Raw genomic sequence first — 72,089 nt, forward strand, 5'->3', positions numbered from 1 at the left:
TGTTTTATATCAGCCGAAAATACCACAGCATAAAAGCGAAATTTTAGGAGAATACTAGTGATATCAGGTTGAAGTTTAGGACCGGGAAGAAGACTTTCATTCAAACTTATACCCTTCGATCCTTTAGCTGACGCATTGAAAACGACTCGAAGTTTTGTAGTAGATTTTTCGGGCTTAAGCACACAATGGTGAGGGAGATATGCGACAAAATTAGGTTTTTTTTCGTCTTGCGAAACTAAACTCATATGACCATTATCAAGATATTGTCTCATAAAATCCGAATATTGACGATACAAATCGGGGTTGCTTAAAAGGCGATTTTCAAGAGAATGAAAGCATCGCTTCGCCATAGAATAGGTATCACCTAGATCGGGGTCTGAGTTGCGAAAAGGAAGAGATACAATAAAACGACCTGACTTGTCTCGCGAGACAGTGTCTTGATATATCTTTTCAGCTCTCTTATCATCGGGAGAGCTATATAATTTTACCGGGACTGATTCCAATTCCCAAAACTTATTAAGAGTCTGATGAAGGGATGGTTTCGCTAAAGAAACATAAGATTCTACCTGAAACGATTGAGGAAAATTGGAGATTTTTCCGAGAAGTACCCATCCAAATTCAGTCTCAATGGCTGTAGGGCTACCACTGGCTCCAGGAATTCGACCTGACTTCAATACTTGCGAAAACAGATCTGCTCCAAGTAACATATCGACTGGAGCAGGAATATTAAAATCTCTATCACCAAGCTTCAAATTTGAAATATCGTTCCAATGTGGAGACATAATCTTAAAAGAGGGTATATCTGAGCAAATCTTTGGCAAAACAAAAACCTCAATGGTAAACAATGGTGATGACGCATCAACAGGTTTAATTGTACAACTGGACGTCCCACTAGTTGATTGACTAATTCCCACAATAGGGATAACGTAATTCTTTTTTGGAAGGCCCAATCGATTTAGGCAAGACTCTGTAATGAAATTAGCTTGACTAGCAGAATCTAGGAGTACGCGAACCTTTTGAATGTTTCCTCGTACGTCGATAACGTCCACATAAGTGGTAGATAGAAGTACTGTGCTTTTAGGTATAACAGATTTTAGACAGGCACATGCGCAGTTAACCTGTGTCACTTCTTCAGATTGATTTGACAATTGTTGATTCGAGTGTGATTGCGAAATATTATCGAGATGAGATGAAATCGGGGGCTCATGAATTATTAAAGTAGAAGTTCCGGGAACGTTGGATTGCACTGAATTATTATGTCTGGAATTTGGAGAAAAATGAACCAAAGTATGATGGCGAGATAGACAGTTGCGACAGTTAAATGTCGAAGGACAGTTCTTTAACATATGCGTAAACCTTAAGCAGTTTATACAGGCATTATTTTGTTTAATATAAGCAAAACGATCATGCGGAGATTTAGCAAGAAATAAAGAACATTGCGACAAATTATGTGTAGATTGATTGCAAAGGCGACACTTTTGCAATTTTTCAGGGAATGAAGAAACTCTTGAACCTATATTATTTGAAGAACTAGCTAATGCTGAACGGTTAAGATTGTTACTAGGAATATTTGCGACAAAAGTTTGAGAATAATTTTTGGGGCTATGAAATGAACTATTTTGACTTTTGAAATTATTCGAGGATGACGCGGGTATTTTTTGGTGTCGAGGGGAAGGCATAATCTGAACAGATTCTAAGGCTTTACAATGATTATGCAGAAATTCAACTAAATTTTTGTAAGTGGGTAATTCTACCTTACTATACTCCATTTCAAAAGTAGTTCTGGTTTGATTATCGAGCCTTTGAAGCAACATATTGAATAAAACAAAACACCACTGGTCAGTTGGAAAGCCTAAAATATGCAGAGCTGCAGTATTTTCATTAAAACAGTCTAACAAATTGCGTAGGTCCTTAAGAAAATTTGATTTTAAAAACGGAGCAGTATTTAAAGCGTTCCAATAGGTGGTTGCTAAAATTCTTTTATTTTGATAGCGATCTAACAATGTTTGAAACGCAATTTCATAGTTTGCTTCAATAGTGGGTATGGACTTAATCAGATTTAGTGGTTCACCTTTTAGAAGAGAAATCAAATATTGAAATTTTTGTATGTTGGCCAGAGTCATATTTTCGTGAACTATTGACTTAAACATATCAAAAAAAACAGGCCATGACTTCAAATTACCATCAAAACTAGGTACGGTTAATTTTGGTAACTTAGCATTTAAATCAGTGTGATTTGGTACTATGGGAGCTACATTAGTGCTTAGCGAAAAACTATTTTCTTCGGGTGGACACACTTGTGAATAAATTGTTTTGACTTTAAAATAATTTAAATCTACTTGCTGTCTAATAACATCTTCGACAACGAATTCTTCATCATTCTCTAAGAAACCAACCACATCATTATGAAATTTTTTAAACTCGGTATAAACGTCATCTAAACTTTCATACATAGATTTAAATAATGGAATATCGTGACGATTATTTACAGTTTTTTCGGCAAAAATATAAATGTCGGTTATACGTTTAACAGAAACATTTCGTTTTTGAGCAACTTTATGTTTTGAAGACATTTTTCTTTTTAAATAATTAGCTACAATCTGATCAGCCCAAAAAATGAATTATTTTTAGGTTTAAATTGCTTAAAATCAGCAAAAGATTTTAATTAGAAATATCAGCGAAAAGATAAAACATTAGCGATATGATATTCAAAAAAGTATACTAGCGAAGAGGTATAGCGAAATTAATTAATTAGTGCGAAAAAGGAATTAAAAAAAAACTTACAACATTCGATATTATCCTTAGAAGAAATCCACGTTGAACACTTACACTTGATAAACTATAAAACTACATCCCTTGCGAACAAACCAGCACCAATACCCCAATCTCAAAAACGTTAGAAAATGGACTGTATTCTTTCTTTTCTCTATTGACTTCTTTCTTAATTAAAATATTTATGCATCCTAATATTACGCGAACCACAACCGAACGATATACTTTTAGGTTCCAAAAAATATAAACAAACGCTGTCGCGCCGTCAACGTCTCAGCCGTATTAGGCTTTATTCTTTATTATTTATAATTTATTTCAAATTACCAAAAATAGATTTTCAAGGTGATGGGTCAAATACTGTTCACCTGTGTAAAGACGGTCAGATGGTCGATTTTTTAATATATATAGCGAAAATTGAACGGCTTACACGTTTTTAAATACGATGAGAGCCGACGGACACGAATGATTTAAAAATGGCTGTTATGGTGGAATATGAAAAGTCAGATGGATTAATCTGGAATTATTACATGAATATTTCAATCTTTATGTAAATGAAAATCCGGAAGAAGGATCAGAAAATGTCGCGAAAAGGTGGTTCCTATTAAATGACAAATTTTTTATTGAGATTCGACGCGAAAAAGGTATACTTTGGCAATAAAAATGATGAATGGCACCTTACCTTTGGAATTTCTGGATGTGAGTGTCGCAGGGATCCCTGATTTCCTCTGGAGAACTTGACTGGATTCTGCTTGTTTCAAAGTATTCACTTAGAATAGATTTTTTTTTTTTTAAACAATGTAGACTTTTGCGAAAAGGAACTTGCGAAGAACTACTTTTTGAGAATTACTTTTTTAATATGCTTGGAGAGAGAGACGACTGGTGGCGCTTCAATCGCAAGACTGCTAAGTCGTCTGCGCATCTGGCTTGCATCTGTCTTGGTTGGTACCTGGGTACCAACCAAGTATTGCCAATGTATAAATATAAAAATTTAACTTTAGACGCGGGAAATAATTGTTGCAGCGACAGCTATTATATTTTGTAAGTTGATTGACTACTATTGACTATTGACTACTGTTAACCCACTGCATAGCTTTCATCAAATATTATTAAACAATTTTAACACTGCTTTTCCTGTTGCCAATATTAAAAAACGAAATAGAAAACCTTGGTATACTAAGGGTTTACGAGTATCTGGGAAAAATATGTGCCCCTTTTTTAAATTAGGAAATACGCTATGAACAATGCAACATTTTTAAATTACTATAATAGATACCGCAAGATTAACAGAAACTCAATCAAAATGGCTAAGATGACCTACTTTCAAAGGAGAATAAATAGTTCCTCCAATAGAGCAAAAAAGTCTTGGAAGATTTTAAATGAGCTAAGGGGCAAAAATAATGTCTTGGTTCTTCCAAGTACCTTAGATTCCAATGTCCTCAATTCCTTCTACTGTGATATTGCTAGTAACCTTGCAGCCAATATCTCACAAAAAATAGATCCCAGGAGCTATCTCAGCAGTGTGGTAGTAGCCGAATCTTTCTTTTTTGCCCCCACAAGTGTGGAAGAGCTTATACAGTTAATGGTTAATATTAAGAATAAGAGTTCATCAGGTTGGGATGGGCTTTTTCTTAGAATATTTTCTGCTTTACCTCTTGTTGCTTTGCAAGTCTTGGCCGAGTCAATTGACTTTTCATTTATGTCTGGAGTTTTCCCAGAGTGCTTAAAAAGAGCAATGATTATTCCTCTTTACAAGGGTGGCGATCGCGACTGTCCTTCTAACTTTAGACCTATAGAGTTATTGCCGGCTTTAGCCAAAATAGTGGAACGGCTCGTTAAGGTGAGGATGGTTTCATTTTTAAATAGGTTTGGCCTATTGAGTCTTCAGCAGTTTGGCTTTCGTGAGTCTGTGAGCACAAATGATGCTATTATTAGCTTTCTAGAGCACCTGTACAACCGACTGAATGTTGGTGAAGTTGCAGCAGCGGTATTCTGTGACTTGTCCAAGGCATTTGACTGCGTGAGTCACAGAGTGCTGCTGATGAAACTGGTGCTCTATGGTTTCAGAGGAACTGCCCTTAAGTGGTTTCTTTCCTACTTATCAAATCGTGTCCAGGCTGTCAAACTTAATGGTGATATATCTAAGGAACATAATATAAATGTGGGTGTTCCGCAAGGATCAGTACTTGGTCCTCTACTTTTTTTCATTTATGTGAACGTTCTGCCAGAACTGCAGGTAACTGGCAAATTTACATTGTTTGCCGATGATACCACCATCCTCTGGCACGAGGCCAATATACGTGCAGATTTGTTAAAAATAAAAGACTGGTGTGATGCAAATTTTTTGGCATTTAATGTTTCTATAATACTCTTATTCTATATTCTATTATTCTATATCCTCTATATATTCTATATATATAACTCTATATTCTCTATCTCTTATTCTATCTTATTCTTATTCTATATTCTTATTCTATAATATTCTTATAAAACAAATATCCTTAATTTTAAATGTAATACAAATGATATATGTTTGAATAATGAAGCCATCACCATGCCACCGTTCAGTAAGGTTTTGGGTCTTTCCATAGACAAGTTCCTTAGATTTTAAGACCATATTGTGAATGTATGTAGAAAAGTCTCATCAGGCTGCTACGCCCTAAGGGTTATTGCTACCAGTCTTAATTTCTCCATCGCCAGATCTGCATACTTCGCGATTATCGAGTTGCACCGTCCATATGTAATTTGCTTTTGGGGTTCATGTTCAAATTTACTTTTTAATTCAGTGTCTGTACTCCAGGAAAGGGCCATTAGATATCTATGTGGGGCCAAGCCTCGTGACTCATGTCGCCCGCTTTTTGTAAGTCATAATATTTTAACCCTGTGTTGTATTTTTATTTTGGAAACAGTTTGCTTAGTTTTTAGAAAATATAAACAGAAACTCCACTTAGGAAGCCTCTATAATACGCGACAAAATTATTTCTTGAGGCTACCCATTCCTCATTTTGAACTTGTCCGTAGCTCTATCATATATGGAGGTAAAAAGCTGTTTAATAAACTTCCACTAAAAATAAGACAACTTAAGACTGAAAAAAGCCTACGTATAAGGACGGAAATATTTCTTGCTAGTAAAGCGCACTATAGTTTAAGTGAATTTTTTAATGATTAGCATTTTAGTATTTTTCAAAGTTTTATATAATTTTATTTTATTTCAAATTAGTTTCTCGTTTTTATTCCTTTAATGTACAGTCTATTGGCTTTGTCTTCAACTTCTATGTTTATGTTAACAATAAAGCATTTTTTGAGTTTGAGTTTGAGTAAGTCGATTATTGTGATAAATAGAGTTTAAAATATCAATATTGAATTGTCAATTATCAATTTGAATATTAACCTTAAGTTTGCCAACTAACCCGCCTTTCCCCTATTCAGTTCTTCATTCAAACCCAATAACAACATTTTTAAGTTTGTCTATTTCTTATGTAATATTTCAGGTGAGATCCTTTTTTTGTTACAACTTCTTGTTATTTACATAACCAAATAGTAATCCACTATTTTTAACTGACAAATAATGAGAATAATTTCTATTAAGATTTTTACCTAGGCCTACTTTAAAATGTATTATTAGATTGCCAAGTGAAATATTATAATTTTTATAATCTTACACTGAAACCTTAATTACTACCAGAAACTAAGCCCTAATATTTTTTTTCCTTAGTCAACCCTCGGCGGAGATAAAAACTTTAACCCTTTTGTAGTCAATTAAATATTTGTAAACATAATTCCTATAATCTGTCGGTAATTTACGGATTTAATTTGGATTTTCCATTATCCTAACATAAATATTCCGTTCCTTTTTTACACCGACTAAGGCAAATGTTTGCCCAGCAATAACTTTCTGACCTTATTGTGGTAATAAAATTTCTTTAATTCCGTCGGCACTTTTGAGCCAGATACCATACTTACATATTTTATGACAAGGTAGCTGGATATTGCGGTTTGGTTAAGTTTTACAACTTTAGGTAGTTGAACTAGGTTTATTTCTAAGGAATGAAATTTATATTTTAGAATAACCCTGATAGTTACAATACCCAATTTAACTTTCATTTTATAGTAGTTACCAATATTTATTACTTATTGCAAACCGTAATTTTATACCTTGTGGATACTAAATAACTACGCATGTTTATCACTTTTCCTTCCATGGGTAAAAATCGGCCGCAACCCATGTATGTAAGTCTCGATTCCCCTTCTGAATAAATCACAATGCCTTTCAACGCACAGAACACATATGATTACCCATGTGACATAAAAGAATAAAAATGTCACGTCAACAACTGTATTTTCTACGCTTGACAAGTTGCATCTGACCGAGTCAAAATGCGGTGCTATTTAAATTTCCCAACCGTACTAAGGGCTTTTTTTAATTTGAATCTTGGAATGTTTAGATAAGCATGTGGTAGGTAAGAAAATATTTGATGGCCCCTAATAAAGTCAATAAATATACCGGGTGACACAGGAAAAAGGGAACAGTCAATAACTATTTCACTATTCAAGATAAACAGATGAAATTTGGTATATCGATAGAATCATTATGAGAGCATCTTTTGATATATTCAATTATTTTCCATCACTTCCAGAGTCACCGAAAGTGACATTAACTGAGGAGCAACTTTTCAAATCGCATTTTGTCCGAAAAATACTTTTTTGGGTATTGACGAAAAACGATTTTCTTTTAAACCCTGCTATATATTTTTACAACATGGAGTTGTTTTGATAGAAATTAACATAAAAACCCATTAAGATATCTCAGTTAAATCAATATTTATTAGAAAATCTGGAAAAATCGAAAAAATATTTGGACTTAATGCGTGTTGATTCGTAACAATGTATAAAATTCGTTTTGTTTCGTTCAAAATTGGACATAATGCTGTTTGTTCCAATTTATTCGTTTTACAAAAAAGCTAGTGTTGGTTGAAAAATACAAACTTACAAAATAATACTACTGTTAATAACATACAAAGTCCACTTGAAAAAAAAATCAAATTTGTTCCTGGTTAGGGTTTTCTTCGAGGCAGTCGCACATAGGATTTTCTTCACCTACATCATCTGCAGGATCTGAAATTTCAGCTTCTGGTTCCGTCGTGGTGTTTAAGGCATAATCAAAAAACAAGAGCGAAAAAAGCGGGACTTTAAATTCCCAGTCTTGTCCAAATCTTGCACAAAGCAGCTTTCGCACATCAGTTTTCTTTTCTTCTTTGATGTTATTTACCAGTGGTATGTTACAGCGATCCTGCATATCCCTTATCAAAGTTTGGTCTCGTTTTGTTATTGCCATTGGGTGCTTCGAAGCGTCGTCAAACATATAGGTGGGCTCAAGTTTTATCTTAATATCAACGTAGCTGTTTTTTATAATTTTTTGTAAAAATATTCTTTTCATGTCACTAATTCCATCAATTTTTTTCAGTATTTCTCTAAAATCTTTAAAGTTTTTAAGGAACCAGTCTTTGCCTAAAACCCTGATAATTCCGTATTGTTGGTAAATTTTGATATAAGCTACGGGACCCAACACCTCTTCAGTTTTTCGTAGATGTTTCTCAACTCGACCGAATACCCTGTCAGCAGGTAAATAGGAGTGGCCGCGAACTGGGAAATATATTACTATCTATTTTATGTTTCTTGGGGACTTTTTATGTAGCCAGTATGTTAAGGCATGGATGACGTATTGGTTTTTGTTTTGGCCTGCGCAGCCGTCCGCAAAAAGCCTAATTTGCGTTACCGAATCTTCAATATGTACTCTTTCTAAAAAGTCTATCAAAGCTGAAGAAATTTCTTGAGCACCTCTTGCAGCTTGTGTCTCGTTCCAGACATAAAAATGTGGGTTTTTAGTTGCAACATCAGTCACACAAAAAGAGTAAAATGAAATTTGTCTGGAATAGAAAGTCTCACCAATACTGACTTTGGGAATTGCTTGCACTTGTTGCAAGTCAAACACGTATGTTATGCTCGCTTCTGGGATTTGCTTCATCAAAGTATGTAAAGCTTTAGCTTTCCTTTTGTGAATTACGATGTTTGAAATTAAACCTTCTTTGATAACACCATTTTCACAAGACTGAATTTCACTTTTAAGTCTAGCGCAATAGCTACAGGTATCGGAAGCGGGAGAACCAAACCCTAGATTAAACTTTGTCTCAAAAATTTTTACGAAAAACGTTTTTTTTACTTTCAACTCGTCTTCAACGGTAGTATTATAAAGGTGAAAAAGTCGATTTATGTTCAAAGATGAATGCAAGTAAAGTCGACGGCTTTTATTTCGTGCATAATGACTTTCGCAACCTCGCAAATTTGAAATAAACTCGTACACTTGCTTTCTTTTTGCAGAAAATTTTCGAAGTTTATAATCCCCTCCTCGTTTCTCTACGATCCCGATCCCAGATAAAATTCCGTCAGCAATTGTGTTTAGTCTTCGCTGACCGACCCCAAACAACTTAGCAAAAAACTTAGAGCATACAGGTAGGCTTATTTTTTCTCACCTCACCACAAACTCGGGTGCATTTTGGTTGAGCAACATCCATTATAAAGGACAGTTTTTTATCTTGCTCCTTTCTGTCTGGTTTACAAAAAACTTTTCTCTTCGCTTTTGCTAGGATGCTTCTTGAAATACTGAGACAGTTAAATTTTCCTTCTCTGTGGAGGCAGGGTGGTTGAAAATTAAGCAACAAAGGGCCAGGGTCTTGATATCTATAAAATATAATATAGGTGTGAATATTTTTTATTGTAATAAACGAGCAATACTTACCTCTTCTCATAATCCATTTCCCTTTTTGTCTTTTGTCGTTGCTATTTCCTTGACCATTCATTATAGTTGCCCACAATAACACTGTTATCGAGGTTTTCCATTATAACGCACTTTAGCACCTACACTTTCTAGTTCCTAAATATTTTATTTAAAGAATATAACTGGACAGTATATACCTGTTCCACTGCAGAAACTTACTGAATTGCAGGTTATAACAAACAAAACTAACACAACACTAGTTTTATATATCAGCTGTTTTGTTCGAGACAGCGCCTTCTAGTGGCGAAATAACATAATGCGTTTTGATTCGACTACATCTGTAGACAAAATGCATTTTGATGTGAACCCTATACTTTGCACGTCGATTACACAGTGACATAATACCGTTTAAAACGTTTCATTTTTACAGTATTGTAGAACACAATAATTAATTTGCAAATCCGCTTCAAGCTCAATTTTGTCCAATTTGGACAAAATGCGTTTTGAAAAGTTGCTCCTCAACTTTCTTATTTTAAATGGGACACTTAATATATTATTACGTATTTTGATAGAAAATAATATTCTAAGAATAATGATACTGCATTTGTAACTTTTTGTTTTATAGTCATAGAAAAAATAATTTTTTTTAAATTTTAAAATAGGGTGCCATGAATGCGTTGAAAGTTTCAATTTTTAATCAAGTCATCATGGAAAAATAGTTTTCGTTACATTTTATGATTTAAATCTTTTACACGTCTATTTAAAATGCCCAAACCATTAATTTTGGCATTTACTTTATTTTTTTAAATAGCACATTATTGCGAACCACTCTTAAAACGCGGTTTCTTTTTGTCAATAATTTGATATAATTATTTTTTAAATCGGTTGATAAATAAGCCCATAAGAAGAAAAAATTAAGTCATATAAATAAATGCGTTTAATTAATAGAAATAGCATAGAAGGCTTTAATTTCTTGACTAAGAGGCTGCGTTTTAACGCATTCTTGAGTTATTTTTCAATTGATATAATACATAACATCTTGTCAAGTTGAATTATTATTTGTTATTCTGTACCGTAGTTTTTGAAAGAATTTAAATGTTTACTAATATTTCAAATGTTTGCTGACTGTATTTATGAAAAACTGATTTAGGTAATAAAACACAATGTAAATTATCATTTTTCCATGATTACTTGATTAAATATTAAAATTTTCAATGCGTTTATGACACCTTATTCTAAACTTTAAAAAGAAGATTTTTTCTATAATCATAAGACAAAAAGTGGCAAATGCGGTATCATTATTCTCAGAATATTATTTCCTATCAAAATACGTAATAATATACCAATTGTCCCATTTAAAATAAGAAAGCTAGTGTCATTTCCTGTTAAACCGGAAGTGATGGAAAACAATAGCATATGTCAAAAGATGCTCTATCGATATACCAAATTTCATTTGTTTATCTTGAAAAGTAACAAACTTATTTAGTGTTCCCTTTTTTCTGTGACACCCGGTATATTGTCATGTAAAATTCCTTTACTTTATTAATAGCTTTGATTTATAAATATGGCTTTATACAGGGTGTCCAGAAAGTAATGGGACATAGAACAACCTAGTAGATTCCTTATGTAAAAATAATGTGATTGAGGTCAACTTGCCTTATTCTAACTTTAATAGTAACTAAAATACAGGGTGTCAAAGTATTATATGATTTATAATTTTTTTCTCATAGGTCCTGAACCAAATGACATACTGACATGAAATTTAGAATATACGAGTCTTTTACAAAGAAAAATAACATTTCGTATATAGTTTTCATGTTTTCGGTAGAGGGCGCTCGTTGCGTTAGTTTTTACTTTTTTGCAGCTCCGTATATTGCGACTTGAAATTTTTTTTTTAATATTTTATTTTCCAAGAAAAATACCAAAAACAATAATAAACAAAGAAACATGCAAATAACGCTACTATAACAACTGTTTAAAATGCCCTCCATTACCTTCAATGCATTTTGAAATACGTTTAACAAATGACTGCCGTATTTTAAAAAGAAGATCCTCATTACTTTTTAAATTTACAGAATTTACATTTAGTTCATTTAGATTACTTATAGGACTATCATAAACAATTGATTTAAAATATCCCCAAATACAGAAGTTCATGAGGTTTAAGTCTGGACTACGCGTAGGCCAAAGCAAAGGTCCTCCACGGCCAATCCAACGTTCGGGATATTGTACGGCAAGGTAATTGCGTACCTGTCGAGAAAAATGCGCTAGCGCTCGATCTTGCATAAAATACATGTTCTGCCTAACATTTAATGGCATATCTTCTAAAAGACCTCCAAGTTCATTTCGTAAGAAATTTAAGTCGAGTCTCCGTTAAAATTAGGTGGTAGTTCATGGGGGCCTATTATATGGTTTCCAATAATACCACACCAAATGTTAACTTTAAATTCATGCTGGAAATGACGACTGACAACTGAATGGGGGTTTTCAGTATTCTACATAATTATGAGCATTTCTAAAGTTAAATACGCCGCGTCTAGTAAATGTAGCCTCGTCTTTGAATAACACTCTGGTAATAAGCATTTGATCTGCGTTTTGCATATTTTTAAACTGACGACAAAACTGCATTCTGGCTGGCAAATCTGGTGGGATCAAACACTGAACTGGTGTAAAGTGGTATAGATAGAGGCTTTCTTTTTGAAGTACTTTACCAACACATGATTTGCTCATACCCGGGTGTAACCAAACAGGCATTTTGACCGAAATGATCCAGTTTCTCCTAGTCGGCTATAAATTCATTGGAATAATTTATGGTTTGGTTGTTGTCTATCTGGAAATATTTCCTAAAAAAGTTTGACATAAATAATACAAAGCACTTGTCTCCGACGCCAACTGCCAAAGATGCGATTTAAGTAAAGTATTAAATAAATATTATTTTTATTTTTTTTTAATGGTTATTATGTCGAAGATGGTTGCTCCTAGCGACTTTAATAAAGTATACATTTTTTATGTAAAATTAAAAAAGGAATTTATTTTGATACTTTTCAAACCGTCATATGGGGCTGACGCCTATCAGGTGGGCAAATCCACGGACCTGGCCCTACACCACCTTGTGAGGAAGGTGGAGGGTGCTCTGGTTAGTGGCAAGGCCTGTCTGGGTGCGTTTCTAGACATTGAAGGGGCGTTCGACAACACCTCTTTCGCATTAATCTGCCAAGCACTCGAGAGCCGCGGCTCAGAACCCTGTTTGGTTAGCTGGGTAGAGGCCATGCTCTCGAAACGTCATGTATCTGCCCAGCTCAACAACGAGATTGTCGAAACGCTGGCGGCTAGGGGCTGCCCGCAGGGAGGAGTATTGTCCCCTACCTTGTGGTGCCTTGTGATCGACAGCCTGATAAATCTTTTAAACAATGCTGGCCTATACACACAGGCCTACGATGATGATCTGGTAATCCTTTGCCCGGGGAAAGACGCCGTCTCAATACGGGGCCCTATGATGAGAGCCCTGCGTATGGTGGACGTAGGGTGTCTCTCGGGGGTCTCAAGATTAACCCCAAAAAAGCAGAGCTCCTACTATTCACGAGGAGACGTAACATTGGCACGCCCCCTATTATATCTCTAGGTGGCGTGCAGCTGCATCACTCCAGGATAGTGCGATTTCTGGGAATCAAGTTAGATCCCAAACTCTCCTGGTACGATCATGCAGACACCAGAATGAAAAAGGCCACCTGCACGCTATGAGCCTGCAGGCGGGCTTTCGGCAATACCTGGGGTCTGTCTCCTAAGATCCTCCACTGGATCTACTCGCGCATTGTGAGACCTCTTCAGACATACGGGGCTATCGTTTGGTGGCAATGTACGGAGAAAGCGAAAATTCGTGCTCAACTGGACAGAGTCCAACGTCTTGCATGTCTCAGCAAAACGGGTTCCATGCGGACGGTGCCAACTAGAGCGCTCGAGGCTCTGCTAAGTCTTCCGCCTCTGGACCTTGTTGTGCAATTCTAGGCAATGAGGACTGCGTACAGGCTATACGTCCTCGGCGAACTATGAGCTGGCGAGACCGGTCACGCAAAAATTTGGTCACGGGCCATACAGGAATGTCCTCTTCTTCTGATGGGCAGAGACTGCATGGCTCTAGTGACTGTGGACTGCGAGGGATTCGTGACGTACATTGCAGGTAGAGAGGAGTGAGAGCATTCCAACAGACCTGCATTGCTAAATAGGGGGACCATCTGGTACACAGATGGCTCCAGAATGAATAACAGAGCTAGATCAGGGCTTTTTGGTGGGATCCCACACACCAGTAGGGCACACTCGCTGGGAGCACTCGTTGTATTAAAATGCGGACAGATTATAAAATTCTAAGCTGCGGATACCGCAATATAGTCGTATCAATATGCTCGGACAGCAGAGCTGCCTTTAAGGCAATCACGGCTGCAAAGGTAAGCTCCAAGCTTGTACTAGAGTGCATAAAAGTCCTGAAAAAACTGGTGCAGGTTGGCTGCAGGGTCCAGCTCGTCTGGATACCTGGCCACGCAGGTCATGCAGGTAATGACGACAAGTAACGGACTCTCTTGCCAGACTGGGATCCGCGAATGTGCCGATGTATCGCCAAATGCGTTATCGCCAAATGCGTTGTGGTCGCGTTAATGAAGGCTGTTGAATGAATGTCTGCTGGACAAGTGGACCCACCGAAGATGGACTGATGTGAGCGGTCCCCTGGTATGAGACAGGCCAAAGCGCACATAGGTGGGCCCTCTGCCTGTCTCACCAAAAATCTACTACGCCTAAAAAGAGGCGAAATTCGGCTAGTGACAGGTCTTTTAACCGGTCGCTGGTACTTAAGAAGCCATCTCCATACTATCGGTATTGCGGACAACCCGGAATGCCGATGGTGCTGTGAGGAGGATGAAACTGTTGACCATGTAGTCGGGGAGTGCTCAGCACTCACGCGCGCCAGGTTCAAATACTTGGGTAACACTTTCAGTGTACCGAGTGACTTTAAGTCCTTCAGACCAAAGAGCCTTATCGGTTTTTCTAAGGCCGTTGGGCTCTGGTAACCCCCGGTGGGGCATGACGGGTCCATTAGGAGACCTATATGCATAACTGCCTTGACAGCCCACTGTTTCGACAATTCAATACGGGGCTGAAAAAAAGTTAGGGGTTTTAAAAAAGTAAAAACTAACGCAACGAGCGCTCTCTACCGAAAACACAAAAATTGTATACGAAATTTTATTTTTCTTTTTAAATGACTAGTATGTTTTAAATTTTATGTCAGTATGTCAATTGGTTTAGGACCTATAAGAACAAAGCTATAAATCAAATGATACTTTGACACCCTGTATTTCAGTTGGCAAGATGATCTTAATCACATTATTTTGACGTAAGGAATCTACTGTTGTTCTGTCTTATTACTTTCGGGACACCCTGTATAATACTTATCTTATTTACCAAGATTTTGATCCGGATTGCAAAGTTTACACTTAAAAAATAAAAGATAATAATAAAAGTTTCCACATTAAAAGTAAACAGTTTATTTAAATAACACTACATTAATAAATATACTAATTTATTATTTCTTTAAAATAATAATTAGTTAACGTAATCATTAGCAGAATGGTTTTATTATATGAATATATCGGGTGGTGCGTCGCCGAGCGGAACATGGGAAAACCCATGTAAATTTTAAGGGCGTTAAAAAATTTTAATAAGCGAATCTTGAATTATTCAATTAAATGTAATTGCAAAATTAGCAAATTTTCGCTTCAGGTAAAACCAAACGGGCACCAGTAAAATGATTATTAATTATTTTCCCACCAAGCCAAAAAAAAAAACATTTCTTGTATTCGGCTGTACGACAGATTTGACAAAGCCTTATAACAAATTGTTTACTGATGGCTGGTGTCTGGTTTTATCTGAACCGAAAATTTGGTAATTTTGCAACTAAATTTAATTGAATAATTCAAGATTTGCTTATTAAAATTTTTCGAAACTTTGCACAAGGGTTTGCCAGATTGGTCTCTTCAAAAAGTTGTCTTAAATTTTTTCTGTAAAATGTACAGGGAAGCCAATAATTGACCCCCTTAAAATTTACATGGGATTTTCTATGTTCCGCTCGCCGATGCACCACCTCAAAATAAATCATAAATTTATTAAAATAGACTCAAAATAAATTATAAATTCCTAGCTTAAAGTCGCTTAAACGCATCATGCAGACTTACCAGACAAAACCAGAATAATCGATTTTACTAGAGGGAAAAAACTTATTAGAAAGAAAAAGTCATTTAGTAAGTTAGCTTTTGTAGTTTTTTTTAAGTTAATTGTCCGGGCTATCTACGTGGCAATCAAGGATGATGTAGTTGACGTTAGAGCTTTTAACAATTTCTAACACTTGCCTATTATTCTCTTTAATATTCTTCAACTCTAACTTGTCAGTTTCATGTGTTTTAGTTATCTCAGCAATTTTTCAGTAAAATCAAATTATTATTATTAAAAAATCATTTTTTTGATCAAATATACAAATTAGAGCGTTAAGTTAAAATATATAGGTATTGGCAAATGGACTCAATAATTCAATAATTTTTTGATTGCCATCAGTCTTTTATTTTGAATTTCCTGAATGAACTTATAAAATAAATATTAAATTATAAACCCTGTTAAGAATTAAACAAAATTAATTAAAGCAATAAGCAATGACATAATACCTTTGGACAAATAATGCTAATGGCTCAGTGGGTAAAACATGTACTAGGAGGTAAGTTCAAAGGTCATTCAAAATTTTTTTTAATACTACCAATTAAAATTAATTATTTTAGATAAAACAGTACATAAAAGGTATTCTTACGTTCTTTAATAAAATTCCAATACATGATATTTTCTTAGATAGCCCTCCAAAAGAAAAAAATTGATATTTGAATTTCGACAAATTGTCTAGAATGTGGGGTCTTTCTCAAACTTTTCTTTATGTACTTGAGTATTTATTAGGAATTTAGGATTCGAATCAGAAAACTTTACTTTAAACGGTTTTTATTGAATACTTCTAGACAAAAACATGCTAAATGGTTTATCGGTTTAAATAAAAATATAAACTTCTACGTATCCTAGTATATTTAGTAGTCAATTCTAAATCCGTGTATTATATTCTATTTGAAATATATTTAAAAAATATTATAATGTCATCAATATTTTATTGCATTGCATGCATTCTTTTTTTCCAGATCTTTCGTTTCGCCACTTCAAAGGATAGCAATAATCAGAGTGATTCTTATTATAATACTAAGCAACTCGTTATTGCTAAAATCAAAGCACTCTCTCAGTATTTCAACCATAAGATTCATCTTTTTCCTTTGGTTTTTTTTCCTGAATTCTTCCTTACATTATGATCCACATTATTTTATAGTATGTCGTTTTTATTGATGAATTTAGACTCCTAATATAATTTTTTTTAAAAAGTAAAATACTCTGATACAACATAGACAGCTACTGAAAGTTTTCAATATTTTCAAAGGAAAGATGAACTTAAAAATTACGACTTACGGAAACTAAGAAATTACGAGAATCCACCGTAATTAATAAAATTCGCTACCCGACTAAAGACTAACGTCTTAAGGCGCATGGATCCCGTTGGTAATAATACTTTGCTGGTAATAATGTTGGTAATAATAATAATTTGCCATTAAACCCTTGGGACTTTAATACAAGTTTAACTCAAGTTACAAAAGCCTTGAGTTTCTCAGACAAAAATCTCATATCAAAGATATACGACAATCTTTATTATTCTTGATTTGTCAATGACAACATAATATTTATATTAGAACATAATATTGATATATTTAGCGAAAGTACAACTGAAAAGCCCAAAAATATCGATAAATATGATAACAGATTTTTCCAATCAGTAGTTGGAAAATAGGGCTCTAGCTTCTGTGGTTCTATGGTAAGCTTCTGTGGTTTCAATGGTATGATTCCCACCTGTCACACAGAAGAAAAATGATACAAACCGATTACGTCATGCTACCTAAGCCCCGTTCATTTATCGGTAATATTTTACTATAATCTTTCAAATAAAATATTTATTTGTACAATAATAGTATAATGCATAAAAAATTAAATAAATTACTTACACAATAGGAGTCATATCTAGAATATAAGAAGCCACAATATTACTGGTAAGTCTGATATTGATATTGTAAATCTCAGATTATATTTCATTTCGAATTGTTTTGCAAAATATTGTAGAAAAATGCTAAGAAAATATTAGCTTCATTTTCTCTTTTAATGTAAATGCGACTTTTCCACCACACCGCTGTGGCAAATTTCATGCTTATAATTTTTATATAATTATAAAGCTAGTGCTGAGAGAGTATGATGAAAGTAACTTTCTTAAGTTATAAAAATTTATTTTTGTCAATTTTGTAAGAACCTATCAATATTACAAATAGGGCTAAGCGTAAAATTTGAATTTTTTTCAAGTAGAGGTCGTCACTTTATATCATATAACAAGTAAAGCTACCGTTGAAAAAAATCTTTTATTAAACTGGTGATTTTCACACAGTCATAAAATATTACTTTCTCCAAGCCAACCCAACCTATCCCAAATAAAAGTTAGATATAAGGAATAAACCTTGGTGATTTATTTACCATTCTTTTAAGCAGATATTGAAACCCGTTATGTTGAAAAACTGTTAAATTATTTGAAAAGTTAAATAATGGGATTTTCTGGAATAACCTGATAAATTGCAATGCCGATTAAGTTATATTAACAGAAAAACATATTTGACTGTGTTAAAAAAATTACTAACTTTTTATGCTATTTAATTAAGGGGTCTGGTTATGGATGTCTATACATGTTAAAAAGTGTATCCAACACCGATTGACATGAGAAAAGTTCGAATGTATATTAACCTTTATAATGCATGTAAGTATAATAAAAATAAAACCAGGTAGCTGACCGTGATTCCCCTTTAACTCCTTTGAGCGGTCTTAACCCCTACCTTTTTAACTGGTGATAAAATTTTACTGTTGAGAAAGTTAAATTTTATGACTGTGTAAAAAATACGATATTTTAATAACTTTATATAGATTTTGACCCTTTTTTAACGGTAGCTTTCCACCTACTACTACGAGTCAATAAAATATCTAGGATGGTTTTTATGTAGGCATATTCCTTTTGGTAAATATCAGAGGACGAAATTTTATCTTTAACGTGGAATTTTGGAAATAATATATTATATTTGCTCATTTTATTAATAATAGCTTAAATAGCCAAATATATAAAGAATTCTTGCTCTTTTTTAAATTAAATAAAACATATTCCTCTAATAAACAGACAAGTAATAGTTTCTTAGCACACCGAATAATTATCGTCGAAAAAAAAGTTAAGTATAGACGAAATTGTTTGAAAACATGCATTAGAAAAAAATGAACCAATATATTGGTAGGGTCGAAGTTCTGATTTGGGATGTTATAAAATAATAGTGTATGTAAGAAACATGTGATAAATACATGTGAAAACTCACAATTATAATAATGATAATTTACACTGCATTTATAAGAATGTCATCATCTATACATATAGCTGGATGTAATCTATATGAACTAGTTTGTAATCTATGGACGGTGGGAATGTGAAAGATATTGTGAAATAGCTGTAATATTCATTTGAAAAATGAATATTACTGCTATTTCACTTTTTTTCACGAAAGTTTAATCTACATTATCTAGATTAAGAAAAATGTGGATACAAGGAAGTCTTAAAAAAATAGCAACATTCATTAAAATACAGTTTTGTAGCTTCAATCCAAAAAATACTTTTTTACATTTTAGTACAGTCAATCTAGATCCTGAAGATCATGCAGCTGCTGCTTTTTTTTCGTCAGTTGTTAGTAATCTATGAGGAAACCTTAAAAATAAAAATATGTTTTTCTTCTGCCTTAGCGTCTTTTTGTAAATCCTGAATTTGATTTTCTGTAATTGATAAAAATGAAAAATAAAAATAATTAAATTCTTTGTAATTTAATTTTAAAGAGTAAAACTATAAAATTAACGGGGAACAAGTTAGAAGGCGCCAATCACTCATTGTTTTTTTGGTAACTTGTGTGTTACTCAATTGCGGCGAAACTGTTTTTAATTTTTTTCGGTATCTGACCTTTTAAAATTTTAACTTTTTTTTTAAAGCTTGTGGCTAGCTTTAAAACTTTAAATTTCTATCTTTGTTCCCGTTATTTATTTAGCTTCACTGCCAAAGGCAAACTGTAGAGAATTGTTTATTCATTTTTCTGTACGATTTGGGATTTAGCCAGAAAATGAAATTTAGAATTTGATATGAATGAATGAAATTATAATTTATGGTTAATAACAGGCCATTAACCACTAAAAAGAAAACAAAGACTTCGTAGATTTAAAAAAAATGTTAAGTATCATATTGATTGTCCTATTTTTTATAAAGTATTTACGACTATTACAGTGAATAAGAAGAAATCAAGATAATCATAAAGGCAAGGGAAACTTAATTGTGGTCAATTTGAAATTGAATATTGAAAAAACTGTACATCAATTTCACCTGACAATAATAGATGCCCATCAAAATTTAGTCTACTCGTACATAAGATATGTCAGGGACAACTGTAAAGCCTCATTCAATCACGTTATACCACACAACAATTATACCACACAATTTGGTTTCAAGAATGGAAGATCTGGGCGATTAAATTTTTATTATCACACATATTTAATGCACTAGATAATAGTGAAGCTTGCTTATGCTGGTTCGTAGATCTATCAAAAGCATTTGACACTGTCTGTTATGAGCCACACTTAAAAAACTAAAAAGTTGTGCACTTTGAGGCAAAGTTTTTGGTTTACTTAAAAGGCACTTATAATAAAGCTGCGCGTTGGCGTCAATGCTTTAATTTTTTTTTTTGCCAGAGGCAGAGGATATTCAACTGATAACCTCTTTTCTTAAAGTAAATTATTAGATTTGCGTCAGCTCTATTGCTTAGGAATACTAAAAGATATTAAGAAAGACAAGATACGGGTAAATCTGGACCGAAATCCCTCTACTAAATAAAACAACTTGGCATATCCAACAATAAGTCGTAAAACCCATAACCAAAAGAGCTTAAAATATTATGCTCCAAGGTTATATAATGTATAACATGCTCTTAAATGGCGTAAAGTTGGTTAAAGATTTTAAATCTTTCAAACATAAAACTAAAAAATGGATATTTTTAAAAGGTAGAGAAGTTTTTAAGCATTCAGTGTGGAAGTTGCATTCACTAGGTGTTGTTAATTGAGTGCCCCAGAACACCTCGATGTTTTCTTTAGTAGGGTAAATGTTATTGCAGAGTTTGTTGGAGCAGTGCCGTTAACCTTTCTATAAAATTTCTTCTCTAAGCCTTCAAAAAGTTAATTATCTTGTTGCTTTTTATTACTGGACTTATCCTTTTTTAAGCGAGCTAAAAAAATAGATAACTTCTGTTTAAGGTTATCTAGACATTGTTCCGGAGTAGTTTTCTGGGTCCTACTGTGTATGTTTTTGGGTCTGATGCATTATTACTGTAAGAATATAATCAGGTATAATTGAGTGGGCAGCATTAAGAGGAATAGCCAATTTGCGGGAAGAGTTAACTTAAAAAAAAATTGGTCTTGTTGAGGGGCTTATGAACTTTCATTATTATGTTCATTATTCTGGTTATTTTGGGTTTTGTGATTTATTATCACTTCTGGTAATGATACCGGGTCTAAGTTTTCTTCCCCTTCTTTTCTTTCTTGGTCGGCATTGTCCTGCAAATTGTCCCTTACTTCGTTTAAGGCCTGTTGATCATTTATTTTTGCTGCTATTTCCCTTTTAATCGAGTTAATTCGGGCTTTTAACAATGACGCAGTATTCATCAGTGACTCTCTGCTTAGTCACGTTCACATTTAGATATTTTCTGCAGAATTCAACATGTAGCTGTTGTCTGTAGCCAATCATCTATTACCCCAGGTTTGTTACCTTAGATGCGCATTATAGAATCGTTCATGGCTGTTGCCTATTTTAAGTGATGCCTCGGTAATCCTGCTTGAGTGAGTACTGGCTGAGTTTCAGGCGCAATACCTTCAGCAGGTTGGGTCCCGATTAATGTTTGGTCTGTACCACTTGGGGTTGTTACGGAGCTGTGGTTTCTTTTATGACAGGAGTCCGCCTCCTCAGCATGCTGCCACCAACGGTGTCAAAGCCAGTGGCGGTTCCATACATGCCCTGGCGATCCCCAGGAAGCGACCTTTCTCCGAGGCTTCATTCTCCATTTTCATGGGTGTGTGCCACAATTTAAGTCTGGTGACCCAGGTTACCCCTTTAATCGCCTTTTACGACAGGCAGAGCTCAGCCAATTGGCTGGATAAATAAAATTTAAAATTATATAAAATTCACCCACCTCCAGATGCAAGTATCAAAAGGGTTGTCAATAACTCTTATACCTGTAAAAATTGTCTCACGGCGCGGCAAGTGTTTGGAATGACCGCTTTCTGGAGGTCGATGAAGGTATCCCTGTACAGTCCCAGTTTCAAGAGGCTAGCTTCCAGTGATTTTGGTATAAGCCCTGTAGATGATAATATTACTGGGACGATTTCGACCCTGTTTACATGCCACATTTGTCGGATCTCAAAAGCTGGATCTGCATACTTACTTACTTTCTCCTGATACTTACTCAATACGTTGTTGTTATTTGGCATCGCAATGTCTATTAGAAGGACCGAGTTGACTTCTTTATCTACCACCACTATATCAGGCCTGTTATTCGTCACCTGTCTGTCGGTGATAATGAGCCTGTCGTAGTAAAGTTTAAAGTTGTCGTTCTCAAGTACCTTCTGGGGTTGAGACTTATAGTATGGAGTGTAAGTATTAGTAAGTCCATACTTGTTGGCCAACTTTTGATGGATGATATTGCAGACCTGGTTATGTCCATAAAGATAATCGGTATTTGCCAACAAGCTGCACCCAGATGTTATGTGCTGGATTGTTTCCGATACTTGGTGACATTTCCTGCATTTGTCTGACTCGGTGTTTGGATCCCTAGTGATAAATTTCTTATAGTTGTTAGTATTGATGACTCGATATTAAATTGCTATCATAAACCCTTCTGTCTCAGGAAAGAGTTCGCCTCGAGAGAGCCGCCTATTAAATGCCTCCTTGTCGATATAAAGTTGGTTAAGGTCATGATAATGTCGCCCATGTAACTCTTTTTGAGCCCATTCCTCCATCTTTGTAGTGTCCGATTTTACTTCAGACGTTAGTTCAGGCGAGGCGAGGTTAAGAGGCGTATAGTTCTTGTCTCCCTTTGCAACGGTATTATGGAGGCTTGAGGTTCGAGCTTTGGTGTAGAAAAACTCGCGTAAATTACTTACTTGTCGGGAATGTAGATTGCTAACATCGACTTGACCTCGTTCTCCCTCTCTTTTCGTCAACGTCATTCGGAGGATTTTTGACTTTGGGTGGTGACAGCTATGTTTGGTCATAAGGGTGCGTGTGTGAGCCTTTGAATTTCTTCCAAATCCGTTTTAGTCCATTCGAGAATGCCAAATGAATAAGTCAATACAGGCATTGCATAGGTGTTAATTGCCTGAAACAGATTGCCTGAATTTAATTCAGATTTAAGTAAGAACCTTATCCGCTGGGTTTACTGGTCCTTAATCCTGGTTTTAGCTTGTTTGTCTTCAAGTAGTCTGGCTTTTTGGAATCCCAAATATTTGTAAGTCTCGCCATTCTCCATAGCCTGAATTATGTCAGCATTTGGGAGCTTAACGTCTCCATTCACAATGACACCCTTCTCGATGTTTAAGGTTTTGCACTTTTTAAGACCAAATTCCATATGGATGTCACTGGAGAATTTTTCGTAATGTCCAGCAGCTATCGCATTTGTTGTTGCTTTGCTGCATAAAACTTTATCATCCATACAGAGGAGATGCGAGACAACACAATTGGTATTTCTGTTGGCTGTGATTTTAAAACCATATTTGGTGTCATTTAACATGGTAAATAGTGGGTTCATTGCAAGGCAAAACCACAATGGACTTAGAGAGTCGCCCTGGTAAATTCCCCTACGAATAGATATTTCGTCCGTTGTTAAATACTTATCATTTAAGCTAAGGTGTAGTTTTGTCCGCCCGGTTTTCATTATGGTGGAAAGAAATGTAATGGTGGGGTGAATTTTGTAGATCTCTAAAACTTTAATAAGCCAAGAGTGCGGCACGCTGTCGAAGGTCTTCTTATAATCTACGAAGGCAGTGCATACATTTCTTTGGTTGTTCTGAGCCTGCTTGACAATTACAGAACCTACAATAAGTTGTTCTTTATACCCGCGGTGCTCTCGCTTACATCCCTTCTGCACTTCGGCTAAAAGGTTGTTCAGTTCGACATGCCTGTAAATGCGGTTGATGTTAGTATTTTATATAATATTGGTAGGCATGTAATTGGTCTATATTGAGTTATTGTTATTTATAAATAAGTTTATTATTATTATTATTATTATTATTATTATTATTATTATTATTATTATTATTATTATTATTATTATTATTCTTATTATTATTATTATTATTATTATTATTATTATGTAAAGCAGAGTAACCAGAATGACCATCACCTTTTCAAGATTCTATAACTCTTTTGCTTCTCCTTTTAGCTCTTCGTACCTGTTTACTTTTTCAAGATATTTGATTTTTGTGTTAGAGTTGTTGAACATTCGATATGATGGTCTTATTCCAATAAATTTTAACATTAGGTTTAATATTAGGTTTTCTATTATCGATAGGGGTTTGTATTTATAATAAAACAGACTTGGCTAAGCTGCTCTCAATACAGTGTGGAAGAACTGTAATAAATCTTCTTAAGTCTCGTTAGTAAAGGACGTGCTTCCTTTCCAATTAATAAATCTAATAGAATCTAATCTACTCTATATTCAAAATATACTAATTAAATCATACTTACAATATAACTCATGTCAAGATTCTTTTTTCTAGCCTACACTTCAAAGACACGCCGCGCTATTCAAACAAAAGAGCTTATGTACCAAAATAAATAAGAAGAACATAGGGTATTAGACTGACACCGTAAGTAGCAATGAATGATTTTCTATAGCTCATAAATATCCCTAATATTTTAATTCTTTCTATATTTAGGTAAAGCCCGGTAATGCGAGATCCGTGACCTTTTTACACGTTGTGCTTCCAAAAGATCAAAAGGGAAGTTTGAAAGAAACTAGTACACATATTTTACGAATCGGAAAATAAGATTAACCCTTTATAAATTTTAATACTTTTTTTACCTGGTGGATCCAGGACCAAATTTTTTACTATAAGAGTATAGGATAACTATTTGTCACAGAAGAGTTTAGCAATAATTAAGGTTTTTTTGTTCAAAGTTTAGGGTAAATATCTATAAGATTACGTTTAAGTAGCTTTTTACAGTCTAAGCGAGATTCTGTTTATTCTTTTTAAGTCCCTGCCAATTAGTTTAAAATTAAATAAAATAGGATAAAATGGAAAAGAAATGAATCGCAAACAGCATCAGGAAAATTTTAATTTAAATGATAAAACAATAATTAATTAAAACTAGTTATGCTAAAGACAGCAAAGCGTCAATTTCAGCACTGATTAAAAAATGATTACTTAAGGTTAGAATTTAATTATAAATTTGGCATAGAATTTTTAAAAAACGTTTTTATATTTAATAATTAAATAATCCTAAAAAAGTCATAAAATTACAAACTTAGATTTAGTCTGTAAGCGCTATCGTGTATGGTACTCCAAAGATCTTAAAAGAAAAATAAAACATAAAAAAGCATCTATCTAAACAAAATTACCTTGCCTCAAAACGAATTCAAATATGTTTCTTACTTAGCTGTAAAAAATAATGCTAACCTTAATCCTTTCAGCTTTTGGATTTACTTAAAAGCTAAATGGAATGGCTAAAAGCCATTAACCTAATACATAGGTAAATTTGAAGTAGCCAATGTTTTTTCTAATTTTTTGAAAGTGTGTTTGATCAGTCTGACAGTTCTTATCCTTTTATTTTTAGCAAATTGGATTATAAGGACCGGTGCCAATTTAATATACAATGAAAAAAACATGATTTGCATAATTGGGAATGTTGCGTTTGTAAAAAGAGTGAAGTTAGACCGTTGTCTATGGGCCCTATGGACGATCTTCCTTCTGCTATAGGGTCATCTGTTAGGAAAAATAATCTGGGCATACACCAGGGTACCAGGCTGTCAACTGTTGCACCTAGTCCAGCTTCCAAGATCCACGAACAAGCGTTTAAGGAGCAAATTGCAGTATTATTCAAGGAATCGAATGTTAACAACGAGGAAATTTTTTCCGTGATCTTCGCAGTGAGTTTAAGTTGCGGAGGATAAGATTAAGTGACTGGAACCTAAAGTTTCTGAACACCGTGATACTGTAGAGTCTTTTATAATCGTTCAAAAAGTTCTAATCAGGTAGCCACAGGTGACACATCACAGCAATAGGATGATGTATGTAATGAATTTCAAGAAGGATGCACAAGATCTAACTAATATTCTTATTTGTAATGCTCTCAAAAGTTGTTCAACTAATTCAAGAGAAAAGATTGATCACAATAAGGTCCATATGATATATTTTTGAGAAATTGGACTTTGAGGCGCCTCCGGAGTTTAAAACTGTTAGAATTGGTCATCCAGGTGAAAAACCTCGACTCCTGACGATAATATTTCCTGATGAACTGATGGCTCGAAAATGTCTGTATAAAAGAGTCGCCTTTGCAGGGAAGGTATCCATGTTAAGGCTGATCTAACACTAATAAAACGACGTCAGTTAAAAAGTGTATACGATTAGTTAAATAAACGTAAAAATAATGGCGAAAATGACATATTTGTTAGGTTCAGACACGGAAATCCCAACATTGCCAAGCAAAAAGTATTTAGCCAAAGACAGCCAAAAAATTATTACGCAACCATACAAAGTTTACTGTCAAAATATAGGAGGTCTTCGGACGAAGACTAGTTATTGTGCTAATTAAATCATGCCTTAATGACAGTTTTTTGGATAGTGAAATTATGTTGCCTAACTATAATATTTTCAGAATTGATCGTAGTCAAAAAACCAGTGACAATTTAAGGGGCGAAGGTGTGTTGGTTGCAGTCTCTTCAGAAATTAAGTCATCCAGTGTAAGCTCGTGCAGTGATCTTGTTGAGCATGTATTTGCTAAAGTGAAATTTATTATAGCATTCATTATTATTGGTGCTTTATATATTCCCGCGTACTCTGCTGCCAGCAAATATGAGCCACATTGTCAAGCTCTTTTGGATGCTGCTAAGCGTTACCACGACTCCTATTTCATGGTTTTTGGTGATTTCAATCTTCCTGAAGCTAGATGGTCTATGGAATTAGGTGGAATATATATCGACTATCCTGAAGTGTGTCCTGCACGCTCTCTGGCAGAGACATACTCATCTCAATATGGCACAAGTAAATGATATTCCTAACGATCGACATGTGTTTCTAGATTTAGGGTTTTCCAATATTTAAAATATATCTATAACATCATCTGTTAATAACATCTTGCCAAGCATCATATTCGTATAGCCTGTTGCATTGATATACCACTTAGGGTAAGTTCACTAAATTTTGATGAGTTTTATTATGATTTTAAAACCGTTTACTATTTTGATGTGAATAAGTATTTAGCTGGTGTTGATTGGGTTAAGTGTTTTGGTAAGGTAAATATTAATACAGCTACAAAACGCATTTACTCAATACTTAATGATTATCTCACCATTTTTGTACCAAAAGGGTTTAGTCTTAATTTGAAACATTTGATTTGTAAAAAAAGGAGACAAAATTTACATGTCTACTCGTAATTATAAAATATTTTCTACTTATAAAAGATTGGGTAAAAAAGAATATGATATCTATTATGCCGGGTATATGCAGGACCTCAATAACTCATTTCAAAAAAATCCTTGATAATTCTGGAATTACTTGAGGAATAATCGTAAAATCAGTGCATATACAGGGTTACTGGTAATTCGATACATTCCTTTGGAGATGTGATAGGGGAAGGCGTAAGAAGTAAATTGAACCCTAATATGTATTATGCAAAAGTTGATAGTTTTCGACATATTTAATTTTTTCTGTTTTTCTTCAAAATATAGACCTTAGTGGTTTAAAAGGCAGTTTCCAGAAAATCCGCTTTATATTTTTTTAACTTTTTAGGCAAAATACATGCTCAACATAATAATGTTACGTTTGTAATGGCAAAAGTCCCGCAAATAGTTGTAACCATAGGTAAATTCTCGATGCAAAGTGTAATTTTTTTTTCTTAAATAAAATACTACACTTTCTAGTGGATATTTTTTGAAAAAAAATTATGTTACATTCTTCAAGATTTCCTTAAAACTTCCTTATTACCTAAGCTAGCTCACAGGATACAAATGCTTAAAAGTTAGGTGACATGGTTTTGTATTTTTATTATAAATTGTAAAGTAACGCATTTATCAGTATTTACCTTCACAAATCTTGTTCAAAATGATAGCCTCTATTGCGAATACAGGCTCGGCAGCGCCTTCTCATTTCAGTCTTTGTTGTTCTAGTTGTTATGGTATTCCTGATCTGCTGGGCAGCGTTGGTTATTCTTTGGATAAGATCTTCCCGGGTAATTATTGGGGTTGCATAAACCAGTGCTTTCATTTGACCCCATATGCTATAATCAAGCGGGGTTAAGTCAGGGCTTCGTGCTGGCCAAGCTATTGGACCTGACCTACCAATCCAACGATTCGGGAAACGTTCATCTAGGAACTGCCGAACTGACCGCCGAAAATGAGCTGGACAGCCGTCATGTTGAAATATCATTCATCCTCTAACGGCGAGAGGAATATCGTCAAAAAGATCTTGTAGGTCATGTCGTAAAAAATTTTCATAAATATCCCCGTTTAAATGGTCTGGGAAAAAATGTGGTCCTATTAGATCCCGGCCAATAAGTCCCATCCACACATTTACAGAAAACTTTCTTTGAAAACTGGTTTCTCTTGTTAAACGGGGATTTTCTTCGGCCCAAAAATGAAGCTCATGAAAATTTGTAATGCCCTCATGACTAAACTTTGACTCGTCCGTCCACAAAATGTCGGTTAAAAAAGTTCTATTGTCTGAATCAAAATTTATAATAAATCTGCAGAATTCTACTCTTCTTATCGGGTCCCTTTCTTCCAATCCTTGAACAGGCGTATAATGGTAAGGATGGCTTCCCATTTGCCGAATCGTGGACCAAACTTTCCATTGCGATGATCCTGTTTGCTGCGCTACGGCATTAGTGGATATGGTTGGATCGTCTTCAAAATGTCTTAATATTTCCTCCTCATCTTCTGCTCGATATACGAGAGGAGCGCCAGCGTCACCTCTTCTTGGTCTTACGGATCCAGTTTCAGCGATAGCTCGGTAGGTCGAAGCGAAAACACGGACATTTGGAATGCGGCGGTTCGGAAAGCGACGTTGGTATTCTCGGCGAGACTCCGCGGCATTACCATTGCAAAACCCATAAACAAACATAATATCTACATATTCAGCGTTAGTAAACGTGGCCATATCGCAGAAACCAATAGAATACCTTCTTTGAAAACACGAGAAAAATAAACTCGAAACTCGTAATTTAACTACTTTCCACAACAATTATTGCTGTCAGACTAACTACACATCAAATTTTTAACAATAAAATTAAAAAAAACAAATTGTTGCTATAGTACTTAAATACCATAGAAGTAAATACCACTTGGCATTTTTCAAGTGCGTTCTTACTATTAATAATAAAAATACAAAATTCTGTTAAAATTTTTGGTAGCATTTATAGCCTATGAGTTAGCTTAGATAATAAGAAAGCTTTACGTAAATTTTGAAGAATGTAGCATATTTTTTTTTCAAAAAATATTCACTAGAAAGTGTAGTATTTTATTTAAGAAAAAAAATACACTTTGCATCGAGAATTTACCTATGGTTACAACTATTTGCGGGACTTTTGCCATTACAAACGTAACACTATTGTGTTGAGCATGTATTTTGCCTAAAAAGTTAAAAAAATATACAGCGGATTTTCTGGAAACTGCCTTTTAAACCACTAAAGTCTACATTTTGAAGAAAAACAGAAAAAATTAAATATGTCGAAAACTATCAACTTTTGCATAATACATATTAGGGTTCAATTTACTTCTTACTCCCTCCCCTATCACATCTCCAAAGGAATGTATCGAATTACCAGTAACCCTGTATTTAGGGTCTGTTACTGCTGAAACTGGGCAAGATATTGCATACTTCTTTGCTACATTTTTTGCTAGTATGGATGATAGATCTACTTGTTCGAGCTCCGATTTTAATATTCAGACCTCAGACTCTATATCATTTCAGGAAATTTCTATTTCGGAAATATTTAGCAAAATAAATAAACTTCCCGCTAAATTTGTGCCTGGTCCTGATTGTATACCAAACATATTTCTAAAAAATTGTATATTTACCTTGAATTAACCTCTCCACGTGCTGTTTAATTTATCATTGTCAACTTGCACATTTCCTAGGATTTCAAAGTAAAGTTTCATTGCACCAATTTACGTTTGGAAACCTAAAATGACGTAAATATTTATCGAGGTGACTGTAATCAATGTGCTATTGTTAATGTATTTGACCGCATGATTTATGATCAGTGAGCATGAAAGTGTAGGATACTGATTAGTGAAGACCAGTTTGGCTTCTTTAAGGGAAGGTCAACTTCGTACAATTTTATATTACATAAAACCAACTTGTTGGAGGCTTTCGAGAATAATATTTAAGTAGATTCCATATATACGGATTTCTCGAAGGCCTTTGATAGAGTAAATACCAAGTTACTACTTCAGAAATTAGGGTTCATGGGATTTTACCGCTTACTTCTTGCTTAGCTTGACAGTTTTCTTACAGGCAGAATACAAAGAGTTAAAATTAATAATTTTATCTCATCCCACTTTGAGGTTCCGTTAGGAGTTCCGCAGAGATCACATTGTATTCCCTTTTTGATTAATTTATTTGTCAATGATTTGAAGAGTGTTATCAAATAGTATCTAATAATCAGTATCTAATAATCGCTAAATGTGAAATAATGTTTATGTATAAGTTTCTTCAAGGGGACAAATAAATATAATACTGGATATAAATTCAATAATGACACTTTATAGTTTATTCCTATAATTGAAAATCTTGAACTCTGGTTTGATGAGAAATTGGCATTTTCTGAGCTTACAGAGTAAAAAAGTTCTGCGATTTATTATCTGGGAGCCTATTAAACTTCTAGAGACTTTACTAGTAAAATCTAATCTGAAATATTTCACTATCATTTGGTCACCACAATATCGGATTCACATTGACTTTCTGGAACATATTTAAAATAAATTACTTCGTTTTAATGTATTAAAACTGAATACCCTAGAAACATGACGTATGCAATTTGATTTATATTTTGTTTTTAAGCTACTCAATGGTTTGATAGATTGTCCTAGACTCTTATCCAATTTTGGTTTTATGTACCGCACCATAAACTTTACTCTCTTTTTCACATTCCATTTCCCTCAACCAAATATGGACAGCATTCCCCTATTTATACGTCATTGCGAGTTTTAAATAATATTTTTACAGATATTTTTGGTCTAAGCTATAACTTGGATTTATCTTGAGCGATGCGATTCAAGTATCTTAACTCTAAGATGCGTAGATGACAGAGTGAAAGAGGCAAGGGGGATGGGGAAGGGGATTATAGATATTTGCTACGATACGAGATAAATCAACTCCAAAGCTTCAGCTGCCAGTGGCTGTACAGTCCGAGTTGCGAAAGTTGTGTTCTTGCTCAGTTTTCCTCGGAAGATGTTTAGATAGCTCTCTATTAACACCGTGATGTTTTTGAAAGATACAATTGACCATCAAAGTTGACGAATTTGTTGCTCGGGATGATGTTGATAGACCGAAGTAAATCTAGAAACTAGGCAGATTCTAAAAAAAATTTCTGTTTATCGGTCTAATATCATCCAAATATTAACTTTTGTGTAATATCAAACCTAAAATTTCTGACAACTCCAATGTTGGCAAATCCCTGGTGCTTGTCATAGGCTGTAAAGTTATCTAATCCCTAAGAATTGCAAATAACTTGTATTTAGATGATGCAAATTTGCCAATTGGCTACAAAGTCTTTATTATCTTTCAGCTTTAAATATCACGACACTGTTAGACAAGATAGAAATAATGAAAAATATACAACATCATGCAATTCAGGTAATAATCTAAGCTCTAATATTTGAGAATATAATTTTGAATCATGAAGTAAGTAAATGACTTCCCGAGTAAAAATAATCTGTTTCCTTTTACAGAAGCATATAAAGTAGTGGGGTTGACTAGTGGTAGAAAAAGAACAATTCCACTTCTGGGGCGGTATTTTTGAAACCATGCGAGAATCTTCAAATGCGAACAAAGTCGAGCGGCAAAATTCGCACACGAATTAAAAAGTGAACAGCATTCGAAATTTCATTTTCATGCGAACATGAAATGTAGTGGCAACGTAGCAAAGTCGCGTGCTATTGGAGGCCGTGTCAACCGGGATGAAGACGATAAAGATTTTGTAACCTAACCTAAAATATAAGTTTAAAAACATGAGGGATTTTTGAGGTTTTTTCATGGCGTTTCTTGGGTTTTTGCGAATTGACTTTTTTTTTATGAATTTAAATAATGAAAAATGTTGCGGTTTTGTGTCGAGTGAGCAAAAGAAAGAACCAATTTCATTTATGGAAGAGCACCCGGAATTAAAGTCGGGCAAATTCACTCAAATTTTTTCGGCTAAACTTGCACAAGCCTTGTGGATAAAAGTAGCGGACAGATTACACAGTCTCTGGAGCACATAAAGAGCACATCAATTCTATCGTAATAGGTTTGCTTAATCTATATAATTTATTAAATTGAGCATCTGAATACATTTCAAATGGGTCAAGAAATGAAGTGTACATCCTATTCCTTCTATCTGACAGAGTTTCAGTCTCTTCCAGTGCATCGACGATGTTTCTTTGCACAAGAATTGCGAATTGCGAATCAACGTCGAATGGTTTCAAAAATACGGCCCCTGATCCTTTTTTATTATGTAAAAATCTTCCTTACGTCAAATAAAATATAAAGGTATAATTCTTGTTAGATCTCATCTGGTTATTAGCCTGTGCCTATATATTAACCTAGCCATGAGATACACACTTGAGGCAGGACCTGTCTGAAGCCTACATAGCATAGAGCCTCAGAAGAACTAGAAGAAAATAACCAGCTTACAAAGCTTCACAGAACTATGTAATAATTCCTATAAAAAATAATTATTCCTATATTAAAAATGTATTATGATTTAAAATGTTCAAAGTGTTCTTATATTATAAGTTTGCCATTAAAATGTATATTAACGGGTTGAAAGACTTATAAGTTGATAATCTGCTTAGAAATTAATTTAAAATTCTAGGTAACTAAATGTCATTGTGTTTTCAAAAAAGAAAATTAAAAGAGGAATAGTGAGTTACGCCTTGGCGTCGGCTACACTCTACCTAATATTTATTAAAATTATTTAATAAATTCAACTAAACGATTTCATCAATCAAAGTTAATATATGAACACAAAGGAAACTAAGTACCAGAGTGTGGGAGTTTCCGAAACACATATCAAATCAGTTTTTTAACAAAGCTACCCTCGACCCTCCACTCGGTCTAATGTTCCTGATAATATCGCAGGTCATGTGATGAGCGCGTCCTTTTTTTTTCCCAGGGGGAACCGCGATTCATTCTCGTGACTGCATTTAGTCAGGGTTGGCAACGGCTACATTCAAAATGGTTATCGATTATTTGTATAGCATATTTGAATTCGTGAACGTATGTGCATGTGTGTATATGTATTTTCATTTGGCTCATTTCTTTTATAATCGGTATACTGATATGGTTATAAAGCTAAAGCCTTTTATAGTTTAAGTATGTTTTTAGCATTTTTTTAAGTATTTAAAGTTAACATATTACGCATCACCCACATTCACATATTTTATCGATCACTCGAAAACCTAATACTCCATATACAGGGTGTTCCTTAAAGACGTGCTAATATTTAAGAGGGTGATTTTTGGACTCATTTAAAAAAATAAGTTTTCATGAACATATGTTCTAAACGTCTTAACTTTTAAGAAAAAGGGTGTTAAAGTTTTAAATAATAACTCAAACAATATTGTAGACATTTTTATGAAATTTGATACATATATTCTATGCGTCAAGATGCATTTTTTGATGTGCAAAAAAAATATTTTCTTCGTCAGTGGCGTCCCTACAGGTCTTCTATCAAATATTTTTAGTGAAAAAAATACTACGCCACTGCTTTTCCTTAAAACAAAAATTATTTTTAAAATCCTCAATCACTTCTTAGCAAATTTGATCTCTTGATTTTTTTTCGTCCAACGCATGGTTTTCGCTTAAAAAATAAAAATAATTTTACTTCCCTAAAAATCTGATGCGTGAAAATGTGTATTCGACAATGTTCGTCGATTGCAAGCAAACTAAGGGATCAGATTTACATAATCGCAGAGGGTGGTCATTATCAACATTTTTAATAATTATTTAATTTTTTTTTTCTTTCATTTGATTTAAAACAAAAATTAAAATCACATGTAAACATTAATAATAAACGTAATACATTTAGGTAGATGGATTTTATTTTTTTAATCAAACACGCAACCTCGGACAAAGAAAAGTCAAGAGATCAAATTTGCTCAGAAATAAATGAGAATTACAAGAACAAAAAAAAATAAAAAAAAGTGGTGTACCATATTTTTCATCGAAAATAATTAGTTTAAACCTTACACGAACGTCACTGGTACAAATAAAAAAAATCAGTGGGCCTCAAAAAATGCCTTTTGATGCATAGAAAATGCATATTAAATTTTACTAAAATATCTATAGCGGTTTTTTACAGGTATTATAAAAATATACAGGGTATTTCAGAACTATGGGATCAAACTTCTAGGGGTTGTTCTATTTGAGTATAGGAACCCATGTCCGGAAATGTGTCACTACGACACTACGGCCCTAAGACCCGTTTAAATTTAGAAAAAATATGAATTACCTAAATAGGATCTGATGCATTTATTTTTACCTTTTGTATATAATACCATCACAACAATTGTTCAAAATATCTTCCTCCAACCTCAATACACCGATTTAAACGCCGCACATGATTTCGGCGGACTACACTCAAAATTTGATCCTTGTTTTGAATGATTTCTAATGCTGCTGTTATTCGTCCAATTAAGTCTAGCTCTTGGAGTTTCGTAGAGTAAAGACTTTACATGCCCCCACAAGAAAAAATCAAGCGCTGTTAAATCGGGTGACCTAGGAGGCCAAGAAACTGCTCCACCTCTGGCAATCCAACAATGCCCAAACCGCTGAGTATTTGGCTCGCGTACTTGTACAGCAAAGTGAGCCGGCGCTCCATCATGCTGAAACCACAGTTCTAGTCTAACGTTTAGTAGAACATTTTCAAGGAGTTCTGGGAGAACTTCCTCTAAGAAACGCAGATAAATAGGTCCTGTTAACCATAACCAATAACATCAACAATGCCTGCTCATACGTTGACAGACCAACCATTTTGATGTTTTCTTGGAAAAATTGCATAAGGATTTTCTTCATCCCAAACATGGCTATTCCTACTATTAAAAATACCGTCTCTTGTGAAAGAGGCTTCATCGGTCCACAAAACATATCATAAAAAATTTGGTTGTGCAATGATGTGATCCAGAAGCCATCGACAAAATTGAACTCTAGGATGATAATCGGCTGCAGTCATACCTTGAACTTTCTGGAAGTGGTAAGGATCGAGTTGTTGCTCGTGTAGTACCCGCCAGACAGAGGCGTTACTCGTATTCATATTCTTAGCGACGTCAGGTGTGCTATTTGATGGTTCATCGGCAACTCGCTGAAGCACCTCTTCTCCAAATTCGACCGTTCTTATGGTTCACATCACAACATCAGTATCATGCATCTTGGTCTTAAACATGCCTGTCTCAGCAATAAACTTTTTGTATCCAGGATACTGTCGTTCGGGATAACGTTCATGATACAACCGCGATGCTGCTCGTGCATTGCAGTTTGTTGCTCCGTATGCCAAATGCATATCCGCCAATTCTTGATTGGTAAAGTTTTCCATTAGCAATAAATGTTTAAAAATTGTAAGCTATAAAATTTTTAAACATGACGTTGAGAATTGACATTGATAAGCGTTGATTTTAAACAATTGTTGTTATAGTATCATGTACAAAAGGTAAAAATAAATGCAGCAGATCCTATTTAGGTAATTAATGTTTTTTATAAATTTTTAAGCGTCTCAGGGCCGTAGTGGCGTAGTGACGCATTTTCGGACATGGGTTCCTATACTCAAATGGATTCTTCTGTTGCACTGAACAACCCCCAGAAGTTTGAGCCCATAGTTCTGACACACCCTGTATATTTTTCTTCAATCTGTACCACCCGGTATCTCAAAAGTTACGCCTTTTAGGACATACGTTCATGTAAAGTTTTTTTCTTTAAATTTACCCAAGAATCAACCCCTGAATTTTTTCGCATCTATTTATTTACACCTTGTATATAGGGCGTTGATTATAATTTGATGTCCAATTGAAAACGAAACAGTAGTTGAACACCACAATGCCCGCCCCTGTGCACCTCCGTTTTTTCGTGTAAATTAAAAAAATTGATGGTTATAACGTTAATTGACTAACATGCACAAAAAATATAATACAATTTGGTTGCGTGTTATTCAGTTAGGGATACAAAACTTATTTTTAGTCTAAACCAAATTGCAGATATGTTTATGGAGATTTTTTTCTTATTACCAAAGAACACACCATTACATTCTTGCCTTATGTTTAATAAACACCCTGTTTATTTCCTAACATTTCCTATTGACAAGTAAATTTGTTTGTCAAATATATTTTAACTCAAAATTGTCAAAGAGTACCTGGTAAATTATGCACAAATTTTTATTAGTATCATAAATTCATATGTGTTTCTTCTAAGCCATTAATTTTTTGTTCTAAATTTTACGTCACTACTAGAAAACATCATGGCTACGTACCAGCCTGACTGTCCAAAGCTACCATGGATGATAGACTTTTTTACTTCGGAATATGCAGAAGTCTTAAATACTCAACTAGATGCAGCCTACGATAGTACTAATTTGGGCCACCTTAGTAAGCTAAGTATGAAATCTAAAGCCCCAGTATATAGGCAAACGCAAATTATGTGTACCATTCCCTGTAATGCAACTTGTTTTCTTCTCGAGGAACTAATGGCTTTGGGAATGTCCGTTGCAAGAATTGTAGCGCCCGGTAATAAAAAGGAAAAAATTCATGAAATGATTATAAAGACTAGATCCGTAGTAGACAAGTACAGTCGAAAAATTGGTAGAATATATCCATTAGCATTTTCAATTGATATTAAAGGTCCAGAAATTCGCACTGGTCAGTTAGAACATAATAAAGAGTCAATATTTCTTCCTAAGGGAAAAATGACCACTTTGACAACTGATGAAGCATATGAAGAGTTTGTAAATGAAGATATGATTTTTGTTGACTACCAAAAGCTTTCTGAAGTGATACAGCCAGGGGACAAATTATTATTCGAACAAGGAACCCTGCATTTATCAGCCATAGAGGTAGCCGAAAGTGTTGTTAGGTGCATTGTGGAGAAAGCGGGAAATCTTTTAAGCCGTTCAGCTCTTATTATACCAAATACTCCCATAGAGCTACCTTCAATTTCTGATGATGATAAAGAAATATTAAATTTGGCACTTAACTACAATATTGAATATCTTATGGTCTCTGGAGTTTACAACAAGGAAAATATTTTAGAAGTCAGAAAATTACTTGGAAATGAAGGTAACAAACTTCAAATAATTTCCAAAATAGAAAACTCTAGCTCCGTTGAAAATATTGATGAAATAATTGATTATTCTGATGCAATTTTTATCGACTGTGAAAGGCTTGTTATCGATATTCCCAAGGAAAAAGTATTTTTAGTTCAAAAAGCTTTATTAGCAAAATGCAACTTACGAGGGGTTCCGGTGATATGTTCTACAAATATACAAAATTGCTGTAGTCTATCCAAATCGGAACTTTGTGATATTGCTAATTGTATAATCGATGGAGCAGATACTTTAATGATCAATCAGGCAGTATGTACCAAGGCTATCATGAGTGCCGTGTCTTTGGTATGTAAAGAAGCAGAGCCTGCAGTGTATCAGCGGCAAGTATTCAATGAACTTATTTATAATATTCCCACTCCGAACGAGTCTATCTACTCCCTTTGTATTTCCACTGTAGAAGCATCTCTTAAAACTAGTGCAGCCGCTATAATATGCCTAACTACCTCCGGAAGAACTGCCAAGATTTTGTCACGATTTAGACCAAGATGTCCAATCATAGTTATAATAAGATACCCACGTGTTGCTAGGATTCTTCGATTATATAAGGGCGTAGACCCTATTATTTATTTAAAATCGTTCGATGGAAATTTCGAGAAGGACGTGGAAGAACGTATACAACTTGGAATTACTTATGGAAAACATATGGGCTATATAAAAATGGGTGATGTACTGATAACAGTATCGGGTTCCAGACCAGATGCAGGATTGCCTAATTGTATGAAAATTATTTATGCATCCGATTACGATACGCTACTAAATAAAGTTAAATACTAAAAAAGTACTTATAGAAATATTAATTTAAAAAAATTGTAGCAATAACAATTTTATATACTAAATTTCAGCAAAAGAAATTTTTTTGGAAAAGGTCCGTATTTTTTATTAAATAAAGAAAATATTTTCTCTGTTTCAACAACCTTATATTGTAAAAGACAGAATTAAATATCTAAATGAACTAGAGATCGCTTGAATTTATATTTATTTATATTTGGTTTGTTTAACAAAAAGCAAATAATTTTTTCGCTGATCAAATTGATGAATGAACTTGCGGGATGTGTATCCAAAGAAGAAGAATCTTAAGTCTCTTGATGGACTTGTCTTGCAAAGTCATAAGAGGTCAATAGCCTTGGAAAAGTCAATGAGACACTGAGGTCTCAGAAATTTTATGTCGCAGGGCGAACTGTAAATATTGCCTTATTGTCCAGATATCTAAACTAGCTTGCGGTGCCTGAGGGTACTCCCAGTAACGTGGTTTACAGATTCTTTCTATTGCCAATATCAATGACACTTTAAGTTGTCCGTAATACTTAGGATGTCTGTCAGTTTTCAGTATAGAAACTTATCACTAGCCGAATTTCGTGTCTCTTTAGCGACGTTAATTGACATATTGGCTTCTGTAAATTCAGATGTAGCAAATTAATTCCCGTGGCTCCCACCTGTTATACCAACAGCGATGTTTTGCTGTTAATGTATGAAGTATTTAAACTGTCTAGATTTATCCGCTAGAACCAGTGCTGACGTAATTTGGCCCACGTTATCAACCGCAGATCTATAAGATTGCTAATAAGTAGAGGATCATTTCTTTCGCCAAAACTTTAAAACTTTTCTTCAGTTGACTTCTGCTACAAAGCTGTTTCCTTAATTAAATGTCTGTTAGAATATATGAAGTAAATTGGTATACCTCTAGAAATAAACTCAGTGCACACATTTTGATTCTTTAAAGTTTATTCCAAAGCAGTAATGATATTTACTTATTCTTGCAGAAGGTAATCTTCCTCCTGAGCATTTTTCTTTGGGTTTTGTATTTGGTTCTTGAAAATTAGTTGAGCATGAAAAGATGTTTATGATCCGATAATCAAGTTTTCGCTACATTTTTTTCAGTGAAAGTATAGTTTTGATTTTCTCTTCTCAACAGTTTTATTTATGACTAATTCTTTTTGAGGTTCATCTGATTCTCAATTTAAGATATATCATTAAATAGTTCTTGCTTCTCTTAAATAGCAATTCAACATCACATGACATTAACTATTGACTAAACTTTGAAGACTGTAATCTACCTAAGTTGGTGAATCACATTTTGGTTGTACGGACGTTAGAATCGCATTGACATTGCGCAGGACAGGAGCCTCATTCTCATAACTTATATATGACCACATCAAAATACACATACACCAAAACAATTTTAGTGAAGTCAAAACTTGTAATAGTATAATAAAAAGTTGTAATTTAAATAAGACTAAATTTCTGTGCAGGATGAAGTGTGAATGCAAATGCTACGAAATTATTTCACTTTTTAATTTTAACAAAAAAACTGAAATTTTATTTACATCATTTTAAATAAAATATCAAATTTAGCAAATTTTTTAGATACGTATAAAGATCGTAGAAAAAGTGTAGTATTCTACTTGCAGCTATTATGATTATTCACTCGTATGATACTTACCTAACGGCCACGTCGCAAACTTCATCCCCGTGCGTAATACCTATTATTACATGGTCATTAAATATACTATTTTTAATAATCTTATTTCTATTTAGTATTTAATTTCTATTTAGTGTACAAACACTTGTGTAATTTTAAAGTACATTTTATTTAATTGAAATATAGCAATTCAAAGAAATAATTATTAATTAAAATATATTATTTAAAAAAAATAAAAAAATACATAGGGTCATGAGGTACGATATAGGGTGTTTCTGAATTTTTACGAATAGTTTTACAAAAAATGTTATAATTTTGATTATAAACTTAATTGATACCAAACAAAAAAAGGGAGACGCGGTCGCATGTGTGTCTGTGTGGATCGACCGTCACATTTCATCGAATTTCACGGCTGGCTAGACCTTTTGTTGTACTGCCCGATCGAATATAGGGGTGTCGCTGTCAAATACACACACATTGCACACATGTTGCCAAAAGAATATTGCAAATAAGACTGGATTATTAGAGCAAATAACTTACTTTGATATGGGCATTTCTGACGAAAATAAATTCATTAAAATACGCTATAAATCAGTTTATCAAGTTGATGCTGTATCTCCTTAAAAAAATACATTTATTTTTTGTGTGTTTTTTAAATGGGGGTTAAAAATTCACAAAAGGGCAAACTTTTAGAAGTATTTTCTTGATGGGACATATTTAGCTTATTTTAATGGCTTTTTGTCAGCGTCGTTGTTACTTTGACATGCATTTTTTATTAAAAATACCATGGAGAAAGTATTTGTCCGACGATCTTGACCAAAAAAATAATCGAAGCATATCAATCGAAGATATATAAGTGAATCAGCTAAAAGTTTTTCCTAGACATATCTGCCAAAAGCAATATATTTTCCAGAAAAATACGTAGCTCATTACAGGGTATAAAAAAGGACCGACAAGAAAAGCCACAAAAAAAAATGAAAATCGCACAAGGTGCTCCGCATAAATCTTAATATAAAATCCTACAATTGTGAGTCTTTTGATATGGTTCTTGATGGAAAAAAAGTTTAATTTAGTGATAAGTGAGTGAGTATACCTATGGAGGCCATCTAAAAGTCATACTTCAAAACATGAATTATTGTCACTGGATATGAAAAGGTATGCCATTTAAATGAATAAAATGTCTTCTCTTCACTCTGGAGCCATCTAACGGTTTTGTTTTAAACATAATTTAAGGTATTTGTAGCCAATTAGGTAAATTGTTCAAACGTTTATGAATTTAAAACAAAATTAACAGTCGTACCAAAAGTATAGTCTATAATATATGCCGAATTTAGGATTCGGCACGAGAACAGACGTTTATTGCTCGAGCTGTCAGGAAAGGAAGAAATCCTAAAAAAATGACAAACCTCTCACTTGTATAATTATGTTACAGAATTTTTTACAAGTATAGATAATGTCTGACCTATCTTTAACTCTAGATAAATGCTCAAGTACTACGGTACTTTTTGTACTGTAAATACATACTTAATCATTCCTAGTATGTGAGAGCGATTCTGAAGACCTTGAGATAAGGAAGAGAAGAAGAAAAGGAAATTGTTTACTTTCTTTACTAAAAAGAAATTTAACGAAATGCTACGACATATACGGGTCGATACGAACTTGAAAATCTTTTTTGGGATATTGGACTAAAGTTTGCAAATAGAACAGATCGATTGTATGGATTGACACTACCGCACGACATTAATTCATTGCCCTGTATTGGTTAATTTGCAATATCAAAAATCTTGTTAGTGCTGTCAATGAGATAAAAATCTTCGAAATAAGGTCACATTTCAATATCTTGTACGGAAGTATATCTAAGTAATAGCTGATGGAATATTAGGTGTACATCACAGTTACGGTATAGGACCACTGCATTTTATAAAAGGCATGATGCCGATTTACTGAATACTTTCAGAGCGACGTAGAGGATCCAATAAAACTCCCAGAAACTTAATAGAAAAATCCTTTGATATGTCAGCTGGTCTCAGAGTAAAAATAACTTTGTTGGTCTTGTCTGCGTTGAGATGCAATCGGTTCATGTTAAACCATTCCTGAATTCCCCCCTGCAATACTCTCAATTTCTTCTCTACGGTCTCAAGAATATCTTCGGCATATGCCACTGTTGTGTCATTAGCAAAAATGGTGAATTTACCAGATGATTTAGTTAATGGTAGGTCATTTATATAGATCAAAAAAAAAATAGGCCCCAAAACAGATTCTTGGGGAACACCTATGGTAATCCCACTTTTTGCTGATGACATCCCACCAACACTTACCATCTGATCTCTATTGGCCAGATAGGAAGAGAGAAGTTTAACACTGTTGGGACTGAGTCCATGTTTATTAAGTTTTTACAGTAATATGTTATGGGTAACACAATCGAATGCCTTGCTCAGATCGCAGAATAAGACACTGCCATATTGCAAGTTATTAAAAGCATTTAACAAGTAATCAACTAAGTCTAAAATGGCCATAGTCGTACTTTTACCCTTCCTGAAACCAAACTGGCTGGATATGAAAAGATTGTTACCCTCAAAAAATTTCATAAGTTGAGCAGCAATACATTTTTCAAAGAATTTTGAGATTATGGGCAGCAAGGGGATAGGGCGGTAGTTCTCAGGCCTATCAGGATCACCCTTTTTAAGAATAGGTATTACCTTGGCTAATCCGAGCACACCTGGAAAAGTGTTCTCCCTGAAGCATCTGTTTATTAGTTTTGTTACTGTAGCTATGATAATGTTTTTAACAGACTTAATTAATTTGACATCTGGTCCATAGATGCCTTGACTAGTCTTATTTTTTAAGCCATCAATAATCTCTCTTACTTCTATGAATGATACAGGAGAGAAAGAGAACACATTCCGGCATACCCAGAACAGAGAGACTTTGGATTGGGTCACCCTGCAACAGTGGAATGTCTCTAACAGTATTATGGGCAATACGTGAAAAGAAATTATTGAAATCATCAGCCGTTAAAGTACTTTCATGAGATTTTTTCATTTTTGACGTACCTACACTACTATTAACAACTTGCCATACGGCCTTAGTTGGATTAGAAGCTGATGAAATGAGTTTATCATTGGCTTTTATTTATGCCTCCTGTATAGCAGCTCTATAAACTTCTTGAAAGTCCTTAAACTCCCCCTCAAAATTTCTGTTTTTGTACTGTCGAGACACTCCACTCAGCAACTGTAGATGATCCAGCATGGCTTTTAGGTTATTGTCAAACCAAGTTATTGTATTTCTCTGATCGGTCCTCACCCTATATGTTTTCAGGGGAAAAGATTGAGTATATGCTTTTTCTAGAGAAGATAGAAATATTTTGAAACAGTCATTGACAGCTATACTTTCCTCTGTCATAAAATTCCAATTATATGAGAAAACCAGTTCAAAGAAAGACAACATATCCCCTTGGGTCTCTTGAGAATGAAAACCAAGCCTGATAAGTTTCTGAGCAAAAGTCCATCCTACGAAATGCTTTGGCGAAGTACTGTAAATTACGTCTAGTTGACATTTATTATTTATAGCCTCATATGCAGTCTGAAGAAATGATGTTAAATTAGTTATTGTTGATCTGGAATTAAAGAAACCATGCTGGATTGGTAAAATTAAATCTTTTACTTGGTGAAAGAGCCTAGCATATAGGAAAATCTGAAAGACTTTAGAAAAGTTCGATAGTATGGAAATTGGACGATAATTTTCCACCACCTTTTTTTTCTCCCGATTTAAAGATGGAGCAAATTTTGGCAAACCTCTATTTTTTTAGGAAAGGTGTTTGTATAAAGACATAAGTTAAAGATAGTACAGAAGGGCTTCGCAAATGCAGTTCTTAATCTTTAAGTAAATTTAAAAAAATAATTAAAATCTATTAGAGATGTATAGTGTATCATATTGTTGCCTACCTTATATATAAATTTCTTCATATTAAATATTCCCTATATTTTTTTAATTCTTCAAATATTAGAAAAACTAGATCCAACTAAGTAAAGAAGTATATTTTCCTTTATTATCTTTATAGTTTCTGAAATTTTATAATTTTTTTTACCTTAGTTACGAACTTAACGCAGCTAAAGGTTGTATTCTATTGCATTTCAAAAGGTTAAAATAACATAGTTTGGGTGTTAGCACTAAGTGTTGTAAATTGAAGCAAACACACTAAAATTGCGTTTTAACGTTAAGTAATTTGTTCATAGTTCACACGTTTTAACATATTATCTGGCACCCCTGGGGGAAGGTCTTAAACATCTTAAAATTATATTTACAAAATAAACAAGTCATAACACAAAGAAGATACAAAATATCCCGTGGAGATAGGCGTATAATATTTGAAAACATTTTAGACATGCCCTAATTCTCAACAAACATAATTTTAAAGTAAACGGCTTTATTAGCCTTGATGAGACTCATAAAATGCGAACAATAATAAGTTAGGTCTTGCTCGTGGCTTCTGTGAATCTCCCTCATAAAACCGATACGGTGTATTAGACTTTATTCATGGAAGAAACTTTCTTTTGCCTACCTAGCATTTCTAGCCTGGTGTAAGTGTTAATATAATTTTTGATAATTTCTTTTTCATTCATAGCATTATATTTACATGAATTTTTTAACTTGTGAATGATATAAAGTGTATTTATCGTTGGATCTCATTTCTGTTTAGAGGTATTGTTGAATTAAATAAAAGGTTTTTTTTTCATTGTCATATGTATCTGACCACCCTAACTTTCATATACTTTTATAAAAGGTAAAAACTACAGCATCACAAATACATTTAATAAAATTACAAAGGTTACATGTTTCGCTCGACTAGAGCATCATAACATACACAAAACCATAACATACACAAAACACCTGACATATATCTAACTTTCATATTATTAAAAGACAGATATAGCCAACTTAGACACTCATTTACTTAAAATACCTGAATTTAAATCTCTTTTAACAATTTTTTTTCAAACGTGTTTTATTCAATTTTAGTCAATATTCTTGTATTCATCTATATTACTCTATATTTATAGTTTGAGAAGACACACTACTATTTGATTATTAATAAAATTTTAAAAAATTCATAATTTTTGTTTTAAAAGCAACTATACAGCCTATCTTGACATTTTTAATGAATATTTGCAAACATCTTGGCTCGACATTAATTTTTCTAAAGTGACTGTGTTGATTTAGGTGGCGTTTTAATAATAACAGATATAGGGCTACCCAACAGGAAGAAATCAAAAGGCGTTAGAACCGGGGAACTCCTCTTGTTTTAGTCACTTAACAAGATGATTCCAACTAATGCCCAAAAAACTGGTACTCTATTCTGAAAATAAAATAAATTTTTTTAAAAGTCTCTTGGATTTTGCTCTCTTATTCATGAATTATGAGGCTCGATAAGGATAGTAATTAGAGTGATGTTATCAAAAATATTCTGTACTTAGTGGCTATAATATTGGAGGCAATAAAAACGGATATTTACTGATATGTCATAAATAAAAGTACATTTATCTCTATAAAAATATCATTAACCACTTGAGGTTTTGCAGAAATTCCCTCTGTCATAATACAGCAAACCTGAATTCTTGCATTCGGGTTATTGTCACTGAGTTTTTAAAAAACGGGAGTTGTGCAAAACTATGTCGAAAATAACTTAAGTTTAAAAACAACAAAAATGCGCAAAAACCCATATTAAATAAAAAAATATAATATCTACCTATATCCGAAATAAACGGAGCCTCCTAAAATACAAAAATGTTTAAATGGTTTGTCTCCATGCACCAAATTGGTAATTCATCAAATATTTGAATTTTTTATTCATAGTTTTTTCATGGTCAGTTTATGCGATTCCTATAAGGTATTTATCATATAAAATCAGCCTACATATATCATTCAAGAAAACTGAAACTGCTTTATATCAAGTGATAGAAAAGAAATCGATAAAATCGAAAGAGATTGAATAGGGAAAGTAGATAAGAATTATTTGATTGGCAGTTTTTCTTGAATAATGAAATTTTGATCAAATCTAAGTCTAGAATGTCCTTGATATATTACTAAAGACGTTTTCTTAAATATTACGTAGATCCTAGATTTCCTAACACTTGGTATCAATGAGTGATCCTAGGCATCGGTATTCAAATGATATTTTCACCTAGACAACAGCATGACATCCTGTTCCGTCTTAATTTTGATTTAATAATTTTGGTTATTATTAATAATTTTAATTCTTAATAATAGATATGAATTATTGGGTCATTCTATTTCATTTATCGCTATCGCAGTGTTATTCCGTTGGTTCCGCAAGAGTTTAGCGAGTCATTGTGAATGCGGCTTTATTTTTGACAGTATGGTGTCATTGGCACTTCCTCGACTGCGTGACAGGACTTTTACTTTTCTTCTGGTTGCCGGTGGTTGAGCGATTTTTGGAAATTTTGGGAGTTCAACGCAGTTCGACAGGTCTTTATTTTATTGGTTTTACTTGTGTACCGTTATAGCCCTGTGTATTTGTCTGGCAAATACATCAGAGGTAAGTATCCCTTTTAGTTAGTATTTTTTTTAATTGTGTTACTGTGCCTCAGAGAAAATGTCAGAAGCCCTGCTAAGGTTCTTTTAGTGCTGCTGCAGTCAAACACCGGCGCAGACCTTATAGAAAAAAACTCTGTAACCAATAGGTAAAGACTTTGTTTTATTACAATTTCTTTCGATGGAAACTTGCTAAAACAGTCTTTCTCATAGGGTTTTTTGTTCCTATAACCTCTTGTTTTAAAACGATTTAACACTTGTAAGCTACTGTATGACCTTGAAGCAAATGGCGAAATGGTACTGTAATAGAATCAGTTTTTTTTTGTTTTTAATATAAGTTGAAACATTTAAGTATCTTGTTTGACTCAACCCATCTCAATGACCATTTAGGGAACTTTGGCTCATTCTGCCCTGAGCCAGTGACGCTCTTGACCCACCCTATCCTCCTTTTGGGCTGATGCCCAAATTTCTCACTACTGGGCAACTTACTTACCAATAAACATGGTCTGACAACATATTATAATGAATTAATAAAGAAATAAAAAAATATATTGAATTTTTTATGTAGTGTAAAGTTTGTTTATGGCTTTTAAAGGCCTGATGATGCTCTAGCTAGAGCGAAACACGTGTAGCCTGTGATTATATGTTGTGAGACCATGACTTTGTGTTTTCTTTGTTTTCGCCCATTTTGTATGTTGGTCTCTTTGAGAAGAATGGATGATATTTTTGTAAATGAACACATGGTTAACTTATTTTTTTTACTTTTTAATATTTTTTTTGTAACCGTTTAAAAAAATGTGACAATTTGAACAAACCTACTGCACAATTTAATGTTTTGGCTTTTTCTTTTCTTTTTTCTTCTTTAAATATTACCACATGGCTCATACAGAATCTGTCTTCTGGATTTATTTCATTTGCTTGGTTGCAGAATAGCCTCTGCGGTAAGACCAGATAAATTTGTTAGATAAACTTTTCCTCATATAAATGGTTTCCTAATATGTGTGGTTAATATTAAAAGAATCAGAAAGATTTAAGAAATGCGTTAGAGATAGCGATCAGAAATGATTATTGGAACTTGCGACTAATGTTGCCCACATAGCTAATTGAAAGACATAATAAAAACATTAGCTTTGTCTAGGTATAACGGAGCTCTGTTATTAGTATAGCCTATAAATACTACATCCGCATCATCCATTAAAGCCCTATTCAACTTTTCGTCGCTTCATTGTTTAAGGAGAAGCCAGACAAAGATAACAGCGAGTGGGATATAAAAAACTAAATCGATTTGATAAGATATTAAAGAGTAAGAAAAATCAGTGAGGATAAAAGGTAGATATTAGTAATAGAACAACAAACTTCAGCCCCTTGATAAGACCGTCATGGGTGCATTAAAGACCTTCTATAACGAAGAAGTGATCATCTTCATGAGAACGGAAAAACGTGCAGTAACACATTTTGATATTTGCCAGTTATTTGGTAGCGCCTATCTTAAAGTGCAATCTGGGGAAAGAGCTGTTAAAGGATTTAATGCCACTGGGATCTACCCTTTAAAAAGAAATATTTTCAGAGACGAAGAATTTGCGGCCGAAATGCAAAACGAAAATCAAAATTTGCCGAACGATAATACACGTCCTCATAATGAGCAAAATAACTTGCCTTATGTTTATCCTAGTGACATAATTCCAGTTCCAGAACTAACAAAGAAGCCGGCAACTCGGGGAAGAAAATGTGGGCGTTCCAAAATAATCACGTCGACGCCGAATAAGGAGGAATTAGAACAATTGTAATCTCTCAAAACAAAAAGTTACACGAAACGTTTTCGATGAACCTGGATCTTGTGGATTACAAACAAAGAAGCGTAAAGTCACGAAAAAATATGTACCATCTAGTTCCTCTGATTCAGAATCTGAAGCAGTAATTGATGATTCATCTGATGATGATCTGCCATTAAGCTGCTACAATAAAAAACCAACCGGTGAAGATGTCCCATGTATTTTTTGCCTAGAAACATTTTCCTCAAGCCGAAGTAGAGAAATATGGGTGCAATGCGCAATCTGCCATGAATGGGCTCACGAAGCTTGTACCAGTGCAGAAAAAGATGTATTTGTTTGCGATTTTTGCAATTCCTAGATATACTTTTATATTCATATTGATGTTCTGAAGTTAAATAATTTTAGTAAAGTTTTTTAGTTTTTTGCGTATAATAAGTCTATTCCATATTACCCGATATGCATATTCCATATTACCCTCCTTTTTTTTTGTCGGCCAGAAATGCATTTTTTTTAAATGTTTTTGTAAAATTACCGAATATGATTTAATTTTTAATTTAGCACCTGACACTCTTTGGAGATACTTAGAAGTATATATTAATGATGTTATCGCTATAAAAATGATTGGTATTCCATATATGCCGACTTTACTCTAATATAATTGATTATCAAATATATATAGTTAGGAAATTTTAAATGATGTCTAATCACATGATTTCTTCATATAAATTTAATCCACCCTTTGAAGTTGCGTATTCGAGTAGAGAAGGGTAAAATGAGAGCAACTTTGAATGCGACATCAAACGAATCAAAGAATACTGAACGCACGGAAGCTGAAATTTTTGAAGACCAAGAGAAAATTTGTTCAATTCTTTGAGCAATCTAATACTTGAATGTGTAAACGTAAAATAGTAAGGGAGTATAGAATAACAAAGAGATCCATAATTATGAATTTCATCCTCAATGAAATCCATAATTTCATCGAGGCTGGTAAGGAATTGCTTACTAAAACTAGGAATCTGGGAAACCGTAACAATGTAAAACTTATGTGGGCAATGAAAGCAAAAAGCTAAACAAATGAGAAAGCGGATGACTTTGCTAAAGGAGGATCTGCCAATCCGTTTATTGGACTAGAGCCTGAATTGGAGAATCCAAAGTGTACCACACGTGATGTGAAAGCCCTTTTCACGTTCAGAAGGGACAAATGAACAGTAATAGGGCTTTAAATGAGGCATAATAAGTGACATATAATATTATTTAAATAGAGTTAATTTGTTCAACGGAGGCCTAATATGTCGTCTTTGCAGAAGAAAAAACAAGCAATTATCCTTTATATAACCTGCGACTGTGTCCCAGAAGACAACAGATATTTGTACAGAAGACCTAAAAAAGAAGAAGACTCGCACAGGCTAGTGCAGGGAAGCAGTGCAGAAGTAACAAGCTAGGTAGATAGACAAACAGGTGTGCAAAACAAATTTATTGCAGGCTAAGGTGCACTTGCAGATGAAAGTGGGGAAAGTAAAAGCTGAACGAATTCCAGAACGCAAAAAAATAATTAATACTAAAGTTTGTTCTTAACGCTATATTTTAGTAACATAAAGATCTATTTAGAAGTTAGTAGAAAGATACACATTTTTAATTATTTAACCAGGTTTGAAGTAAGTAGTTTAAAAAAGACTTTGTGCTTGGATTTGTAAATGATAGGGTATTTATTGTTTTAATTCCTCGATCTAATCCCTCTATCGCTTTGTAATTCTGACGAATAGTTGATAAGAGTGTTTGAACTCATAAAAGCTTTATTAATCAATAAATAGCACGTATCCTCTAAGGAGATCGAAAATCATTTTAATATAATTTAAGTTAAGAAATGTTCTGTTTCTATAGTACTAACTTCTTTAAAAAAGCCAAATATCTTTAAAAAGAACGACTAATAGTTAATGGTTGATAGAATTTGATAGTAGTTCATCTATGAATATGCGATATAAACAAAAAACATGCTGACTTCAATAAATGTTACGTAAAACGGTATTGCTAATTCTTCCATGAGTTATAACTTTTATATATCATAACTATAATTCTAATCTAATGCCCTCCCCAATAGTTTTTATTCTTCTTTTTGAACCGTCTTTCTCATCAACTTATTCGCAAATTTCTTTAACATTTTAAAACTTAACAACTTAAATCAGGAATTGCAAGTCTCAATTTTGATTCCAAATTCTTTTTTGGTCACGATTTAGACTTGCGTACAATTATAATATTCTATGCCCTGACGAATCGCCTAAATTTCTCTAATCCTAAGAATACGGACAAAGAGATCCATCATAAAGTTTGGCAAAATTACTTTTACCAATTTTCTATTACTAGTTCGTCAGTAATTATATTTTATTGCGTGCCCTATTTAGGAACATTTTAAATTTACAACCTTGCACGCTTCTGTGACGTTTTTGACTCGATGCAGTCCTTTATATTGTCATCACCATTTAGGGCCTACACCAGAAAAGGATAGCGATAGTACTGAAGGGTATATTTTTATACTAGCAAAAGACCATAAAAGGAACTGTTGTGCCTTTCTGGGTCAACCATAAACCGAAATTTTAGAATACTTTGGTTAAAAATCTGGGTCACCCATAGCATAATAAAGTGTTCAATTTAGAGCGTGACTGTGGGCTTTATGGGTGCTCTTTTATTGAAGGGAAGCGTCACATTAAGAGTAAATTTTGTCGGTAACTTAAATAATTTGAAGTCAAAATCATGCGGTAGGATAAGTTAAAAAATGTAACCTTAAGTAAATAATTTTGCTACGATTTGTGTGAGCATCTTTTTTTGTTGTAGATTCTCTCTTAAAAATATTTTAAATAGAAAAAAGTATATTATGTTTTTATATACGAAAAGCTAAACATTTTATTAAATCACATGTTTTGTTTTTAGATTATGACATGTGCTCTGTATTTAAATACTTAAACATAATAAATATATATTTCGAGTGTCTTGGTTATAATCATATAGCAAAAAGTTGTACCAAACAGGTTACAAGGTGCATTAGCTGTGGTCATGGTTAAGCATGATCAGGTATATCCAAACTGTTATAAAAATAATAAGATATTATTAACCAATATTAGTAAAATCAAATACATGATCAGGAACCTGAATCCTCTTGTAGTATGTTTAATATAACTAGTGCATTATAACTAATTAACTAATCACACTGGAAGTTTGGATAATTATATAAGAAAAGTTGTAAAATTTTGGATAAGTCTGTAAGAAATATACAGTGCTTTCATTTCAAAACGATCTACCCTTAATAACTTTCTTAAAAAAAAAAAAAAAAAAAAAAAAAAACACATCATAGTAAGGAGTGTAAAATTCTCTATTCAACGGTACCAAAAAAATCAAATTGGTAAATGTGTAAGCAAATAGTTAGCGAAAATGTCTAGAAATAATGAATATTTTATTTACGCCAAACTTTGGTATTTTAAATGAATACTTTTAGTGTGGTACCTACATCATTTTAAAATTCTTACATTTTTTATAATAGATCATCACAAAAAATACAAGCAATTTAGAAGTTAAAATGTGTGGTAACAAACAGTACATTTAGTTCAAGAAAATTATTTATTTTTTTAAGTAAAGAATGTGTACCGGTATTTGCGAGAAAAAAGGGTGTCTTCAAATTTTTTGCAAAAATCTTTGCAGTCTTATAACTTGGTATGTGTATTTATTTCACTCATATTTTTTGCGAAACCTACCTAATAGGTACAAAAAAACACTGCAATACAGTTTGACGCGTGAAATTTTTCATTTTTAGTTAAAACAGTGAGTTAATAAAATGGTGTATACGCTAGCCGAAAGAATAGAAATAATTTTCCTTTATGGAGCTCAAGATCGGTGTGCTCACAGAACCGCAAGAGCATTTAATAAAAGGTATCAAGATAAAAACGTGAGCCATAAATACGTATTAGAATTGATACGAAATTTGAAGAGACGGGATCGATTTGCAATAAAAAAAATGAAAATAGAGTTGTCGATGAAGCATGCCAAGTTGAATTACTAAGACAATTTGCTATGGATCCAACTTTGTCTATACCAAAGGCCGCAAAACTAACAAATATTTCCTTATAAAATTTATATTCTTCATGAACTCGGAGAAGATGATTTTGGTAGGAGAATTTAATTTTGTGAAGTGATGTGCCAGCGAATTGACGACGATCCCCATTTATTGAAGAACATTTGCTTCAGTGACGAATCGACCTTTTTTTAAATGGCCTGGTGAACAGACATAACTGTAGATACTGGGATAATGAAAATCCGCATGTTTTTCGGAAAGGCCATACCCAATATCCCCAAAAAATTAATGTTTGGGCAGGAATTTATGGGAATGAAATAATCGGGCCATTTTTTTTGGAAGAAAATTTGACTGGCGAAATTTACTTAAACCTTTTAGAAAATGCAATATACCCTTCCACCATCCAATCTATGGAAAATCAAGTAGATCAACATGGCGCTATATTATTGAATGAAAATAATATACATTTTTAGCAGGATGGAGCTCCCGCGCACTACACTTTGGTAGTTCGAGAGTGGCTTGATGAAAATTTTCAAGAAAAGTGGATTGGCAGACGTGGTGCAATCGAATGGCCTACGCGGTTTCCGAACCTAACCCCACTAGACTTTTTTCTTTGGGGCTACTTAAAAAGCAAAGTTTATAAAACCCCACCTGAGAGTATTGAGAATTTAAAAAATAGAATATTTCAAGAATGCAGAGAAATTAGCGGGCAGACCCTTGCCAATGTTCGTAAGGAGTTTGAAAATAGGCTTTTTTATTGTCTTGCTAATGACGGCGCGCATTTTGAACATTTAATAAAATAAATTTGTTAAACTAATTAAATTTGTTTTTCTACCCTACCGATTTACACTTTAATTGCTCCTTGGTCAATCAATTTTATTTTTTTTTACAACCATAGATAGCATAATGAATGCCCTTTAAAATAATGTATCACACCATGCGGTAGCCATTTGACATACCAAAATTTGGCGTAAATAAAATATTCATTATTTCTAGACATTTTTGCTAACTATTTGCTTACACATTTACCGATTTCATTTTTTTTGGTACCGTTGAATAGAGAATTTTACGCTCCTTACTATGATGTATCACACGATGGGGGTTCCCATTTGACATATTAAAGTGAGGTTAGCTGGAGGTGAGGAGGTGATTGACAGAACTTCAGTAAATGCATAATAAAACGTCCCCCTGTATATCTAATTTGACGTGTTTTTTTTTTTTTTTTTTTTTAAGAAAGTTATTAAGGGTGGATCGTTTTGTAATGAAAGCACTGTATATTATAATTTTGTGTATATCCATGTGAAAATGAGCTTCAGTAAAAACAAGTTTGACTTAGACTTAGTACAACATCCATAAAAAAAAACAATCATAGATTTAGTTATAGCTAATACCTCTAAATTAAAGGCCTAAAAATTTAATTAACTATAAAATCTCCAATGATAAAACGACAACTATAAATCTTATTTAAAAAAATACGAAAATAAATAATTTTTTAACAAAAAAAATTAAATAAGTTAGATATAGACAAATGCACGGAGTACCTTATAACCTGTAATGTTAATACCATTTCATAAAAAAAATTCTGCAACTTGAAAAGTAGTCTTGACATAACAGCACCAATGACATTCTTTAGTACAAAATGTTCCATAGTTTAAAGAGACTTAAAAATAAAATCCATAGGTAGAATAAATGAAAAATTCTAAATACACCTGTATCATGAGATCGCTATAAGCTTTGTAGAAATAAGTTGAAGTGTATATTAAGGGGAGGAAGAAAACCTTTTCTTATTAACTAAATTGAAAATTAAAAATAAAATGCATTCTAATCCATTAAAAATTGCGCATTCAATAAATAGATTCCACTTGGATAGCATTTAGGATATAGACAACTTAATAGATTCATTAACAATAATTCAGTAAAACTTTGATCAACATTATCACATTAATACTGACATAAATAACAGAAGTACCATTTAGATCCCTCTTTTTATACATTTAAGCAAATTAATTTAAAGACTTTAATTAAGACTTAAGAAAATTAGTGTAACAACAAGTTAACAGAGTAAATGCTGATCGAATAGACTTTGTTTTTCTTAAATCTATGTTTCACATTATAGGATACCCAGTAGTAAAGCCTATAAACTCAATTCTAAAGGTTGGTAAAATACCAAAAAAAGGGCTCAATTGTAAAGTTTCCTCCAAAAACACGGATTCTGTGCCAGAATACTAACGCTTTATAAATATGCTTTCAACTATTAAAAAATTAGTTATTTAGGAGTAGTTATTAAAATTCTGTACTGAACTTAAAACGAACCTTCGAAACAATATAGCGAAGAGAATTTTTATTAAAATTTAAAAAAAAAACTAATAATGGTAAAATAATCTTATTTTTTTTCTGCGTTTTACTTATCTGATATATCAAAATATTTCTAAAGAATGTGGCGCTGCTTATGTGTTAAGTTTCAAAGGGAAGTGTTCTTGGACAATTAAAAGGTATGATAATTGGAAAATCAAAAACATACAAAAAAAACTTCACTAGAAATGTTAATATTAAAATGAATAATGAAAATATTTAATTTTTTTACAACATAAAATACCTTAGATTTTTATTGTGATTATGTTAATGGTAAAGCGAGTCTAAAATTGGGTTTTTGTCTCAGCTTTTAGGTTAAAATCTTTAACTTGAATCGATATAGAACAAAGTTCTATAGTTATAGTTAAATATCGACTTTTTTATTAATTTTTTAACTTTCATGTAAGCACTATAAACAGGTCTTTAATCTTTTTTCTTTTGTTCTATATAAAATATATAGTAAATAACTTAAGATTGGGATCTTTAAAAAAATTAAGAAACCCCTTTATTAGGTTTTTGTTAATTATTATCTCAGTTACAATATGGATCTGTAGACTTTTGATGATGATAATAATTAGTACTCTATGTTACTATATCTCATTTAACCATAAGCAAATAAAAATTTTGCTTTTGCAACTGGCCTAAAGATAAAATAGACATAATATGTAAAGCTTTATTCAAAAGGCATCATAGAAAAGTGTAGAATACTTTGAGAAGATATTCGACCTTTAGCGGAAGTCAGGCAACCAGAAAACCTCAAGCATGCCCAAAAACTACCTAAAGATTCGTACGGAACCATTCTGCTTTGTTGAAATTGACATGATTGTACGAACTAGCCTTCAAAGAGCTCACTTTCAGCAAAATACAACAAACTCGCTTTCTTTAATAGATGCGTGGCTCTTGTTGATTCTGCTGTTCTTACTTCAACAAACCCTATACAATTAACATAAAGGTCTTTGGTACCGAATCTAGTAAAACTTAATAATCGAATATTAATAATATCCATTTAGATGGTTTAAATTAGGACGGTTCAGAGATGGTTCGAGAATAGGTGTTTACTTCCAAGATCTTCAATAAAAGTAACATAATGTAAGATTTAAGTAGAATGCCAAGTATGATATTATTATGAAAATGTAAATGCGTTAATTATTCTTCTAGTTTTTGTACAATTTTATTAGTATTCTGTAGTTAAAGTTGATTCGTAGGGTTTCTTTAGGGTTCTACTTACGTTTGGTTTATTATTTTTATCTATAGTGTTTAGTTTTTAAGTAGTTCATCTTATTCGAGAGCCCCATTTTGGCCCCAATTTAGGTTATTTAGGTTATATTATTGTAAATCCCTGTAGTTCTAATCTTCTAGAATTTGTATACTTGCTTGCTTTGACTGTCAGTATTCTCCTAAAATTATTGGTCTCTTTGGGCAAAAACAATGAAGATAATTCGAAATATTTCAAAACTGTTCCATCGGGTTTTAAAAAGGACGCGCTTCGTGACAATTCATTCAGTTTTAATTGTTTAGTCAGTTTTTACCTTGGAAACAATTAAACGACAGTCAAGGCGAGTTAGGTTAGTGTTTTTGACGTTGGCAATAAAAATGTGTTCCCGAATTTCGTTACAATTGGTGTCAGAAGTGGGATGTAGCTAGTTTAATCCAAGATCAGTGTGATGACCCAGTATTTGGTCTTATTTACGAACTGAAATATCGAGAAATTTCAAAACCAGAATGGAAAGACATTTCTGACAAATCTCCAGAACTAAAAGCTTATTGGTCTCAATGGAATTCATTGGATATAAAAGATGGATTGTTAAAAAGAGTCTGGGAGAGCGTAGATGGAAAAGAAAAGACATATCTGACAGTCCTTCCTCGAAAACGGATTCCGGAAGTCCTTGAAACTGTTCATGGCGGTGTCGGCGGAGGACATTTTAAAGTTAGTAAGACCTTGGCAAAAGTGAGAGAACGAATTTACTGGCTGAACAGTCATCAAGATGTTGAACGCTGGTACCGACAGTGTGAGCAGTGTTCGTCAAGCAAGGGTCCAAGAACCCGGACAAGAGGAAAGATGATGCAGTATCTTGTTGGTGCACCCTTTGAACGAATTGCCATAGACGTAGCAGGACCCTTTTCTACTAGTAGCTCCGGAAACCGATATGCTCTTGTTGCTATGGATTACTTTAGTAAGTGGCCCGAGGTTTATCCGATTCCAAACCAAAAAGCAACGACAGCAGCTGAAGTGCTGTTCCAGAACTGGATTTGTCGATTTGGTGTACCAAGAGAGATACATTCAGACCAAGGAAGGAACTTTGAGTCACAAATATTCCAAGTATGCCAGTTGCTGGGAATCAATAAGACCCATACAACCCCACTACACCCTCAGTCTGATGGAATGGTTGAAAGATTTAACCGCACATTTGAAACCTATTTGAGGATGGTGGTAAACTCTAAGCAAACCGACTGGGATACCTGTATACAACCATTCCTATTGGCATATCGTTCTTCTATCCACAAGTCAACTGGAAAAAGCCCGGCAAAATTTGTCTACGGTGATGAACTTCGTTTACCTTTGGACATTATTACTGGAAAACCCCATAAGTCTGAAACCCTTGAGGAGTACGTCGACCATTTACAAGAGCATTTACAAATTGTTCATGAACAAGCACGGGATAAACTTCATCTAGAAAGTAACAGAATGAAATCGGGTTATGACATAAAGGCAAATTCTACCGGTTTTAGTCCTGGGGATAAAGTGTGGTTATACAATCCACGGAGGATGAAGGGCAAGTCACCAAAGCTCCTAAAGGATTGGGAAGGTCCATTCAATGTGGTCACCAGAATCAACGACGTGGTGTACCGTATCCAGCGACATCCGACAATGAAGATGAAAATTGTAAACATCGTCCGGCTAGCGCCCTATCATGACTCAGGTGGTCCCATGTTTGATCGGGACGATCAAACTTGAGAGGAGAGCAGTATTATGAAAATGTAAATACGTTAAATATTCTTCTAGTTTTTGTACAATTTTATTAGTATTCTGTAGTTAAAGTTGTTTCGTAGAGTTTCTTTAGGGTTCTACTTACGTTTGGTTTATTATTTTTATCTATAGTGTTTAGTTTTTAAGTAGTTCATCTTATTCGAGAGCCCCATTTTGGCCCCAATTTAGGTTATTTAGGTTATATTATTGTAAATCCCTGTAGTTCTAATCTTCTAGAATTTGTATACTTGCTTGCTTTGACTGTCAGTATTCTCCTAAAATTATTGGTCTCTTTGGGCAAAAACAATAAAGATAATTCGAAATATTTCGAAACTGTTCCATCGGGTTTTAAAAAGGACGCGCTTTGTGACAATTCATTCAGTTTTAATTGTTTAGTCAGTTTTTACCTTGGAAACAATTAAACGACAGTCAAGGCGAGTTAGGTTAGTGTTTTTAACGTTGACAATAAAAGTGTGTTCCCGAATTTCGTTACAATTGGTGTCAGAAGTGGGATGTAGCTAGTTTAATCCAAGATCAGTGTGATGATCCAGTATTTGGTCTTATTTACGAACTGAAATATCGAGAAATTTTAAAACCAGAATGGAAAGACATTTCTGACAAATATCCAGAACTAAAAGCCTATTGGTCTCAATGGAATTCATTGGATATAAAAGGATTGGATATAAATGGATTGTTAAAAAGAGTCTGGGAGAGCGTAGATGGAAAAGAAAAGACATATCTGACAGTCCTTCCTCGAAAACGGATTCCGGAAGTTCTTGAAGCTATTCATGGCGGTGTCGGCGGAGGACATTTTGGAGTTAGTAAGACCTTGGTAAAAGTGAGAGAATGGTTCTACTGGCTGAACAGTCATCAAGACGTTGAACGCTGGTGCCGGCAGTGTGAGCAGTGTTCGTCAAGCAAGGGCCCAAGAACCCGGACAAGAGGAAAGATGATGCAGTATCCTGTTGGTGCATCCTTTGAACGAATTGCCATAGACGTAGCAGGATCCTTTCCTACTAGTAGCTCCTGAAACCGATATGCTCTTGTTGCTATGGATTACTTTAGTAAGTGGCCCGAGATTTATCCGATTCCAAACCAAGAAGCAACGACAGTAGCTGAAGTGCTGTTCCAGAACTGCATTTATCGATTTGGTGTACCCAGAGAGATACAGTCAGACCAAGGAAGGAACTTTGAGTCACAAATATTCCAACAAGTATGCCAGTTGCTGGGAATCAATAAGACCCGTACAACCCCACTACACCCTCAGTCTGATGGAATGGTTGAAAGATTTAACCGCACATTTGAAACCTATGTGAGGATGGTGGTAAACCGTAAGCAAACCGACTGGGATACCTGTATATAACCATTCCTATTGGCATATCGTTCTTCTATCCACAAGTTAACTGGAAAAAGCCCGGCAAAAGTTGTCTACAGTGATGAACTTCGTTTACCTTTGGATATTATTACTGGAAAACCCCATAAGTCTGAAACCCTTGAGGAGTACGTCGACCATTTACAAATTGTTCATGAACAAGCACGGGATAAACTTCATCTAGAAAGTAACAGAATGAAATCGGGTTATGACATAAAGGCAAATTCTACCGGTTTTAGTCCTGGGGATAAAGTGTGGTTATACAATCCACGGAGGATGAAGGGCAAGTCACCAAAGCTCCTAAAGGATTGGGAAGGTCCATTTAATGTGGTCACCAGAATCAACGACGTGGTGTACCGTATCCAGCGACATCCGACAACGAAGATGAAAATTGTAAACATCGTCCGGCTAGCGCCCTATCATGACTCAGGTGGTCCCATGTTTGATCGGGACGATCAAACTTGAGAGGAGAGCAGTATTATGAAAATGTAAATACGTTAATTATTCTTCTAGTTTTTGTACAATTTTATTAGTATTCTGTAGTTAAAGTTGATTCGTAGGGTTTCTTTAGGGTTCTACTTACGTTTGGTTTATTATTTTTATCTATAGTGTTTAGTTTTTAAGTAGTTCATCTTGTTCGAGAGCCCTATTCTGGCCCTAATTTAGGTTATTTAGGTTATATTATTGTAAATCCCTGTAGTTCTAATTTTCTAGAATTTGTATACTTGCTTGCTTTGACTATCAGTATTCTCCTAAAATTATTGGTCTCTTTGGGCAAAAACAATGAAGATAATTCTAAATATTTCGAAACTGTTCCATCGGGTTCTAAAAAGGACGCGCTTCGTGACAATTCATTCAGTTTCAATTGTTTAGTCAGTTTTTACCTTGGAAACAATTAAACGTCAGTCAAGGCGAGTTAGGTTAGTGTTTTTGACGTTGACAATAAAAGTGTGTTCCCGAATTTCGTTACAGTTGGTATCAGAAGTGGGATATAGCTAGTTTAATCCAAGATCAGTGTGATGACCCAGTATTTGGTCTTATTTACAAACTGAAATCTCGAGAAATTTCAAAACCAGAATGGAAAGACATTTCTGACAAATCTCCAGAAGTAAAAGCTTATTGGTCTCAATGGAATTCATTGGTTATAAAAGATGGATTGTTAAAAAGAGTCTGGGAGAGCGTAGATGGAAAAGAAAAGACATATCTGATAATCTTTCCTCGAAAACGGATTCCGGAAGTTCTTGAAGCTGTTCATGGCGGTGTCGGCGGAGGACATTTTGGAGTTAGTAAGACCTTGGCAAAAGTGAAAAAACGGTTTTACTGGCTGAACAGTCATCAAGATGTTGAACGCTGGTGCCGACAGTTTGAGCAGTGTTCGTCAAGCAAGGGCCCAAGAACCCGGACAAGAGGAAAGATGATGCAGTATCTTGTTGGTGCACCCTTTGAACGAATTGCCATAGACGTAGCAGGATCCTTTCCTACTAGTAGCTCCGGAAACCGATATGCTCTTGTTGCTATGGATTACTTTAGTAAGTGGCCCGAGATTTATCCGATTCCAAACCAAGAAGCAACGACAGTAGCTGAAGTGCTGTTCCAGAACTGGATTTGTCGATTTGGTGTACCCAGAGAGATACATTCAGACCAAGGAAGGAACTTTGAGTCACAAATATTCCAACAAGTATGCCAGTTGCTGGGAATCAATAAGACCCGTACAACCCCACTACACCCTCAGTCTGATGGAATGGTTGAAAGATTTAACCGCACATTTGAAACCTATTTAAGGATGGTAGTAAACTCTAAGCAAACCGACTGGGATACCTCTATACAACCTTTCCTATTGGCATATCGTTCTTCTATCCACAAGTCAACTGGAAAAAGCCCGGCAAAAGTTGTCTACGGTGATAAACTTCGTTTACCTTTGGACATTATTACTGGAAGACCCCATAAGTCTGAAACCCTTGAGGAGTACGTCGACCATTTACAAGATCATTTACAAATTGTTCATGAACAAGCACGGGATAAACTTCATCTAGAAAGTAACAGAATGAAATCGCGTTATGACATAAAGGCAAATTCTACCGGTTTTAGTCCTGGGGATAAAGTGTGGTTATACAATCCACGGAGGATGAAGGGCAAGTCACCAAAGCTCCAAAAGGATTGGAAAGGTCCATTTAATGTGGTCACCAGAATCAACGACGTGGTGTACCGTATCCAGCGACATCCGACAACGAAGATGAAAATTGTAAACATCGTCCGGCTAGCGCCCTATCATGACTCAGGTGGTCCCATGATTGATCGGGATGATCAAACTTGAGAGGAGAGCAGTATTATGAAAATGTAGATACGTTAATTATTCTCCTAGTTTTTGTACAATTTTATTAGTATTCTGTAGTTAAAATTGATTCGTAGGATTTCTTTAGGGTTCTACTTACGTTTGGTTTATTATTTTTATCTATAGTGTTTAGTTTTTAAGTAGTTCATCTTGTTCGAGAGCCCTATTCTGGCCCCGATTTAGGTTATTTAGGTTATATTTTTGTAAATCCCTGTAGTTGTAATTTTCTAGAATTTGTATACTTCCTTGCTTTGAAAGTCAGTATTCTCCTAAAATTATTGATCTCTTTGGGCAAAAACAATGAAAATAATTCTAAATATTTTGAAACTGTTCCATCGGGTTTTAAAAAGGACGCGCTTCGTGACAATTCATTCAGTTGTAACTGCTTAGTCAGTTTTTACCTTGAAAACAATTAAACGACAGTCAAGGCGAGTTAGGTTAGTGTTTTTGAAGTTGACAATAAAAGTGTGTTCCCGAATTTCGTTACAATATATATAGCAGAACTACTAATTAGCAGTGGGGTCACCCTTAAGGCTATGTGCATTTACGCAGATAGGAGACAGCTCTTACGCTATCTAAAACACATCTCAGATCTAATTTACTGCAGCCATACGATCGCCTCTTTTAAAAGCATGGTTAGCTAGATGATGACAGGCACACAACCATATCAAGTCACAATCGGATTACCGATTTCCTGCCTGAGAAGACCTCCGCTTTTAGGCCACAAGAACCAAAGCCTTTTGTGGGCCTGATTGTGGAAAACCTAATAAAAAAGCTAATTAAAACAAATTCTAATATACATTTTAACAATTATTGTGGTACTACCCATGGCAGCAATTTTCATAAAAAGCCTCTCAACTACCCAGACAAATCAGACGCAATCCACAAATTGTTTCTGACTAGGATACAATTTACCTTGGAACTATTAACTGTTGATTTAATATTCATTTATTAAAATTAAATGTAAGTACGATATCACTATGCAAGGAATGTAACCATGAAAAAAAGATATTGAAGCACATACTTTGTAATTGGTCTGCTTCCTTATCGATGTAGAACAGAATATTTTCATCCGTTTTTTTATCAGGGGATCTGCCCTCTCGTTGATTTGTGCATGTTACTGATATAAAGAGAATAATACTAAACTCCAATAAAATTATTCAAACTTATATATTTGGTATATAAAAATCTATGGTACATCATAATGATAATTTTAATAATATCCTTCCGTTTTTAGGTCTACATTTTTTCAATAACCTTCGAAGAAATTTTTTTTTGGCTATAATTTGTTGCTTGAACTATCTGAACCAGAAGGTCATCAAATACATACGAAATGCTCTAAGTCACAGGGAACTCTTACCAGTAGATGAATACTTATGCAAGATTTCAATAAGGGACAATAATCTCTAAGACTCTCATTCCACCGCTTAATGTATTTTGACTGGGCAGAGACTTATATCAACAGGATCAAATTCTTTTCGTTTATCAGCACATCAGACTAAGAAAAATATTTAATATGTTAAAAATTTTAACCAAATCAAAAAGCTTCATAATACAAAAATATTCTATAATAATATAATTCAATTATAAAGTTGTACTAGTACATCTCCGCAAATGCTTAAATTTTAAGTAAATGCAAAAATATGAAGACCGCTCTTTAGAATGGAACGAAAATGGGAAAATGGAAAACCCGAATTGAATAAAGTTTCTACCACTTCAATAAATTGGCACTCTTCTTTGAGATTCTAATAAAGGCACTCCCTGAGAACTGAAATACATATTATTTCGTGTTTTTATCATTTTTATATTTGCATCTTTCACTTGCTTTCGTGCGATACATTTTAATATTTTAGCTATGGCGTCTTCGCATCGCCCCCTCTTGTGGCATTATTTAATTATATGGTGAAGAGTAAAAAGTTTTCAATAGAAAATAAAGTTTTAGGTATATTTTATACTATACCTTTTAGATACACAAACCAGGTGTAGTAAGTTTTGTATTCGTAAATCATATTTTTGAATTTTCATGATGATTTGACAAGAATTTTTGTTTTTGTTGTATAATTTACACAAAATTTAAAATATTTATGAAGAAAAATATGTACGAAGCTTATCTTCAAAGGGAAATTGCAACATCCAATTTCAATTGTGTCACGTAAAGTAATGAAACAGTCTGGGGACCAAACACTTCAGAAAATAAGAAACTACTTAAGGACTTGCTGTATTTAATGTTTTGCAGATAAATTCAATCAGAAATCATCATTCAATCAGAATTCACTGAAAAGGTCTTAAAAATTTAAAGTAACGCTTCATATTATTATGACTGCTTGTTTTCCAATGTACTAGAAATTAAGCAAGTCGATATTAAGTTTTGGGACAATTAGCAGGAACAATTTTGGAACAAATGATCCAAAATTTTGCTAGTCATAATATGTATAATGAGCTATACTCTCAGAATTTTTAAAAGCTTAGTCTTTAAAGCTTGTGATTTCTTATTTTCTAGTTTAAAAGATCGTTTTATTGATCAACAACATGGTTTCATTGCAATAACATTTAACGAAACTTAATCTCCCTTGAAAATGTATTCTTATTCGTTCTAACTGAGGCTATAGATAATGGCTACTAAGTACGTACAATTGTGACTGCTAACCAAAGCGTTAAGTAAACTTAAGATATTAGGAATCTATGGTCCAAGTCTCTTAAATCAAATAAATGATTTCTTTTAAGCAGATTCAAATAGAAAATTTTGTATTAGACTATCAGTTCTTTAAGCCTTATATGCCCTCAGGAATACCGGAAGGTCCAATTCTCAAATTTTAGTCGGACTTGGAACGCTTTGTACGTTGATCAATGTTATCAAAATAATACTTAACGTAATTTATTTAATTTTGGCCCCAATGCGACTCCAATTCAGTTACCAGCATTTTATTAGATGATATAAAATTTTTGACCCAAGTTAAAAATCTTGGAATCATTCTATTATTATCACCTTATATACTTTATATTCACTCAGAAGTTTCTACAAACATTGGGACTTGTTAAGCATTTGATTAGACATTTTTTAAATACATGTACCATCAAATTATTATACCACTCTCTTGTCCGCCCCTACCTTCACTTTTGCTCAAGTTTTTGGTGGTATCCGTATTAATATAATATGTAGATTTGGCCAGCAGAATGTTCCGCACACATTTTCGGGCAACATCGCATTTAAAAGAAACTTTTGCATTGAGGATATGAATTAAAGGAGTAGTAAGAACTGGCCTAATATCATCTTTTAATAGAGAACCTTGGATTTTTTATTATTTGATTTATTCTTACTGAAATGGCAAGCAGATCAATTAATTTATCACTCTTATTACGGTTTTCTCTTTCTAATTTTATTGGATTTTTGTGGTCTTTCAGATTCAGAATAGCTTTTTTCTACATCTGTAGACACTGGTTTTTCCATTATTTTAGACTCTTGCATCCTTTCCTGGATCATGGAGTCAGATTAAAGTTAAGTCATCATGCTTTGAATCAAATAGTATTGTCTGAAGTGTAGTCATTCAGTAGATTCTCTTTTTTTTTTCTCCTTTAGGCCATCATTCTTTTTATTGGGCATTTACTCAACTTTTCTTCATTTATTGAATAGGATTTATTTATCAAGAGCCACAAGTGATTACTGTCTGAAACCTCTTTGAATTTTTTAATAGATTCAGTGGACTTTATTTCCTACTTATATTTTTATTATCTTTGTCTAAAACAAGAGGTTTTTCTACAACAGTTATAATGTATGTATCACTAGAAGTTTCCAAATCAATTATTACTTATCCCTGAAAGAAGAGATATGTTTCCAAGTCTCTTCTAGATAAATTAACTAACTCAACCATCGTTTTTATGTTACACCACACCGTAACAATCATAGTCATATATGGCTTATTTCTAGCTCAGCTCGGATTGATATACAATTCTCCAACTACTTTGCTTGCTTTCTGATGATATTTAAGAGCCAGCTCAAAGGAAGTAAAATATTTTTGAAGTAATAATAAATTTTTTAATTCTTTGATATAATGTGCAATTTAAGTCATTTTCTTATATTGATATCACGCTTCTGCAAGACTTCAAAAATAAATTAATTAAAAAACATATCGACAAAATATAGCAAATTGATGAAAAAACTTCGAGTATTGGAAGAAACTAAGAAAAGTAATAGTATGCAATAGACTTCCTACCAAAAACTAGAAAAACATAAATCAAATTAGTGTAACAAACCTAAGCTAAGCAGAAAACGTCACAAGTTACATTTAAAAAGTGTCAAGTTCTAGAGTGTCCTTATGGAAACGTGCTACTATCAGGATTATGGTTCTTTTAAGAATAAAGAAAGTGTGACGGAAAGGAATAGACAGAAAAGCATTAAAACTGAGAGACATATAATAATACTACCTATCTATAGGCATATATTAGGCATCAATGAGAGTAATGCAAACTTAGAACTTCAGTAAATACAGAAGTAATGCGGCTTACTGTTTGCTACTAAGTTTTGTGGAAATAACGGTAGCTTCTCCTTAGCAATCGACGATTTCGACAATTAACCTTAGTAAATATTTTATTATTAAACAAAGCGTTTAAAGATCTTCTTTTATAGTGAATAATTAGACAGGTTCACTTCATATACTCAAAAACATGTTAAACGTAAAAATGATTTATTGCCGTTATAAAATGAAGTTAATCAATCATATTCAATTTTAAATCATCTAAAACAAAAGTGTAAATTCCACGACGTATTTAAGCTGAATATACAGTTTTCATATCTTTTAAATTAAATTCGTTGCGCATAAAATAAGAAAAAAATAAAACATACAGGCAACAATTCAAGTTTTAATTGAATATTTGGGTGCACTTCATTCCTGATGATTGTTTTTACGACTTTTCATGAGAAAATCGAATGATTGTCATAAGTCTTTTGATAACAGCAATATAAATCAATACTTTCTGTCTATGAAATATCTTCGATGAAACGCGGTAAATCATGATAGGTTTGCATTTGGTTATCTAAATAGAATTCGGTTGGGATCGAGGCTAGGCTAAAAAGAATCGCTCGACTAAAAGCCATATGCAGTTTATTCTAGCATCACATCTTTGTAAAATGTATTTAAATAGTTGATATCGATTTTACTCGAAAATCTGTTAAAAAGTGTCAAAAAAATAATATCATTCCGCAGTTACAAAAATTTTAATGAAAACCTTTTTAATACAGAGCTTTTACAAATACCTTCCGATAACATATATTACATGCCAAATACAGGGTGTTTCAGAACTATGGGATCAAACTTCTGGGGGTTGTTCAGTGCAACAGAAGAATCCATTTGAGTATAGGAACCCATGTCCAAAAATGCGTCACTACGCCACTACGGCCCTTAGACGCGTTAAAATTTATAAAAAAACATTAATTACCTAAATAGGATCTGCTGCATTTATTTTTACCTTTTGTACATGATACCATAACAACAATTGTTTAAAATCAACCCTTATCAATGTCATGTTTAAAAATTTTACAGCTTACAATTTTTAAACATTTATTGCTAATGGAAAACTTTACCAAACAAGAATTGGCGGATATGCATTTAGCATACGGAGCAACAAAGTGCAATGCACGAGCAGCATCGCGGTTGTATCATAAACGTTATCCCGAACGACAGCATCCTGGATACAAAAAGTTTATTGCGGTTCATCGGCGGCTCGCTGAGACGAGCATGCTTAAGACCAAGATGCATGATACTGGTATTGCTCGAACCGTAAGAACGGTCGAATTTGAAGAAGGGTGCTTCAGCGAGTTGCCGATGAACCATCAAGTAGCACACGTGACGTCGCTAAGAATATGAATACGAGTAACGCTTCTGTTTGGCTGGTACTACACGAGCAACAACTCCATCCTAACCACTTCCAGAAAGTTCAAGGTATGACTGCAGTCGATTATCATCCTAGAGTTCAATTTTGTCGATGGCTTCTGGATCACATCATTGCACAAACAAATTTTTAACGATATGTTTTGTGGACCGATGAAGCCTCTTTCACAAGAGACGGTATTTAATAGTAGGAATAGCCATGTTTGGGATAAAGAAAATCCTTATGCAATTTTTCCAAGAAAACATCAGAATCCTTGGTCTGTCAACGTATGGGCAGGCATTGTTAATGATTATTTAATTGGGCCATACCTTCTACCGGAACGGTTAACAGAACCTATTTAACTGCGTTCCTTGAAGGAAGTTCTCCCAGAACTCCTTGAAAATGTTCGACTAAACGTTAGATAGCAAATGTGAATTCAGCATGATGGAGCGCCGGCTCACTTTACTGTACAAGTACGCGAGTATTGGGCTCAGCGGTTTGGGCACCGTTGGATTGCCAGAGGTGGAGCAGTTTCTTGGCCTCCTAGGTCACCCGATTTAACGTCGCTCGATTTTTTTATTGTGGGGACATGTTAAGTCTTTAGTCTACGAAACACCAGTAGAATCAGTGATAGATTTAATTGGACGAATAATAGCAGTATTTGAAATCATTCAAAACGAGGATCAAATTTTTAGTGTAGTCCGCCGAAATCATGCGCGGCGTTTAAATCGGTGTATTGAGATTGGAGGAAGACATTTTGAACAATTGTTGTGATAGTATCATATAGAAAAAGGTAAAAATAAATTCAGATCAGATTAAAATCAGATCCTATTTAGGTAATTAATATTTTTTCTTAATTTAAACGCGTCTTAGGGCCGTAGTGGCGTAGTGACACATTTCCGGACATGGGTTCTTATACTCAAATGGATTCTACTGTTGCACTGAACCACCCCTAGAAGTTTGATCCCATTGTTCTGAAACACCCTGTATAGATGACAAAGTACAATTTCTGTCACAGAACCTAACAAAATTATTTGACAAACATTTAGCGTTAAAAACCGTCTGCGTAAATAAACCGCTAGCACCTTGGCTTATACCAGCGCTGGAGGCCATATTAAAAAAAAGTGACAAGGCTTAAGTACTTAGGTAACTTAAAGTATAAAAAATCGAAATCATTTGCTGATGTCGAAGCTTATAGGCAGGCTCGAAACTTTGCTCTTGCTTCTATTCGAAGGGCAAAAAGGGCTATTTAAAGTTTTTGGAACAGCAAAAAAACAACGGAGTGTAATTGAAAAATCAAATAAATGTGACTAAAAAACAGCTTTCTATAATACAAATAAACTTAAGGATAATTTGCAGTTTAATTTAATATGATCGATTCCAGTTCAGAACAAAAATTATTTATTCCATTAAATCTAATGGTTCTGGCCATGACAATTTGATACTTTTTATGATAAATTGATTTGATACTTTTTACGATACCTCATCTGACACATATTCTCGCCTTGAAGCTGGGTATTTTGGAGGACTGGAAGAAGTCCATTCTTCCTGTTCCAAAGATCGGAAAAGTAACTGCTGTGAATGAACTTCGTCCTATAAGCCTCTTTCCTGTCCTACATTATCTGTCCTGTATATTACATTATCTGAATCTTAATGATTTACTTCCCTTTCATCAGTCAGGATTTAGGTCTGGTATAATACTACTACTGCTCTTTTGAACTTAACTGATAACATAATAAGGGCATTAGACAAGGACATTGCAGTTCTTTTAGTCTTCCTGGACTACTTTAGGGCTTTTGATCTGTTAGACATGATCTGCTGTATGCTAAACTAAAATATCTGGGTTTTGATAAAACTTCTGTCTCCTTTTTCAGGTGTTACAGATAGACAACAGCGAAGTTTGTTGTATGTTTGTTAATGTTTGAAACAGTAATATCTGATTTATCACAAGGGTCTATAATTGGACCACTTTTATTCCTTATATACGTTTTTGACATATTTCAGGTAATCACAAATTTAGATTCACAGTCCTATGCAGATGATAAACAGGTTTTGCATTATTTTGACCCCAATAAACCAGCAGCAGCTGAATCATCTCTTAATTAGGATCTTAGATGACTACTCAACTGAACATAACTTGAAGGTAAATCCTAACAAAACAGAGGTACTTTTATTTTGCGCAGAAAAACGAAGAAAACTGCTAGAAGATAGGTTGCACTTGAAATTGGGTGATACAAACTTGAAAGTTTCTGCATATGCGAAGAGCTTAGGGCTTGTTATTGATACTGACTTAAGGTTCAGGTGAGGAGGTTAGTTCAAAAAAGTTATAATATGAAAATAAAAGTTCTTTATGCTAACAGATTTATTTCAGAATTTAAGATTAGGAAAAAACTCTATGAATCTTTAGTTTTGTCAATTTTTTATTATAGAAATATAATGTATTACCTCTGTTTAGATCTAGTTATAAAAAATTCACTGCAAGTTATACAAAATACCTGTTGTAGCTTCATATTTGGTCTGAAGAGATATGATCATGTTTCAAAAGAATTCAAACAATTAAAGTTGTTAAATATGTCGGGTGTGATAAGACCTTATTATGCTACTTTTCTAATAAGATTGCTAATGTCAAATATTCCTATATATTTAAGAGATACTTAATTTTTCGAACATTTATTCATAACAGTGAGCTTCGTTATGGAAATCATTTTACTATGCCTCAACATCATACAGTACTATTTCAGAGATATTTTGCCTATAATGCGGTATCTTTATTTAATGCCTTGGATCCCTGTTTTAGAAATATTAAATCCAGAATTCTTAGGTCTGAGCTTAAAACTTATTTGCTTAATTTGCAAAATACTTCTATCATTGGGAATTTTGTAAGCTTTTTAGTTTTTCTTTTGTTTACAATAGGAATGGTTAAGTGTAAGAGTAGCCTAAGGCTCAACATCGCTATTTGTATTCTTTAACCTTTATGCATGTACTATGTAAACAGATTTATATCTTTGTAATGTATATGCATGATTAATAAAATACGATTTATTATTATTATTATTATTATTTTTATACCTATAAGTCTTTAAAAAGTTTGTGTACGTTCGTTTATACGGAGACAAAATATCACATGCCGAAAGAGTTTAATGATCTGCATAGTAACTCTTTATTAATCTAAAATTTTTTAATACTTAATATAGAATCAATAAAATGGTAAATCGCCAATAAGCCCCAATTCTTAGTCATATAATTTGCAATGTCAATATATTACTAGACGAGTAGAATATTGACAACGGTCTTGCAGTCTTGTTGATTTCTATGAAGTTGTAGAGGAATGTAGCATTGTAAATCTTGCCTAAAAAAATTCTCAAAGCTTGATTCCTAACAATATGTTAGGAGATGAGGAGGGGCGATAAGAAGTTGTTAGTTAATTTTTGGTAGGATCTGTTTTCCAACAAGAAGTGAATCCACCTTATACCATACTAAGGATGGTTAGCTTAAGTAAGAAGAAACTGCATTTTCTTCTTTGGCTGTCCCGTTCTTGACGCTTGTTTTTGATCCTGGTAGATGTCAAGGAAGATTTCTGAGGTAAAATTTTTCAAAGAATAACTTTAACTAATGTTTTTCTAACCAAACTAAGTAAATCTAAAATAAAGTATACTAATACAGTTTATTTTATAGTATTTAGTGCGTAGATATAAGTAGTAGAATAATATGAAAAACAATTTCCTTTTCTTACTTTTATTCCAAGTACACGCTCGTCCTCATAGTAAGAACTGTTAACTTACTATAGGCAAAAATAAATTTCATACCAATACTCAGAACCATAGTAAAATGACTGAGGAATAAGTTTCACGATGGTTCTCATGAATGACTAATATCGTTCCCGGCTTATATGAGAAAACAACACTGGTGGTTTTGCCTAGAATGATCTTTAAGAATTTATGAAATATATGGAAAAGAATTGAGGTAAGAGAAATTGTTAACGAAAGGGAGGAAGTTGTTAGTGAATACTCAATTGATTCTGTCTTCCAAGAATCTAAGAAGACGTAAATCCATCTAATCTGGTTACAAAAAAGTTGGCTCAATGAATTATATTTCTTCGTGCTTTCAACTTTAAAAGATATGGTATAAGCAGCGATTAAATTGTTACTAGCTAACCTAATAGTCAGCAAACAATTATATGTGCTTGTTGGTTGCATTACTGCAAGAAATATTTAAAAGAATAATTTCAATAGCTTTGTACCACCCTCACTATTAAGGGCATGTGTTGACTACTATACAAAGTAACCTAATATCAGCAATATGACTGTAATTGCGTAAGTAATGGCCTCTAGTTTTACTGTATATATATTTTTGAAGTTAAGTCTTCAGAGTTTTAAAATAAACGGTACTGTATAGTTTTACATAAATTTGAATGCCTTATTGGATTCTGATTGATGAACCTATTTTTGTTCAAAATTACACTACAATAGCAAGATTTAATAGAACTAACTTATCTCATGGGGGCACTATGATTATGTCTATAAACAACGATTTTTCACCGGTAACTAAGTTTGATAACTTTTTATTAGAAAAAGTATTTGAATTTTCCATAGTTTACCATAATACATACGACCTCTATATTATTTGTGTATATAGAACACCTGACGCTGACTTACAGACTTTCCTTCAAAAACTACTAAGTTTGCTAGAATCTTTGCCCTTAAAAGGTAAATTAATTTTGTGTGGCGACCTTAATATTGATTTTTCGGTATAGTTTTAATATTTTTTTTGGTATAGTAATGCATATTAACTTTCCTACCAGAATAACTAGAAATAGTTCTAGTACCATCGACTATGTCGTGTCATCT

General features: G+C 33.7%; 1 protein-coding gene and 1 long non-coding RNA gene across 2 annotated transcripts; both read left to right on the top strand.

Moving 5' to 3' along the window:
* Window positions 1-36,550: 36,550 nt before the first annotated feature.
* LOC126735602 (pyruvate kinase-like) lies at window positions 36,551-38,507 on the top strand. The gene has a single exon (XM_050439647.1). It carries the CDS (start codon window positions 36,690-36,692, stop codon window positions 38,322-38,324), a length of 1,635 nt encoding a protein of 544 aa, XP_050295604.1. The 5' UTR covers window positions 36,551-36,689; the 3' UTR covers window positions 38,325-38,507.
* A 7,905-nt stretch (window positions 38,508-46,412) lies between these two features.
* On the top strand, window positions 46,413-46,819 carry LOC126734816 (uncharacterized). The gene is made up of 3 exons (XR_007660183.1): window positions 46,413-46,525; window positions 46,578-46,670; window positions 46,735-46,819. It is a non-coding gene; the product is annotated as an uncharacterized LOC126734816 (long non-coding RNA).
* Window positions 46,820-72,089: the final 25,270 nt, after the last annotated feature.

The sequence above is a fragment of the Anthonomus grandis genome, chromosome 4 (assembly GCF_022605725.1).
Source record: "Anthonomus grandis grandis chromosome 4, icAntGran1.3, whole genome shotgun sequence".
NCBI classification, from domain to species: domain Eukaryota; kingdom Metazoa; phylum Arthropoda; class Insecta; order Coleoptera; family Curculionidae; genus Anthonomus; species Anthonomus grandis.

Coding starts and splice junctions, on each gene's coding strand:
- LOC126735602 (XM_050439647.1), top strand. CDS start 36,690: ATGGCTACGTACCAGCCTGACTGTCCAAAGCTACCATGGATGATAGAC.